Source organism: Chiloscyllium plagiosum, unplaced genomic scaffold (assembly GCF_037043375.1).
Source record: "Chiloscyllium plagiosum isolate Xiang-an unplaced genomic scaffold, Cpla_swu_hap1 HiC_scaffold_8, whole genome shotgun sequence".
NCBI classification, from domain to species: Eukaryota; Metazoa; Chordata; class Chondrichthyes; order Orectolobiformes; family Hemiscylliidae; genus Chiloscyllium; species Chiloscyllium plagiosum.
Window position 1 is genome coordinate 89,371,897 of NW_028270146.1, and position 67,804 is coordinate 89,439,700.

Below are 67,804 nucleotides of genomic sequence, written 5' to 3' on the forward strand. Positions count from 1 at the left end.
GGAGATTGAGATGTTTCCCATCAGACATGGAATCGGGTCAGACCCCAAGTGGAAGAATGTACCTGCTCACATTGAGCTGGCTGCTAGAAAGATAGAGAATAGGGTAGTCATACGCATGTATGCTAGTTTCATGCCAGTTCTTAGGGAAAGGCATCAGACGTTACAATGACCAATGGCAGTCATTTTGTCGTAAAAAGGCTGTACAATTATGAGTTTCTGTTGATAGCCAATGCTGGCTAGGATCTTCCTAAGAGCTTTCCAGTTGACTGAGTTAGAGCCCTTCATCAGAATGTGAAGACTATCTATCAAGAGCTTAGTTTTGCTTGTGGTATTTCTCTTGAACCTTTTGTGTGGTAAAGAACAGATCTGTTGTACCCTATAATGCTCTGAAACCACATTGAGATTCTGGCAGGATGGTTTCTGCAAGTGGAAATAAGCAGCCCTGTAGTATTTGGGCAATGATCTTGCCAGTGGAGTGCCTTAATCATGGCCACCTTTAGCCTGATCTCCTTTCATGAAAATTGAAACCAATTTGGTGTTGCTTGGGTCTTCTGGGCATTCTTCTTCATTTTCGCTTTGCTGGAAAAGTACATATATAGTCGATATACAACTGAAACTCCACTAAACTTATATCAGAGGACTGAGGAATAAAGAAAAGAAACAAAAACAGAAATTGCTGGTGAAACTCAGCAGGTCTGGCAGCATCTGAGGGGGTAAAGCAGAGTTAATGTTTTGAGTCCAGTGACTCTTAATCAACCTGAATACTCTGCGATAGGGTAGCAGGTAGAATTAGGGAGAATTGCAAGGTATTCTATAAGTGTATTAAGGGGAAGAGGATTACCAAGGAAAGAGTAAAGTCCATTCAGAATGAAGAGAGCAATCTGTGCATTGAACCAGATGGCATAGGCATTGTGTTAAACAAGTATTTTACATTGGGAGAAAGAGGATGGAGTTACAGCATTCAGGAAGAGGAACTGTGAGGTTCTTGAGCAGATTGAAATAGGGAGTGAGGAGGTATTGGAAGTTTTGGCTGGTTTATAAATGGACAGATCCCTAGGTGCAGATGAGTTGTATCCCAAGCTATTGTAGGATATGAGGGAGCTCCAACCCAAATATTTTAATTACCCTCTGGCTACAGGGGAAGTACCAGAGGACATGAAAACAGCACTCTCTCCACCTGGTACTGATGGTGTCACTGTTTCCAAGTGGAGTAATGACCAGCCAGGACGGAAATGAGACCATGGATGACTTTCATGGCCTGATCGAAACCTTTCAACCATGCTTGTCAGCATATGGCAAGACCTCCTTGACTTTCTCTTGACAGTAATTGTTCTTGATCTCTTGAATAATGTTCTGGGTCTTTGCCTTCGGCCAGTAAGAGTTTTGTTTGTGGAACTGTTTCTGGGTTCACTTTGCTGTAGGCAGAAGTCAGCTCTTTTTTGATTCAGCATGTGTTCAATTATGACAGTGCAGCACAGTACAACCCCTTTGGCCCTCGATGTTGTGCCGACCTTTTATCCAGCTCCAAGATCAGACTAACCTACATACCTTTCATTGTACTATTAACCATGTGCCTCTCCAAGAGTTGTTTAAATGACCCTAATGTATCTGATTCTACTATCACTGCTGGCAGTGCATTCCATACGCGCACCACTCTGAGTAATGAACCTACTTCTGACACCCCCCTCCCCCCGACCCCCAAAACCTACCTTCAATTACCTTAAAATTATGCTTCCATATGATAGACATTTCCACCATGGGAAAACATCTCTGACTATCCACTCTATCTATGCCTCTCAACATCTTATACACCTCTATCAAGTCACCTCATCTCTCTTCGCTCCAATGAGAAAAGCCCTAGCTCCTTCAACCTTTCTTCATAAGACATGCCCCCTAGTCAAGGCAGCATTCTGGTAAATCTCCTCTGCACCCTCTCTAAAGCTTCCACATCTTTCCTATAATGAGGCGACCAGAACTGAACACAATATTCCAAGTGAGAACTAACCAGAACTCTATAGAACTGCAGCATAACCTTGCTCAATCACCTGTTTGAAAGCCAGCACACCACGCGCCTTCTTAACTACTCTATCAACGTAGGTGGCAACATTAATGGATCTATAGACATGGATCCCAAGATCCCTCTGTCCCACCACACTGCCAAAAATCTTGCCTTTTAACCCTATATTTTTGCATTCAAATTCGACCTTCCAAACTGAATCACTTCACACATTTCCAAGTTGAACTCCATCTGCCACTTAGCCCAGTTCTGCATCCTGTCAATGTCTCGTTGCAACCTACAACAACCTCCACACTACCCACAACTCTACCAAATGTCACATCATCGCAAATTTACTAACCCACGCTTCCACTTCCTCATCCAAGTCATTTATAAAAACCACATACAACAGACGTCCCAGAACTGATCCCTGTGGAACAAGAAGCTCCAGGCTGAATACTTTCCATCTACCATCACCCTCTGTCTTCTATGGGCCAGCCAATTCTGTATCCAGACAGCCAGATTTCCATGTATTCCATGCCTCCTTACTTTCTGAATATGACTACCATGAGCAATCTTATCAAACGTCTTGTTAAAATCCGTGTACACCACATTCACTGCTCTACCTTTTTCAACGTGTATTGTCACATCCTCAAAGAATTCAGTGAAGTTTGTGAGGCATGACCTGCCCCTCTCAAAGCCATGCTGGCTATCTCTCATCAAACTCTGGTTTTCCAAGTAATCATAAATCCTGTCTCTCAGAATCCTCTCCAGTACTTTGCCCACCACTGACGTAAGACTGACTGGGCTGTAATTCCCAGGATTATCTTTATTCCCTTTCTTGAGCAAGGGAATAATTTTTGCCACCCTTCAATCATCTGGCTCTACTCCATTGGTCAGTGCGGATGCAAAGATCACCACCAAAGGCGCAGCAATCTCTTCCCTCACTTCCTGTAGCAACCTTGAGTATATACCGTCTTGCCCAGGGGATTTATCTATCCTTGTGTTTTTCAAAATTTTTAGTACATCCTCCTTCCTAACATCAATCTGTTCGAGCATATCATTCTGTTTCACACTGTCCTCAGAAACATCAAGGTCCCTCTCAGCAGTGAATACTGAAACAAAGTATTTGTTAAGGACCTCTCCTACTTCGTCTGACTCCAGGCACAAGTTCCCTCCACTGTCCATTATCGGCCCTACCCTCATGCTGGCCATCATCTTGCCCCTCACAATAGGAAAGAAAGCCTTAGGATTTTCCTTAATCCTACCCACTAAAGCTTTTTCATGCCCCCTTCTAGCTCTTCCAAGTCCATTCTTCAGTTCCTTTCTGGCTGTCTTGTAACCCTCTAAAGCCCTGTCTCAACCCTAACTCATCATTCTTAAGTAAACTTCCTTCTTCCTCTTGACTAGATGTTCCACATCCCTTGTCACCCAAGGTTCCTTCACCCTCCCATCCCTTCCTTGCCGCAGTGGGACAAACCTATCCAGCACTATCAGCAAGTGCTTCCTAAACAACTACTGTCATGCATTTCCCTGAGAATATCTGCTCCCAATTTCGGCACTCCAGTTCTTGCCTAATAGGGTTGTAATTTCTCCTCCCCCAATTAAATACTTTCCCATACTGTCTGCTCCAATCCCTCTCCATGAGTATACTAATGGTCATGGAGTTGTGATCATGATCATTGAAATGTTCTCCCACCAAGGGATCTGACAAGTGGCATTGTTCATTGTTAAGCACCAAATCCAATATGACCTCTCCTCTCATCAGCCTATCTACATATTGCAACAGGAACCCTTCCTGGACACACCTGAATAAAACCGCTCCATCCAAACTATTTGAACTGAGTAGGTTCCAGTCAATATTAGGGAAGTTAAAATCACCCATTGATGTCAAACATTGTTTCAGTACAGGCTGAAGGAAGGCCATTCCCCAAGAAGGTTAGAGCAGATATACCAGTTTGGGGAGAGGATCAAACATAGAATACTTGTTGGAAGGCCTCATTGCCAGATATTCTCTGGAGAGAGTTTGTGTTGAATTCCCAATGGGGATAGGTTGATATCGTGGAGGGTGTGTGTGGTCTTGGGGACTGAATTAGTTAGTAGTCAGTACAGCAGTTGTCAGTGCTTTTCTCTTAGGTCTATTGCACAAATGATACTGTGACCTATCAGATACTGTTGTCAGGTGGTCAGCACTTGTCATGTTGGTATTGCATGGTGTTGGAAATTAGCAACTTGTGCTTACCACATTTACTCAAAAGTAAGATGAATTGGAGTTTGAGTGTTCTACCCCTTCTCCTTCCAGACAGAGCAATCATGTACAACTGTAAAATTGAAATCTCCACAATCAACAGTTGTTCACTTCGCATCATCAGTTGCCTCAGCTTTTGGTTAAGGGGAAACTGTGGTGTTACTCACTGGATTAGTAATCCAAAGGACAGGTTCTAGGGAACATGGATTGAACTATAGCAGCTGATGGAATTTAAATTCAATTAATTGATAAAATTTGAAATTTAAAGATATCCATCTGTGTCAGTAATGACCTTCTGACGCAAATCTGTTCTTATCTGGTCTAGCCTTTACGTGACTCCAGATTCTCAGCAATGTGATTAACTCCTCACAGAATCTCCAACTTTTATAGAAGGAGGCCATTCAGCTCATTGGGTCTTCATTGGCTTTGAGTATTTTGACCTCCAGCCAACACCTGCCCTTTCACCATTACCCTTCATATTATTTCTATTTAAATAACCAGCCTCTGCCATCTTGAATTGAACCTACTTTGCCACATTTGTAGGCAGTACATTCCAAACCCGAACGATTATCTGTGTGAAAGAATTGTTTTTCACACCTCACACTTCTTTTGCACAATGCTTTTAAACTGTGCCCTTTGGTTCAAGATCCTTTTTGTGAGCAGAAACAGTTTCTCTCTACCTCCGATGTTGAGATTACCCATCCTCTTTCAAATCTCCTCTCAGCCTTCTCTTCTCAAAGGAAAGCAGTCCCAACTTTGCCAATTTATGCCCATAACTAAGTTTCTTCTCCTTGAAACCATCCTCATAAATCCCTCTGCGGGCTCTCCAATGCATCCATATTCTTTGCAAAATGTGGAACCCAGAACTGTACACAATTCTCCAGCTGAGATGCATGTATAATTTCCCTGCCGTTGTACTCTGTGCATCTGTTAATGACATTAAGTGTAGTACATTTTATTAACAGTTCTCTCTACCTGAACTGAGACCTTTAAAACTTATAGACAGCTACACTTGAGTCTCTGTGCTCCTGCACTCCCTTTAGAATAATAAACTTTAATGCCATTTCTCCATGTTCTTTCTACCAAAGCATACCATCTCTCAATTCTCTGCAATGAACTTCATCTGATATCTATCTGCTCACACCAACTTCTTATTGTCTTTTTGAGGTTCTACTGGAACACAAAGCTAATCATCTCGGTCAACAATGTAGTTGACTTTTAACTTCCCTTGCAACTTCCAAAGTTGAAGTGGTTGATAAGGAGATACAAAGTTTAAAAAATCTCACAAGACCAAGTTATAGTCCAACAGGTTTAATTGGAAGCACACTAGCACTAGTGTGCTTCCAATTGAACCTGTTGGACTATAACCTGGTGTTGTGTGATTTTTAACTTTGTACACCCCAGTCCAACACCGGCATCTCCAAATCTTGATAAGGAGAAGTTTCTCCAGGTTGGGAAGTCTAGAACCAGTGGTGGGGGGGGGGGGGGGAATCCCTATCCAAGAAGCCTGTGAAATCTCCATCTTCGAACATGTTTAAGGTAGAGAGTAATGGATTTCTGATTACCAGTGCCGAGAGTGTTATGGAGACAGTGTGGGTAAAAGGAAATGAAGTTTTCAGTCTGCAATGATTTTACTGATTGGGCAGAGCAGACTAACTAATATTCCCAAATTCCAATATTCCTCTGTCCTCAGAAATGGACTCACATACCATTGGCTTTGTGATTTATATATATTTTTAACATCATGGACTGTTAAGTTTGTGTTTAAATTTTGTTTATCTTAAGTTAAGAATCAACTTCTAGCCATGGTAATTTATTTTAGAATACTTTTTGAGGCATAGCTTTAGTAGTAGTGAGGTAGGGTTTTATGTTCAAACAAGATAAACAAGCTCTAGTTTAGAAGGTCAGGAGACTTTTTAAATTTATGGAAAATACCCATAGCTTAAAGAAAGTGACTTATTTTCTTGTTTTACTTTTTGTTTCGAGCTGTGAAGTCCTTGGATGAAGATACTTGTATATATCAAGAAGGGAAGGATATAGTAAAACTTGCATACTGTACTGTTGAGTAAACTGTTGCATTATTTCTGGACCAGAGATGTTGACAGAAAATTTTGGAAGAAATTACTTGAAGCCAAGTACGTTTAAGTTGAGGTGCATAAATAGTTAAAAAAAGAAGCTATCTGCCATTCCAGTATACGAGTTAAAGTCACAAGAGTTTTAAACCTATCAAGGTGTTAGGAGCATGGATTATGGTGAGAGTACAATATAATTGGTGTTTTGGGGTATTGTACGTAATGAGTGCTTGGATATTGTAAGGGATTTTTTTCAGAACTGTACAGAAGTTGTTTTTATTTTCAACTTTATAAAGGAATGTTTTGGATTATAGAACTTTTAATTTGTGATTAAAAATCTTTGGACATGTGTTAAGTAGATATTTTGGTTTATTCTATTCTTCCTACTCTTGAAATCAACTTTGTTTTACTGTTTAGGCAAATTCTGCAGCATTACATGTTTGGAACCATTTGGTTAAAACCAAAACAAAGGAAAATATAATCCATCAAGCCAGGTTGCAGTCTGGGATCTGACTTGTCCAGTAATAGCATTATCTGGGATCAGAACAGTTGGGTGCTGATTGTGACTGTTGTATCTACTAGATTTAAGAGGGGTGTACAGCTATCCTGTTAATGTAATAGCTACTGAGTAGTTCTTGGGGCATAATGGAACAGTGTTGTGGTGAGATGTATTGCACAAAATTTGAAAATGGCTTTGTTTTGACCAGAGTTTTCTGAAAGTGGAAAATCTTATAATGGATTATTTTAAATCCTTGACTATAGCTAAACTGAGTAATTTTGCCGATAATTTGAAGGTGGAACTAACAATGGGATACTTGAAGTGATTACAGAACAGACTGCAGTGTATAAAACTTTCTTTAACTTGATACCTATGGCTTGTGCCTGAAGCTTATCAATTGAAATTTAAGACGACAGGAAACAAACGTAATCAAACATTTGTGGAATTTACAAGAGAGACTGGAATGCTGTGGGATGAGGTTTAGATCACTCAAGCTGAAGAAAAGGATTGAGAGTTTAGAGGAAATTATGATCATGGAAGAAATCAGAAACAACATTCTTGCAAATGTAATAAATTTATTAATGAGTGTCAAGTATTCAAGATCAGAAGCAGCTGTTCTGGCAGATATCTATGATATCTCATACAGACAATTACAGGTGGGGAAATGGTCACATGGAAATCCATAAGAACATCGGAGGAAAAGAAAGTTTCTGGATGGAAAAGAAGCTAGTTTTAAGGAACAAACAGGAAAATGTCAAGGTAATAAAGGAAAAAGGTTGCAACATTTTACATGCATGCCATCACCAAGCACATGAATAATGGCATTAGAAGTTCCAATTTATTTCCACCAGATCTCTCTCACTCTTACTGCCTGCCATTGCTGTATGTTGGAGAGATTTGCAAGTTGATACTTAGCAACCACACCTTGCTCGACCATCAAGTCCGGAAGTGACGCACGAAACCAGAGCTTCTGCTTCAAAGGCAGGAATGCTGCCAATGGTGCCCCACGATCTTCATGTAGGCAAATAACAATGAACAACGCAAAAAGTAGAATACAGTGGATGAATAGAAAAGATTCAAAAAATGACATGCTGGGAAAACTCAGCGGATTTGGCAGCTTGCATATATAGAGAAAGAGAGTTGAAGTTTCAAGTCAAATATAACACTTGCTTGTAACTCTCGTAACTTCCTTAAAAGCCTTTAACACCTCTAATTCCTCTGCAACACCTCTGCTTCAAATTTCTCTTTTCCCCCACAGTATTATTGGTTCATAGCACCACAGCTCTTCCACTTTAATATTCTTTGAAATTCTAAAATCCATCCACTTCTCACTCACACCACCCTCAAAGTCACCAGTGGCGTCACTGCAACAATGCACTATCCTGTCTTTTTTGCCCCCTATCTTTTCAGTGTTTGACACTATCAATCACTTCACTTCAGTCCAATGCATCTTATTCGTCTCATTGCATCTTTTGAAAGTTCCAAAGTTGTACATAAATCCTTAGCTGTGTCTAAGCTTTAATCTTCCGTTGCGTCCGAGTTATATCATCCATAATCTGCTGACATTCCACTGTATCTCTCCTTCATCAGACTGGACACTGACCACCACTATATTATATTACTTTTTCCTCACTGATTTCTGGGTGACTCCACAGTAGCATCCTGTCAGCTCCATGAATCCGTCCTTCCCCAATTCTGATCATCCACCTGATTCTATTTGAACTGAGCCTGTGCGAAGTTCGTGCCAATCTACAATACATTAAATTTAACATTGAATCATTTCCTACAAATTCCTCTCTTCTTAAAAGGGAATCACTTTATTTGTACATTCTTTCAACTCGCCACACACTATTCCATGATCTTAAAGAAAGACACAGCACCACATCCTGCAACTAAAAACTCTTTTGTGCTATTGATGATTCTTTGGAGTTTTCCCTGTGCTTAGCTTCTCCTATTATCTCTGTGCCATGCTTTGGGATGGTGCTGTACGAACGATGGAGTCACTGCAGTCCTGTGCTACAATTTCAGAAATACATGATTGCATTAATATGAACAAATGCGACATGAACAAGTACAGCATCTAGCTTTTAAACATTTTTTTCTCTTGAGTCCCTTCTGGGTTTGATGTTGTATGTTATATAATCTCATTCCTGGAATTTATCAATACAGTGATGCTTGTGACACAATATTGAACAGAATATACTGTCCTTTTGAATGGGTGATTGTCAAGAACAGTGAGAGATGCAGAGGCAGCTTTGTTGCTTGTCTTGAAAGTATGCGGAGAATTTGCCCTTCTTGTGACTGTTTTCCAAAGTTCACAACCTTCCAGCAGGATTACAAGGAGGCGTTCTGTGCCTTTCCTCTTGATTCTGACTCTGTCTTCAACCGTGAGAGAGGTCAGTGTGTACAAACGACCTGAACAGATCCACTGTCACTCCCTCTAGTAGTCAGTCAACAAAGATCACGAGTAAGCATTTGAACAAATTTCCTGGTGTCTGTATAAAGTGATAAATTATATAAGTGCATAACTGTTCTTGTTCAAAAGGGACCTTGGGTAGTCAGTTCCGAGAAGTGAATAAGCTGTTTGTTTCAATCTTCTATTCGTATGCAATTGCAGAAGACAATGTCGTGTTTCTCAAATAGTGAATAGTACTTTTGTCTTTCCCTAAAAATCTATCAAACACACTTTGCCAATCTCTGCACCAGAGGTTGGTATTTCTCTTCCTGTAAGTTTCTGCACATGTTCACACCCTGATCCAAACACTTCTAATTTGCTATTTTACATACCTCTATCCACCTCTCCTTAAACAGTTTTATGGGCAATTGTCCAAAATATTCCCAAAGTGGCTATTCGTATTATGTGAGAAGGTAAGGTATTGAGATAAAATTGACATCTGACCTTAGCACTGAAAGGGCAACAGTGAGTCAGTAAAATTGGGGTTTAAAGCTGTTTATGCGCTATCACTCATTTTGCATTACTTTTCAAGACTGATTTAGAGTCACAGCATGAAAACAGACCCTTTTGTTCAACTAGTCCATGCCAACCAGATATTCCAACCTAATCTAGTACTAATCCATTTGCTAGCACTTGGCCTATATCCCTCTAAAGCCTTCCTATTCATATACCCATTCAGATACCTTTTAAATGTTGTAATTGTTCTGGCCTCCTCCACTTCCTCTGGGTGGCTCATTCCACACACTTACCACCCACTGTGTGAAAAAGTTGCCCATTAGGTCCCTTTTAAATCTTTCCCTTCTCACCCTAATCTTATGCCCTTTAGTTCTGGACTCCCCCATCCCAGGGAAAAGACCTAGTCTATTTACCCTATCCATGCCCCTCATGATTTATTAAACACTTATAAAGTCACCCCTCAACCTCCGATGCTCCAAGGAAAACAGCCCCAGTCTATTCAGCCTAACCCTATAGCTCAAACCCTCCAACCCTGGCAACATCCTTGTAAATCTTTTCTGAACTCTTTCAAGCTTCAGAACATCCTTTGTATAGCACATATTACTCCAAAAGCAGCCTAACCAATAGCCTGTACAGCCGTAACATGACCTCCCAATTCCTATACGCAATGCTCTGACCAATAAAGGAAAGCATACCAAACGCCACCTTCACTATCCTATCTACCTATGACTCCACTTTCAAGGAGCTATGAACCTGCACTCCAAGGTCTCTTTGTTCAGCAACACTCTCCAGCAACAAACGCCGCCTTCACTATCCTAACCACCTGTGACTCCACTTTCAAGGAGCTATAACCTGCACTCCAAGGTCTCTTTGTTCAGCAACACCATTAAGTGTATACATCCTGCCCTGATTTGCCTTTCCAAAATACCGCACCTCATATTTATCTAAATTAAACTCCATCTGCCACTCCTTGGCCCATCCTGTTGTACTCTGAGGTAACTTCCTTCGCTGTTCACTACAGCTCTAATTTCGGTCTCATCTGCAAACTTACCAACTATATCTCTTAAATTCACATTTTCACCCCAGTAAATGTGGGCAGGCCATTTGACCATTGGATTATGGCAGCAGAGTCTTGTCCTAATCTCCATCCAAGCATACAAACCTACTTTCCAAAAAGGAATCTCTCCATAAGTTAAAACCGTGGCCCCCAGCCTAAAAAAAAGCTAAGAGTAACAGGATTCTGATGTTAGTCAACTCCATCATGACATCTGTTTGAAATAATTATTTTTGTTAAAAATGTAATGACCTCATTTCCAGTTTTGAAATGAATTAGTTCTTAAATTATGAAGAAACTGATATTGAATAGGCTTGGTATTCATCGTCATCTCTTGAAAGGTCCCAATACATTGCTGAAAATTGTGCTTCTTCATGTTAACTGCATAATGGATCCGAGTACTTCATATATTATGGTTTGGCAACTAGTGTGTTCAGGGCATGAATGCCATGAATTCAACAGCTTTTTAATAAAAGCATATTGCCTGTTAGAAATATGCAAGGTCGTGGCAGCTGCCTTTAATACACAGCTATGAGTGTACTAGTGCTGGGAATCGGTACCAGCAGCAAACAAGCTGAGGCTCCGTATCTCTGGGATAGGTGCAACTAACAGGCTAGGTCTCACCTTGCACCACAGTTTGGGAATGACAGGCTGTAATACTAGTGCACTCATCATGCATTGGAAATCAACAGTTCTTGGCCACTTATTAAAATAAAGTACTTTCACCCACTTTTGTGCCAATTGTCTTTTGCTGATATTAATTGACCTTTAGCTAAAGCTTTAGAATATTTTAGCTAAAAGGCAGTCCCCACTTCTGTCAATGCTTTGTCTCCCACCAAAGGGTCTAAAGTGGTAGGAAAGAAGCAGAGTTATATCCAACTGATAGTGCTCCAGTTGCCATGCTAAATATTTTGATTCACTGGAAGCAGAAGAACATGCTGGGAAATATTTGAAGGGCAGGATATTTTAAATTTTTAAGATTCAAATGGTCTAGGTGCTTCAGTCACCACATGCTGATGTCACACAATGCAACATGATGCTAACATCGTGGCAGTAACATAGTGGGAGTCAATTCTTAGAGGCCACAGGATAATGCTCTGAGGCCATGAATTCAAATACAACCAGGATATTTAAATGTAATTAATAAAAGTCTGGAATTGAAAGCTAGTCTCTGTAATTGTGATCTTTAATTGTTATAAAAGCCAATCTGGTTCATTAATGTCCTTTGGATGAAAGATGATTGGCTTTACAGAAGGCAATCTTAATTGGTTTGGCCCACATCTAATTCCAAATGTAATGTGGTTGACTGCCAACTGCCCTTTAAAACGATCCAGTGAGCCACTCACTTCCAGGGCAGTTAGGGAGGGTAATAATTTCTGTCCTTGCCAGGGATGCTATATTCCGTGAAATAATGAAGAAAGAATGTTTAAAATAACCAGCAGGGTGGCCTCTGCTTCTGAGCCAACCTTGTTTTGGTGAATCATGCAGTTGGTTAACTTCTGGTTTCTTTCCATTCAAACTGCTGCCAAAATTGTGGATATTGTTTCCTTATTACTTGGGGGAGTTGTTCTTGTGCCCATGGAAAGAGTTTTGTTGATGCGATTTTGTTTGTCTCCTGAACAGTTTGGCTACAATTATGGGTGGGTGTCTTAGGATGGCCTTTGGGGCTGGAGGCCTACTAGAAGCAGCAAGAGTAGAAGAGGAGTGGGAATAATTTCAAAGGGAAATTGCATGCACACTTAAAGAAAATAAACTTGCAAGGCTATGGGGTAAAGGGGGAGATTAGAGTACAAACCAGTGTTGTTCTACGGTGAACCAGCATGGACTTGACATAGTGACTCAATGGTTAGCACTGCTGCCTCTCAGCACCAGGGAGCTGGGTCAATTCCACCCAGGATGTGCAGGTTATATGGATCAGCCATGGGAAATGCAGGGTTATAGGGTAGTGGGTTGGATGCGGGTGGGGTGCCCTTTGGAGCATTGGTGTGGACTCAATGGGCCAACTGGCCTGCTTTCACACTGTAGAGATTGTACGATAGACAGAATGGCATCTTTATATTTCAATATGACTGAATCAAAGGAGGCCGTCACTGAGCAATATCGCTGTAGCCACGAAGCAGTGCATGGAGACCGCAACCTTTTAGGTGACATGGTTACTATGACCATGAGTATTTATACAATGGGCTCTTTTTGAGCTGCAGCAGGCAACATTAGCAACACTTCTCAGTTGGCTGAGGAGTTGCGTAACAGGGAGGTGACTGCTACGGGGATGCAGACAAGGATGTCCTCATCATCCTTCAGGACCTCCAAAGTTGTATTCAGGAATCATAGTTCCGTTTCAGTGCTTTCTTCAGGCATGTGTCTGTAGAAAGATTTTCTTGGCATCTGCAGAATGCATCACTCCTTTAATAGATATTGCTGTCTGTAAATGCTGATGAGTCAATATGTAACACCCAATGTACACATGCAACCAGTGTAAAAGCATTTGCCGCATGATTACAATCAACAAAGACTTGAATAATGTGTGCTGCCTGAGTCATCAGTAATCCAGCCTGATCAGATTTCTAGCTTGCGGTTGTTTGGATAAATCGCAGTTTTCATACCGATCAGTGGATTTCTGTCTATTTTGACTCTCAGTAAAGTTTCAGGTCAAGGATGTGCATAAACAGGAAACTGGATCAGGGATAATCAGAGGAAAGTGAAGGGGTCCAACTGTTATTCCATCTATTCATTTAAACTGGAGTAATGTCTGACCTATTACTTCAGACAACTATGCAACCTTCCAATAAAATGTTCACTTCTCTTCTCTGTCCTAATGAGACTCAATAATCTCCACTCTCTTCCACTCCCCCCGCCCCCCCACCCCAGAATTCAGTTCCAAATGGAGTATTCCAGAATTTCGTCAAGTTAATTGCGCTTCATGTGTATTACTGAAGAAAGAGGCTGTTGAAGGTTTTCATCTCGTAATCATCAGGACAGATCCAAGAATGTCAAATTTCAAAACAAGCAACAGCTTGCAGGTATATTGTATGAGAAAAGGAGGCTGATTGGTTGACACGTGGGCTCTGATTGATCAAGACATTGCCATGGAGAATGCGCCAGACAACTATTGAACCCCCCCCCCCCCAGCCTTTGGTTTAGTTTTTTTAAAAATGTGTTCCGTTTTGCTGCAGAGCTCAGGTCCTTGTGAATGCATGCAAGTTGCTTCTGACAAGAACGATGCAAGCCTAACTTGATCGTTCATCTTAAATTGGTTGTTCGTGTAATTCTTAGCACGCTTCTCATTTTCAGCCAGACTGATCAATCACAGATTTGCATCCATCATAACATGTTATGCTCTGAATTTTGCAAACAAAATCTGGTTGAATACAGTAAGTACTCTACCTATTGCAAACTGATGCAATCTACCAGTCTTGGGACATACAGCCTCAACACCTGGCATTGCACCATGCTGTCCATTTGGGTGCCAGCAGAATGCCCTTTGGCTTGACGGAAACATCCTGTTAGTGGAGAATGCCACGCGTGTATTCTTTGCAAAGCAGCAATGTGAGGTGGCCAACTTCTGTTTCTGAAATGTTTTCATACCTGTTTGTAGTGTAGATTTAAAGTAAAATATATTCTCTGGGTGTGGACGATGTTGCAAGGTTGTATTGATTTGCTGTGTCCTGGAAGGTGGCTGTGCTTCCCCATCCATTAGCTGATGGCAGCATTACATTGTTTCAACCCTAAATGACAATAGTTTAACACCAGTGTTAAAATGGCGATTATAAAATCTAGTTGAGAGTATTCACAGGCTATGTAGTTCTGGGATGTAACTTTTGCCAAACTTAAACCCTTTCCGTCTCAAACATGGAGATACGGACTGTCAGCAGAGGTGATTGGAAAGCAGCCAGGTGTGGACACTTGCGTGAATAGTTTACCCGCTATCTAGCCTCAGGCCTAACTACCCTGTTTAATAAGAAGACCTCTTGGTGGATCAGCAATCATCATTTGCTTTTGGGTTGCAATGTTTGATGGCTCAGTTCCAAGCTATGCAGGAGAGGCTAAACACACAAGGACATGACTGGTTTCGGGAAGAACAGTAAAACCAATTTCTTAGTTTGAGACAGGAAAAAGGAAGTTGGTAATTCTAACCTCTGTGGAAAAAATAATATATGGGAATTAAAACACATTTATTCCACTTCCTTCCCTCTCCTCGTGTTTGTGGCTATTGTCTGAGAGATGAGAATTTCAGCCACTCTTGACTGCTGCACTGATTCATCTTGTTTCTTTTGGCAATTGTCATCCAAAAAAAAACTAATAAAATGGACACTTGAAGCACTTAACCACAGAGTCAGCCAAAAGCAGAATTCAGAGTGTTTTTGAAGTGGAACCCATCAAATAAGGATGTGAGGAAAGATTAGGGGGAGGAGCCAAGATGGCAAAGGTGGATTTGGGATTGAAACAGCAGACTAGCTGAGGGAAAATGGTTTGGTGAGGAAATTATCATTCTGAGAATTGCCTGAGGAAGTGTGCTTTTGTTGGGATCCAAATAACTGTTCATATACTGGGGAGGAGTAAATGTTATTGCCCATATACTGGGGGAGGAGTGAACGTTATTGCAGGAAATGTTTGGAGAAGAGGAAAATATGGTTGAGGGAATTCATGGAATGCTTACAGGATGGGTTTTTGGAACAGCTTGTCATGGAGCCCACAAGAGAGCAGGCTATTCTGGACCTAGTGCTTTGCAATGAACCAGACTCTATAAAAGATCTTAAAGTAAGGGAACCCTTAGGAAGTAGCGACCATAATATGATAGAGTTCAGTCTGGAGTTTGAAAGGGAGAAGACAAAATCGGATGTAATGGTGTTACAGTTGAATAAAGGTAATTATGAGGGCATGAGAGAGGAACTGACTAAAATAGACTGGAAGCAGAGGCTAACCGGGAAGACAGTAGAGCAAAAATGGCAGGAGTTTTTAGGTATAATTGAGGACACTGTACAGAGGTTCATTCCCAAGAAAAGAAAGATTAACCGGGGAGGGATTAGACAACCTTGGCTGACAAAGGAAGTCAGGAAATGTATTAAAGAAAAAGAGAGATCCTATAAAGTGGCTAAGAACAGTGGGAAATCAGAAGATTGGGAGGGATACAAAAGCAAACAGAGGATAGCAAAGAGTGTAATAAGAAAGGAGAGGATCAAATATGAAGGTAGGCTAGCCAGTAATATTAGAAATAATAGTAAAAGTTTCTTTCAGTACATAAGAAACAAACGACAGGCAAAAGTAGACATTGGGCCACTTCAAACTGTTGCAGGAAGCCTAGTGATGGGAGATAAGGAAATAGCAGGAGAACTTAACAAGTACTTTGCGTCAGTCTTCACAGTGGAAGACATGAGTAATATCCCAAAAATTAAAGGGTGTCACGGGGCTGAGTTGAGTATGGTTGCCATTACGAAAGAGATAGTGCTAGAAAAGTTAAAAAATCTTAAAATTGATAAATCTCCTGGCCCCGATGGGATACACCCTAGAGTTCTGAGAGAGGTGGCTGAGGAAATAGCAGAGGCATTGGTTGAGATCTTTCAAGAGTCACTGGAGTCAGGAAAGGTCCCGGATGATTGGAAGATGGCTGTTGTAACCCCCTTGTTCAAGAAAGGATCAAGGCAAAAGATGGAAAATTATAGGCCAATCAGCTTAACCTCGGTTGTTGGTAAAATTCTAGAATCCATCATTAAGGATGAGGTTTCTAAATTCTTGGAAGAGCAGAGTCTGATTAGAACAAGTCAACATGGATTTAGTAAAGGGAGGTCATGCCTGACAAACCTGTTGGAATTTTTTGAAGAGGTAACAAGTAGGTTAGACCAGGGAAACCCAGTGGATGTGGTCTATCTAGACTTTCAAAAGGCCTTTGATAAGGTGCCACACGGGAGACTGCTGAGCAAGGTGAGGGCCCATGGTGTTCGAGGTGAGCTGCTGGGATGGATTGAGGATTGGCTGTCTAACAGAAGGCAGAGAGTTGGGATAAAAGGTTCTTTTTCAGAATGGCAGCCGGTGACTAGCGGTGTCCCGCAGGGTTCGGTGCTGGGGCCACAGCTGTTCGCATTATATATTAACGATTTGGATGAGGGAACCGGGGGCATTCTAGCGAAGTTTGCCGATGATACGAAGTTAGGTGGACAGGCAGGTAGTACTGAGGAAGTGGGGAGGCTGCAGAAGGATCTTGACAGGTTGGGAGAGTGGTCCAGGAAATGGCTGATGGAATTTAACGTGAGCAAGTGCGAGGTCTTGCACTTTGGCAAAAAGAATAAAAGCATAGACTACTTTCTAAATGGTGAGAAAATTAATAAAGCCAAAGCACAAAGGGATCTGGGAGTGCTAGTCGAGGATTCTCTAAAGGTAAACATGCAGGTTGAGTCCGTGATTAAGAAAGCGAATGCAATGTTGTCTCTTATCTCAAGAGGGTTGGAATATAAAAGCAGAGATGTACTACTAAGACTTTATAAAGCTCTGGTTAGGCCCCATTTGGAGTACTGTGTCCAGTTTTGGTCCCCACACCTCAGGAAGGACATACTGGCACTGGAACGTGTCCAGCGGAGATTCACACGGATGATCCCTGGAATGACAGGTCTAACATATGAGGAACGGCTGAGGATACTGGGATTGTATTCGTTGGAGTTTAGAAGATTAAGGGGAGACTTTTAATAGAGACGTACAAAATAATACATGGCTTGGAAAAGGTGGATGCTAGGAAATTGTTTCAGTTAAACGAGGAGACTAGGACCCGTGGACACAGCCTTAGAATTAGAGGGGGTCATTTCAGAACAGAAATGCGGAGGCATTTCTTCAGCCAGAGAGTGGTGGGCCTGTGGAATTCATTGCCACGGAGTGCAGTGGAAGCCGGGACGCTAAATGTCTTCAAGGCCGAGATTGATAGATTCTTGTTGTCTCGAGGAATTAAGGGCTACGGGGAGAACGCTGGTAAGTGGAGCTGAAATGCGCATCAGCCATGATTGAATGGCGGAGTGGACTTGATGGGCCGAATGGCCTTACTTCCACTCCTATGTCTTATGGTCTTATGGATGAAATAAGATACAATGCGAAAGGAAAGGAAATGAGGTGACCAAAGACTGGAAGGAAGAGTAGGTACAAAGATGAGCACAGATTGAACGAATAGACCAGAGGTAAAGTGCAATCGTGGTTGGTGACCAGAGAGGGAGGCAGAGAGACAGTAAAATCGCCACTAAAGATGAGGAGTGAACGTTTTGGCTGCTCAGGAAGAACTTCAATTGGGTTTTCATAAGCAAGACTCAGGGAGTCAGTTTATCTTTTATAAATGATCCCTGACTTCGATTTGGGGTACATGGGTTGGTCACTAGGTATTCTTCATTGACATGAAAATTTGGAAGTACAAGAAATAAAATTATGCAAGTCGACTTGACTTGGCAAAAGAACATTTTGTTTGTAATTTGGGCAGCAGCTTAAGTGTATCATTTATTAATGTATATGGGTGTAGCTAATCGTTGTGAAAACAATTGTATGAACATTGGGGATGTTGAAAATCTGTAATAAAGGCAGAGTTGGAAATTGTGGTCTCAGTAAGGTGGGGCAAATTATGCAGCAGTTTCAGTTTATTTGTAATGACTAAGGAATGTCTCATGTCTACAGTACTTCATCTTATTTGACTCAAGTGAACCAAGGTGCAATGTATTGCACAATGTGTTGTGAAGTTGTTAGAATGGTATCTACCATCCCCCACGCATCTTTGAGGTTCCCACCCGTTGTTTCATAACTCAGCTCCTTGAGAAGGAGCACATTCAGCGTTCCTTGCATCATATTGATGGGTGATATCACATTAACAGTAATCCAGATGCAAGGCGTGTCAACTCATCACCTTAAAGTGACAATGCTTCAATAGCATGAGGGTGTTGACATGGGCAATATCTAAAATACTAAGGAGGTATCCATAGTTATATTTGGCCATTTTTCTTCAGCTCATTATGTTCTTTTTTGCACAGTGTGAGGCATATCTCTTCCCTCGTGTTATGGACCAGGCCAGACCACTCAAAACATTCTTGATCAGACGACCCAGGCCAAAATTTTGCAATTTGTTTAGGTAAATGTACAGTGAAAATTACCCAGAGTAAGCGAGCTAGGTTGACTACCATGTTGTAAAACAGACAGAAATTTATTCACAAAATTACACAATTAAATACAAAAAACAGAATGAAGAATCCCTGCAGAACTCAGTCTATCCAAACTAGACTTAATTATGCTGTTCTGACATACGCAACAGTCCCAATAAGCAAACCCCCTTAAAAGATTTTTTAAAAATGGAACAGATGCTTACAGGTTGAAGTTCGAAGGGCAGAAAGAGAGAGAGAGAGAGGGCCTGTTTCCACACAGCTGAACTCCTAACTAGTTCTGAACTGCTCAGCTAGAGAGCTGACCGGTCCCCTTTCGTTATACAGGTCACTTTTAAAACATGACCAGTTTGGCCTGAAGTCTCATCTGTTTATACATAAACAAAAGACCTCTCAAAATCCTTTTCATCTCTATACCAAGCTAGTCTAATCAGTGCCCCGCCCGTTTACGACCCCGCTGAAAAAAAATCAAGGACACAGTCTCCTTGAGAAAAGGAACAGCTTTTAGAAAAAAAGGGACCAGCTTTGTGACACTTATCTCCAAGTCACATGGTTGTGAATTAAACTTACACGCAGGAGGTTTGAGCATCAAATCCAGGCTGACATTTTAGAAAAATCAGTGCTGTCTTCTGGATGAGATGTTAAAGCATGATTTAGTCTGCTTTTTACAATGACCAGTATAAGCCGTGTGGCATTGTTTTGAAAGATCTATCCCTGGTATTGTAGGAGACAGAGGGTGGTGGTGGAGGATGTTTTTTTTTGCCTGGAGGCCTGTGACCAGCAGTGTGCCACAGGGATCGGTATTGGGTCCACTTGTTTGTCATTTATATAAATGAATTGGATGAGAATGGAGAAGACATAGTTAGTAAGTTTGCAGATGACGCCAAAATTGGTAGTGTACCGGAAGGTTATCTAAGATTACAAGGAGATCTTAATCAATTTGTCAGTGGGTTGAGGAGTGGTGAATGGAGTTAATTGCATTTGTGAGGTATTGCATTTTGGAATTACAAACAAGGACAGGACTTATACAGTTAATGGTGGGGCCCTGGAAGGTGTTGTAGAACAGAGAGACCTAGGGGTTCTTTGAAATTTGCAATACAGGTAGACAGGATGGTTAAGAAGGGGTTTAGCATGCTTGCCTTCATTGCTCGGACCTTTGAGTTCAGGAGTTGGGACATCATGTTGAGGTTATACAAGACGTGAGGGGTGACTGTATTGAGGTTTATAAAATCATGAGAGGCATATATAAGATGAATGAGAAGAGTCTTTTCCTTAAGGTGGGGGATTTCAAAACAAGGGAGCATATTTTTAAGGTGAGAGGAGAAAGATTTAAAAAGGATGTGGGGGCATTGAATTCTGTGCTCCTGCAGACAGCAAAGAAGGAGCGAGCTTTCACAAAACAAAGGTTATATGAGCATGGTGACAAGCCAGGCAAATACTTGGCATATCTTGCCAGGAAAAGGAGTGCCCCTCGAGCCATTACTTTGATTAGAGAAGAGTCTGGGAACCTAATGTGATTTCGAAAAGATGAATGTGGCATTCCAGAGATTTTACTCTGAATTATACCAGTCTGAGGTTTGTGAGGAAGGGTGGGCCAAGATGGAGTCCCATTTTCAAGGATCTGGAGCTCCCAGGTGTGACCCTCGAACAAGAGTCTTTTCTCAATGCCCCGTTATCAGAGCACGAGGTGCAGGAGGCTGTGAAACAGCTTCAGAGTGGAAACGCACACAGTCCTGATGGACCTCCCAGTGAATTCTGTAAGGAACTTATAAGCATATTGTCAGACCCGTTGCTCAACTTGTTTAATGACTTGTACAGCCATGATCGTCTCCCGCCTTCTCTAAGAGAGGCTAATATTTCGCTTATTCTTAAAAAAGGAAGATCCCAGAGGACTGTGCTTCTTACAGGCCCATTTCAGTCTGAAATGTGAACTTTTAAAATCCTCTCTAAGACTCTTGCATTAAGGCTGGAGACTGCATTATCTTCTATTGTTAAAGAGGACCAGACGGGCTTCATAAAGGGCTGCAGATCCTCCAATAATGTAAGGAGGCTGCTTAATGTTACTCAAGCGTGTCATCAACAGTCAATACAGGGATTGGTGATTTCTCTAGATGCAGAGAATGCACTTGACTGAGTTGAGTGGCAATACTTTTTTTTATACTCTGGAGAGGTTTGGCTTGGGCAAAGCCTTTATAAGATGAGTGAAGTACAGTGACCTTCTCGATGTGGTCATCACCAATGGGGTACAATCAAGCAATTTTAACATTTTTAGGGGCAGGCAGACCCTTTCACTGTTGCTTTTTACGTTGGTGATTAAACCGTTGGCGGAGGCCATTTGTAGGGATCCTAACATATTGGGTCCAGAAGTGAGGCCAAAATTACATAAGATTTCGTTGTACACTGACAATGTCCTCATTTTTTAGTCAAAGCCAGCAGTTTCAGTGCCTTGCCTGATACAATGCATCAACGTGTTTGGCACCTTTTCAGGATACAAGATTAATTTTACAAAATCAGAGACAATGCCTATGGGTGGTTTTACGAAGGTGCTAGGTCTTGAGGGCAAATCACGATTCCCATTTAAGCGGTCACGAGGGGTTCTATGTATTCGGGCATATTCATCACTCTCGTTCTTGATCAGTTGTTTAAAGCTAATTTTGTTCAATTATTCGACAAAATCAAACAAGACCTTTGAAGATGGGAGGTGCTTCTGGTCTCATGGTTAGGTTGAATAGAGCTTATTAAGAGGAGTATTCTTGCCTGTTTATTGTATCCTTTATGGATGCTCCCTCTGATTTTCAATAAGCAAATGTTCAGGAGACTGAACGGCTGGTTCAGCTCTTTTATTTGGCATCTTAAGTGGCCCCTTATTAAATTAGCTAAACTGTAATTGCTTCACAGACTGGGGGGAGTGGATCCCCTGGACATTAAAAGCTACCAACTAAGCTAGCTTTTATCTTACGTGAGTGATTGGGATTGTGGGGACCCCCTTTCAATATGGTTAGATATCGAAACTTCTCGGGCAAGGTGCCCCCTTATTAGTTTGCTGTTTTTGGACAAAATGAGGACAGTTAAGGAATATTACCATAACCCAATAGTCATCAATACTGTTAAAGCATGGAGGGCAGTTTGGCAGCGGGCAGGCAATATTGACAAAACATCTGGGTATACCAGGTTTTCAACCAGGGATGATGGATTCAGGATTCAAACATTGGGCAGCTAGGGGTGTGTCTTGCATGGGTGATTTATTTGAGGGAGACACAATGATGTCTTTTGATCAGTAAGCGCGGAAATGCAAACTATCTAGCAGGGGCCTCTTTCGTTTTTTTTCAAGTTAGGGATTTTATTAAAAAAAAAACACTTTTGACTGATCCCTACAAATCCGACATAGACAGGAGGGTGTTCAGTGCTAAGAGTACACTTTCTGTCAGCACTTCATATCATCAATTGGAGGCGGCCCCTCAGATGAGATCGATCGACTCTGCAGGGTATGGGGGAGAGAGCTAGGCGTTGAGGTCTCCTCAGAGGCATGGGAAGATACTTGGGAAGACGCAATAAAGATATCAATTTGCAAAAGGACCCATGCTTTACAACTGAAGATTGTCCACAGGGTCCACTTGGCTCCGGATAGTTTGTCAAAATTTCAACCAGGAGTATCTTCAACATGTCCCAAGTGTAAAGTTAGTATGGGCATACTTACCCATTGTCTCTGTCTCTGGTCCTGTGGCAAGCTTCCAACATACTGGAGCACTGTGGCAGGTGCAATGGAGGGGGTTTTTCGTGTAAGGATGGAGAAGGACCTAATCTCTCTACTTCTTGGCCTGCCCAGCGTATTCCCTGTAGATGCACTTAAGAAAAAACTTTTCAATATCCTCACTTTCTGTGCGAGAAATAATATCTTGTTAGGTTGGGTGTCTGAAAATCCCCTGGACCTGTTGGGTTGGTGGAAGATTGTTATGAAGCATATCTCTTGGATTTTCTTACACGTGTGGTACACCACAAAACTGAGAATTCCTAAAAGACATGACAGCTGTTTTTAGATTACCTGGACACAGATTTGTCTGCCACACTTATATAGCCATAACAATTGTGCTCTACGAGTCCAATATCCAGAGAAGGGGAACTGCAAACATGCGAATGGGTGAAACGTAATGCTCTCGATATTCAAGAGTTAATGTTTTGTTTGGCTGAGCTGTATTATTATTGTTATTATTATTTATTAGTTTGTTATTATTAAGTAGTTGGGGTTTTTATTATGCATATATATATTTATACATTTGTACATGAGGGTGTTTGGGTTTTTTTACTTTTTTGGTGTTATTTATTTGTATTGTTTTGAATTATATTGTTTTGTATTTGTAGTATTAAATCATCTATTTTTAAATAAAAATATATTTTAAGAAAAGAATATAAGGGGAAACTTTTTTTTAACACTGTGGTTCATGTGTGGAATGAACTACCAGAGAAAGTGATGAATTTAGGTCCAGTTATAATGTTTAAAAGACATTTGGATAAATTCATGAATTGAAAAGTTTTGGAGGGATATGGGCCAAGCGCAGATAGGTGGGACTGGTTTAGTTTGGGATTATGGTTGGCGTGGACTGGTTGGACTGAAGGGTCTGTTTCCATGCCATAGTCCTCTGGCCAATACTTATTCCTCAGTCACCATCATAAAAGCAGAACATTTAGTCATTAGTGTGTTGTTATTTGTGATAATTTGCTGCGCTCATTGGTTGGAACATTTTCTATATTGCAGCAGTGACTATACTTCAAATGTAACACATGAAATACTTTATAAGTCCTGAGGACATGATAGGTGCCATATAAATGCTTCTCTTAAATTGTTTCTCTTAACAGTATGTCCTCCTCTGTCTGGAATGGGGGCTCGGATCTGTGCTGTAAGCTGATACATGATCACAGTCTGCGATATGAAAACCTGATAGTTCATTCTTCTGGAATTATAGTTGTCTTATATGAAAGACCAAAATTCACAAGCATTTGCTAAAGCCCTGAGGGGACCATCAATTTTTCACAAAGGTCTTGAAAATGTCTTTATTCTCTGTTGTAAATGATACTGATTGTTTCTAACCACAAGTGCCCAAACCTCCTGGATCATATTCATTTCCATGGAAGAAGTTGTGACTGACAGCTTTTAATGTTAACTTTGCTATTTTGTTGGATTTTATTGTTACTGATTCTATCCATTCTTGAGGATGGATAGATGACAGACACTGCATGGTTGAGCTACAAGATGATATCTTTTATGCTGAGTTTACAATGTTAAAAGGATTAACGAATGGCCAACTACACTTTGAGTAAAATGAGCATTCTGTTATGCACTGGGTCAGATTAACTTTCAATATTTAGGTATCCACGTAGATGAACCATTACAAGCACAATTTATATTAGTGATTGGTATTTGTCCAGGAGAAAGTGAGGTCTGCAGATGCTGGAGATCAAGGTTGAAACTTTATTGCTGGAACAGCACAGCAGGTCAGGCAGCATCCAGGGAACAGGAGATTCGACGTTTCGGGCACAGGCCCTTCTTCAGGCCCTTCTGCCATTCCTGAAGAAGGGCCTGTGCCCGAAACGTCGAATCTCCTGTTCCCTGGATGCTGCCTGACCTGCTGTGCTGTTCCAGCAATAAAGTTTCAACCCGTATTTGTCCATCCAATCTTGTTTCTGAAAACTCCAACACAGAGCAGATTAATCAGATGGCAAAAAATGACAAGTAGGTTCTTATTTTCTGCAGTATTCAGTGCTTTTGTTTTTCAACCTTTTCCAGATTTGTTTTCCCTTGATCAAAATTTAACTGCCTGTGAAAGTTCATCTTTATTATTATCAATTTGCTTCACTTCGCTCATTCTAAAGTTCCAAACAAACCACCTCCCATGTACTTTTTCCTCTTGTGGTATGTTTCAGAACTTAAACCTGCTCCATAGTGTTCCAGATGCTGCAGATTGGGTATAAACTAACTTAATGGCCCTTGACTTTATTAGTGAGGCTGTGGCTCATAGTCTGCACACACTATTGTGGCATCATTTAGACTCATAGAGATGTACAGCACAGAAACAGACCCTTCGTTCCAACCCGTCCATGACGACCAGATATCCCAACCCAATCTAGTCCCACCTCCCAGCACCTGGCCCATATCCCTCCAAACTCATATACCCATCCAGATGCATTTTAAATGTTGCAATTGTACTAGCCTCCACCACTTCCTCTGGCAACTCTTTCCATACACGTACCACCCTCTGTGTGAAAAAGTTGCTCCTTTGATCTCTTTTTATATCTTTCCCGTCTCACCCTAGACCTATGCTCTCTAGCTCTGGACTCGCCCACCCCAGGGAAGTGACTTTGTCTATTTATCCTATCCATGCTCCTCATGATATTATAAACTTCTATAAGGTTACCCTTCAGCCTCCGACGCGCCAGGGAAAACAGTCCCAGCCTGTTCAGCCTCTCCCTATAGCTCAATTCCTCCAACCCTGGCAATATCCTTGTAAATAGTTTCTGAACCCTTTCAAGTTTCACAACATCCTTCCTATTCCAAGTATTCCAAAAGTGGCCTAACCAATGTCCTGTACAGCTGTAACATGACCTCCCAACTCCTGTACTCTAACCAATAAAGGAAAGCATACCAAATGTCGTCTTCACTATCCTATTTACCTGCGACGCCACTTTCAAGGAGCTATGAACCTGCACTCCAAGGTCTCTTTGTTCAGCAACACTCCCTCTGACCTTATCATAGATTTGCTTTCCCAAAATGCAGCAGCTTGCATTTATCTAAACCGTAGGTGTTCCTTTTCATCTCTGACTTTCCCACCCTGGTCCTTAATGCAGTTTAATTTAAAATTCTTTCCCTTTAGCTACAGGGACCCTTGACTTTAATCCTGGAACTCCGAAATGGTTGCTTTCTGCCAGACTTTGAGTTGGAACTGCCCCTACTGACCCTCTGCCTCTTAAGGACTTTTACCTGTGAAGTGTGAATTGTCTTTTTATTTGTTCCTAGCCCACACTATCTTTCCTGAGCCTCCCAACAGCTCTTCGATATAAGTTTTAGCCTGGAATGCTGCTTTTATCCTGCCATTCGTTCCCTGGATCTGCAGAGTCCTTCTCTGCCAATCGCGTGCACTTGCTGAATGACTGAGTATTCTTAAGGTGGCAATATCATTGATGTAGTAAACTTACTTGCCTTCTGACAATTTTTTCTCCTGGGTTGAGTATGTTTTTTTCATCAATATTACCTTGAGATATTTGAGCCATGACCCCATCACTGATCACCATGTCATATGCTTTTGGAACCAACAATTCCTAGATAATTGTGTTGGGCAGATTGCTTCAACCACTTCTCCTAGAGTGGGTCTATTAAATTACAGGGACAGAGGATCAACCATTTATGTGTCTTAACAAGAGGAAGCCTTTGTCATAATAATAAGGTGCAGTTTAATTTTTTTCTAATGATGCAATTTATTGCATGGTAGCAATAGGTGTTAGTCACGTTGACTAGTTATTCATAATTACTAAAATTATCAGGGATCAGAGTGATGTGTCCGAAGCCATCAGGACCTTGAGCTAGAGTCCTCGTTCTCCATGCAGGATATCATCGTATTAACTCTTTTAGAACTAATACCTTATACAATACCTCCCAAGGTTTGATTGAAGTCAAAGCCATCTCTTCCTACAACTTGTTCTGCGCTAGAGCCTCAAAACTGTGAAGCTCCTCAGCTCTCTCTGATTTCTGATACTCCATATATTTTAAAAACCCAAAACCCAAGTAACTGTGCAATGGAAAATTATTAAGTGAGGACAGCGATCTATCCGTTCATCTAGATTTTGTCCTTTACCTTTATTTTATTTTTGATCTGTGTTTACCATCAGTGTTTTTGCTTTGTTTTGTAATGTCTTTCCTTTGAGGAAATATTCATGTATCTGGGTTCCTTCAAGTAATCTGACAAGGGCAACGTAAGCAAAAAGAAATGAGCTGTCCAGCCTTGAGCACTGGCCTGACATAGGTGTTACTTTGTCAGTCTCAAAGTTTCCATATCAAAGGAGGTCGGAAAGTCATGGTCTGGATCAACTCAGAGACTGAGGCCTCCACACTGACTGCTATGTATCTACCAGATGGTATTATAGCTCCCCCTAGCAGCCACTCATCACTGTTCTCACTTCTAATAACTTCCCATTGCACAACAACTCCTGTTTAAGATTAAACATACAGCACTTAACTGATTACTAATGCTGTCGTGTTTCCTGTTCGGAGAGGCTTATTTATATTTTTACAAGTGATGTGCTCTTTTGCTGTTGTGACATTTCCTCCCTTTCAAACTTCACAGCCAACTTACGCAATTGTAATTGGATGCTCCTTACTGCGTTGCCTAGAAACTGCTCCCTCCAATAAACCTCCAGTTACTCACCTCCAAAAGTCGCAGATGTCAGGTGATGGTTGCCACGATGTGGAAAAGGGAAAGAATGTGAAAAATGACAATGTGCTTGGCTGCGTTTCACCAAAGCTCCTCATTATCCACATTCTATGTGCAAAGGAGCAGCCAACAGGAAGCACAACTAAGCTCAAAGATGGCAAGTGAACTGGCAAAGCCTGCTCCGTTTAGCTGTGTGTAGATGTCAAGAATAATTTGCTGACCTCTGGCATGGCCCTCATCTCTAAATGGCCAAAATATTGGACGCACCACAACTAAAATTCTAATACAGGGTATTTGCTAGGGGTAAGCAGGGAATTAGAAAATGATGTGGAATTTTTGAAGCCAACTGATGGATTATAGGTAATGAAGAGTAATAGTGGAAATTTAAGTACTGGGATGGCACGGTGGCTCAGTAGTTAGCACTGCTGCCTCACAGCACCAGGGTATGAGGTTCGATTCTTGTCTCAGGCGACAGTCTGTGTGAAGTTTGCACATTCCCCCCGTGTCTGTGTGGGTTTTCTCCGGTTTCCTCCCACAATCTAAAGATGTGCAGGTTGGGTAGAATTGCCATGCTAAAAAAAGTTGTCCATAGTGTTAGGTGCACTAGTCAGGGGTAATTGTGGGGGAATGGGCCTAGGTGGGTTACTCTTCGGAGGGTCGGAGTGGACTTGTTGGGCCGAAGAGCCTATTTCCATACTGTAGGGAATCTAATCTAAGTTGTGACAAAGCTCTACTGGGAGGTAGATCTAGAGTATTGACTTCTTCCTGAATGGATCTATTGTGTTTGTCTGGTGTCAGTGTCTTAGTTTTATTGAAATTCTTTCTGTTTCTCTGATTTTGTTTTTGTTTGTGTGGGCTTCCTCACTCTGTTGCTAACGTCTCAGATAGTGGCACTTTCTTCTTTGTGAGTCTTTTCAATTCCTCCATATAACAGAGCTCTCTGGTTTGACTGATAATGATCTTTCACCTTTTTCCCCCTCAAAACCTTTTAACACACCATGTTCTCTTGCAGCTTTTTTTTCATGGATAATGAATCAATGTGAAAAGGATGACACTTGCTCAAGGAAAGAACTGGTAGAAAGTATTTTGATGCTGTTGTGCTGCATCTATAATGAATTGTACTCACAATGAGAACTCACTTTTGCTCCTTCCAGTTACTGACCAAATGTTTGGACGTTGACTATCTAAAGGAGACAGATTTAAGATAATTGGCCAAAGTCAAGAAGGTAGACAAGGAGGAGGCTGGCTAAGAACACAGCAAGCCAGGCAGCATCAGGAAAGAAGTAATTTTTTTAATACTGTATTTATCTTATTCATGCCTATTGATGTAGACATTACTGGTTGAGCCAGTATTTATTTTGCAACCTTAATTTCTTTTCAGAAGGTGGTGATGACCTGTCACTTTGAACAACTGCAGATTTGGGATGGAAATCTGGTGCAAAGGAGCGACATTGAAAGATCAGGAATATTTTCAAGTCAGGATGGCGTGTAACTTGGAGGGGACCTTGCAACTAGTGGAGTTCCCATGTACCTGCTGCTCTATCCTTCTAGCTGGTAGAAATCACATTTGAAAGGAGCTTTGGATGACCCTGGAATCTTGTAGATGGGGCAGGTACTGCTACTGCATATCCATGGCAGGGAGTGAATGTTGAAGGTGGTGGATGTTTTGCTAGTCAAATGGGCTATTTTGTCCTAGATGGTGTCAAGCCTCTTGAGTGTTGTTGGAGCTGCATGCACCCAGACAAGTGGGAACAAATCCATCACACTCCTAACTTGTGCCTTGTAGCTGGTGGACAGCCTTCAGGGAGTCAGGAGGTGAGTTACTCACTGCTGTATTCCTAGTCTCGGACCTGCTGCTCTAGCCACAGTATTTAGATGGCTGATCTAATTTTGTAGATCCTAATTCTGTAGATACTCTGCCTGACACACTATGTTGGACACAGGTATTCCAGAGGGAACTGGATTGTTCTCTGAAAAGAATGGGGAAAAGGTGAAGGAGTGGCATTAGGTAAATTGCACCTTCAATGAGGAAGCTCAGATATGAAGGGCCAAATGGTGTGCTATGCTGTAAGAGTTCTACAGTTCTGTATCCAGGATTTCCAGGGTCAAGTCTTCACTGTAATGGCAGGAAACAGCTTCATTTCTGGCTGAGGGGCCTGTCTCCTAGGATAACTAATGAAGGTTTACAAGTGGGTGTGCCTTTTTGTTTTGGCAGATATACCGAAATGTTGAAAGGATGAAAAGTTGCTGATGTTGGAAAGATGTTTCCTCAGAAGTAGGAGGCTATAGTTATAAAAACAAGAGGCTGCCAACTTAAAACAGAGAGGAGGAAACTATTTTTCTCTGAGGGTTGAGAGTCTTTGGAATTCCCTTCCTCAAAAGGCAGCAGATATAGAATATTTAAATTATTAAGACAGAGGTCGATAGATTCTTGATCACCAAGGGGATGAAAGGTTATCGGAGATGTGCGGGAATGTGGAGTTGAGGTTAAAATTTTTTAAAATTATTTAATTCATTGGTGGGATGTGGATGCCTCTGGTTACATCAGCTTTTATTGCCCAGATCTGACCACATTGCTCTGAGTCTGGGGTCACATATAGGCCAGACCAGGTAAGGATGGCAGATTTCCTTCTCTCAAGGACTAGTGAACCAGCTGGGCATCTTTTTTTTTGACAATCGACAATAGTTTCATGGTCAGCATGAGACACCTAGTTCCATTGTTTTTAATTCAATTCAAATTCCACCATCTGACATAGAGGGACTTGAACCTGGGTCCCCAGAACATTAGTTGAGTTTCTGGATTAATAGTCTCGCCTCCCCAGATGATCAGATTAGATAAAATCAGATTAGCCATGATCCTATTGAAGGGCTGAGTGGCGTACTCTGGTTCCTTGTTCATGTGTTGCAGCCAGGAGTGTAGGGTTTCACCTTACAGGCTGGTCTTTGGTAAACACCACCATGACAACAGCCTGTCAGCTTGCCAGGAGTATTGGCAACCCAACTGGTACACACAGGGGCCATTAGATTAGATTAGATTAGATTGCTTACAGTGTGGAAACAGGCCCTTCGGCCTAACAAGTCCACACCGACCTGCCGAAGCGCAACCCACCCATACCCCTACATTTACCCCTTTAACCTAACACTATGGGCAATTTAGCATGGCCAATTCACCTGACCTGCACATCTTTGTGTGCTGTGGGAGGAAACCGGAGCACCTGGAGGAAACCCACGCAGACACGGGGAGAATGTGCAAACTCCACACAGTCAGTCGCCTGAGTCGGGAATTGAATCCGGGTCTCTGGCGCTGTGAGGCAGCAGTGCTAACCACTGTGCCACCGTGCCGCCCATTGTTCACTAATAGTGGAGAGAGTGCATATTTAAGGTGGTGGATGAAGTGCCAGTCAAGAAGTTGCTTTGTCTCAGATAGTGTTGAATGGTGGGTCAATGGTAAGCACTGCTGCCTCTCAGTGCCAGGGACTAGGGTTCGATTCCAGCCTCAGGCAATGTTTGCACATTCTTCATGTCTGCTTGGGTTTCCCCTGGGTGCTCTGGTTTCCTTCCAGTGATGTACAAGTTAGGTGGATTGGCTGTGCTAAATTGCCCACAGTGTCCAGAGATGTGTCAGTTAGTCAGAGGTAAATGTCGATTAATAGGGTTTAGGGGAAATGGGTCTGGGTGGGATACTCTTTGGAGGGTCGTTGTGGACTTGTTGGGTCAAACGGCCTGTTTCCAGACTGCAGGGATTCTTGAATATTTTTGAAACCACACTCCTCCAGATTTTTTTAATGCACGCACTGACAATGAAACCGTTTCTTGGCTATGTGGCTTAGAACTATATTTGCCCAGTGAGAAATTGTGGAGCCAAACCATCACTTAAAGCCAGATTATATTCTTTAAATGGTTTCTGCTGCAGAAACACTTTCTGTAAAGTGTGAAAGAAGACAATCAGCGCCATCAAGTGGATATAATTCTCCACAACAACAACAGCTATTGTCACAAAGGAGATAGAGTCATAGTCATAGAGATGTACAGCATGGAAACAGACCCTTCGGTCCAACCCGTCCATGCCGACCAGATATCCCACCTGCCAGCATCCGGCCCATATCCCTCCAAACCCTTCCTATTCATATACCCATCCAAATGCCTCTTAAATGTTGCAATTGTACCAGCCTCCATCACTTCCTCTGGCAGCTCATTCCATACACGTACCACCCCTGTGTGAAAAAAATGCCCTTGGGTCTCTTTTATTTCTTTCCCCTCTCGTTGAAATAATTTACAGCCATCTTTTTGCAATTTATTTTAATTGAAGACAGCTATCTACCAAAGATATAAACTAAGTAATGAAGATGATTGATGAGGGCAGAGGGGTAGATGTGATCTATATGGACTTCAGTACGGCATTCGGCAAGGTTCCCCATGGGAGACTGGTGAACAAAGTTAGATCTCATGGAATACAGAGAGAACTCGCCATTTGGACACACAACTGGCTCAAAGGTAGAAGACAGAGGGTGGTGGGTGGTGGAGAGTTGCTTTTTCAGACTGGAGGCCTGTGACCAGTAGAGTGCCACAGGGATCAGTGCTGGGTCCACTACTTTTCATCATTTATATAAATGATTTGGATGTGAGCATAAGTAGTACAGTTAGTAAGTTTGCAGATGACACCAAAATTGGAGGTGTAGTGGAGAGCGAAGAGGATCACCTTAGATTACAATGGTATCTTGATCAGATGGGCCAATGGGCTGAGAAGTGGCAGATGGAGTTTAATTCAGATAAATGAGAGGTGCTGCATTTTGGGAAAGCAAATCTTAGCAGGACTTATACACTTAATGGTCAGGTCCTAGGGAGTGTTGCTGAACAAAGAGACCTTGGAGTGCAGGTTCATTCCTCCTTGAAAGTGGAGTCACAGGTAGATAGGATAGTGAAGAAGATGTTTGGTATACTTTCCTTTATTGTTCAGAGTATTGAATACAGGAGTTCAGAGGTCATGTTGCAGCAGTACAGGACATTGGTTAGACCACTTTTGGAATATTGTGTGCAATTCTGGTCTCCTTCCTATCGGAAAGATGTTGTGAAACTTGAAAGGGTTCAGAAAAGATCTACAAGGATGTTGCCAGGTTTGGAGGGTCTGAGCTATGGGGAGAGGTTGAACAGGCTGGGGCTGTTTTCCCTGGAGTATCAGAGGCTGAGGGGTGACCTTATAGAGGTTTATAAAATCATGAGGGGCATGGATAGGATAAATAGACAAAGTCTTTTCCCTGGGTTGGGGGAGTCCAGAACTAGAGAACGTAGGTTTAGGGTGAGAGGAGAAAGATAGTAAAGAGACCTGAGAAGCAACCTTTTCATGCAGAGGGTGGTGCATGTATGGAATGAGCCACCAGAGGAAGTGTTGGAGGCTGGTACAATTGCAACATTTAAGAGGCATCTGGATGGGTATATGAATAGGAAGGGTTTGGAGGGATATGGGCCGGGTGCTGGCAGGTGGGACTAGATTGGGTTGGGATATTTAGTCGGCATGGACAAGTTGGACTGAAGGGTCTGTTTCTGTGCTGTACATCTCTATGACTGTATAATGTTCTCGTCAATTCTTGAGGACAGACGTAGGATTTTGATTCTGTGAAATGAGGCAGACAAAATCTCTGGTGAAAGGCGACCACCCAAACGGTCATCCACTTTATCCCTTTATTGCATGTTTTAACTTTGATAAGTCTCCTGTGTATTTCTGAAGATTCCACTTTTATTTTGTGTGCTGACATATTTGGTAAATCCTCAAATATTTCTTCAGACATCAGTATCCAGTGGCATCCTCCTTTGTAATTGCCAATTCTTGAGCTCTGAGACCAGGACAATGATTCCCTGCACATTTAACACATGGGAAAAGCACTGAATTGGCCCATGAGGAGCAGTTAAGGATTCTGGGTCTGCATTTGATGGAACTCAGCAGGATGAGAGGGATCTGATTGAAACTCACATTCTATCTAGGCCTCTCAGTATTCTATATGTACAGAATGTATCTCCATGAGGAGGAGGGCCCAAGACCTGAGGGCAGAGTCTCGAATGAAGGGCTGAACCTTTTGAACTGAGATAAGGAGGAATTTTTTCAGCCAGAACATAGTGAATCATTGCTGCAGAGGGCTGTGGAAGCCAGGTCACTGAGTGTATTTACGGCAGAGGTAGGTAGGTTCTTTATCAAGGATTATGAAGAGAAGACAGAAGAATGAGATTGGGAAATTTATCAAGCCATGACCAAACGGTGGAGCAGACTCGATGGGCTGGAAGAACTAATTCACCTCTTTATATTGTATGGTCTTATGGTCTAAGATGCAAGGTCAAGTCTTATCTCTTCATTTTGTCTGATAAGTCCACCCAATACATCATGTGCAGATATGAATTGGATGTCAAACTAGGTGTCAATCTTTTAAACTTCATGTCCTGATAATTAAAATGATTTGCAGGTAGGACTGTATGCTGCTGTCAGTGAGGAACATGGGAACAGAATTAGGCCATTCAGCCTTTTAAGCCTGTTCCACCATTCATTAAGATCATAGCTGATCTATTACCTAATTCCATATATCTGCCTTTGGCCCTACCTCTTAAAACCAGCATTTAGCAAAAGTTTATCTGTCTCAGATTTAAAATTAACAACTGATCCAGCATACACTGCCATTTCTGGAAGAGAGTTTCACACACCTACCCACCCTTTGTGTGTAGAACAGCTTCTTCACTTCTCTCTGAACGGTCTGGCCCTAATTCTTACACTATGCCCCCTAGTTCTAGAATCCCGAACCACCAGCAATAATGCATCCTTACCTACCCTGTCTTTTCCAGTTAATAACTTAAAGACTTCAATCAGATCACCTTTAGAAATTTGACAGGTGAACTCGAGAGAAAACCGATCTAATTTGTATAATCTCTCCGCATAATGTAACCTTTGTAGTCTGGGTACCATTCTTCTACTACATGATACTTGCTCCCAAACTAATGTATCCTTCCTAACGTGTGGTGGCCAGATCTGCTCACAATACTCCAAATGGGGTCTAAGCAGGGTTTTAAGCTGCATCCTTTGTCACCCATTCCCCTCGATATAAAGGCTAGCATTCCATTAAGTTTCTTGATTTTTTTTTGTACCTTCGAGAGCTATGCACCTAAACCCCTAAGAATCTTTGGACATCCACTGTATTTAACTTCAGAACATCTAGAAAGTACTCTGACCTACCCTTTTTCAGTCCAAAATGTAACCTCCCAGTTGCTTACATTGAACTCCATCTGCCACGGTTTTGACCAGTCGCTTAGCCTTTTAATATCTCTTAGTGTAGATGATAGCATAAAATCACAATCTGCAATGCTAGCTAACTTTGTGTCATCAGCAAATTGGACAGATAATTTTCTATGCCATTATCCAAGTCATTAATAAATAATATGAATAATAGAGGTCCTTATACAGATCCTTGTGGGACACCATTGGTCACATCTCTGCCGATTTGAGACCCGACCCATTATCCCTGCTTTCTGTCACCAGCCACTCAACCAATTTCCCAGTCACGTTAGTACTTTGTCCTCAATTCTGTGGGCTTCTATCTTCGTTAACAGTCTCTTAAAGGACTTTATCAAATGCCTTCAGGAAGTCTATATAAACAATATCCATAGACATTCTCCTGTCCACTGTTTCAGCCACTTCTTCAAAACATTTAGTGAGGTTGACATGCATGGCCTAGCTGCCATGACGCACAATGGCTCTCCCTGAGAAACTGAAAGTTTGTGAGGTGTTCGGTTAGCCCATCCTTGATTATAGACTTCAACAGTTTCCCCACCACATATGCTATGCTAACTGGTCTGTAATTCCCAAATTTTTCTGTTCTGCCCTTCTTTAAAAACTGGAGTGGCATGTGCAATTTTCCAATCCAGAGGGAGACTCATACTGTTCTACCCTTTCAGCCTGGGTTTGGCTACACCACAGATTGATGCTGTTCCTAACAATCTTATGCCAAATGACTCATGAATATGTTCTTATTGAACTGAAGTTTACAATCTGCAGACCCTAACTGGTGTCACAAAGTTAGAAATTGCTGGAAACTGCATTGTCACACCAATTGGAATATGTGTAATGTGTGATGACATTACAGAACTAATGTACCAGCTGCATCTTGTGTGCACTTTGCCTTTCATGCAGTTCCCTGAATGGACTCCATGTTCTGTGTGTCAGTATTTTCTCATGAACCTGTTCAGAGATGTTATGACACACCTCTGGAGGAGGTACGACTTAAACCCAGGTCTCGTAGCAAAATGTACTGTGTGTTTGTAATGTGACATGGCAGTGCTGTTAGTTAGTCTGCTTTGAATTTTCAAGTTACATCCATTTAAATTGGATGTTTCACTGTAACATATTGTACCCTTTTAAATTAACTCCTCCACAGAGTTAATCAATGCCTATTGAGTGATCAACTATTAGACCATTTTATAACCCATTAACCATCAATCATGAATAACAACTCTCTGGTATCCACCTCCTCCCCCCACCACTGCGGCTGCTCTCACACCAACACCCTGTGAGGCAGATTCACCCCAAATCCCACATTCCTGCAGCTGCCTTCTCTCCACCACTTTCCATGAACACCTTCTCCCCATCCCCTACAGACTCATTCTCTCCCGCTGCCTCCACCTCCCCACCTGCACTTCTCCCCATCCCCCAGACACTCCTTGTCTCCACCTGCTGCCACCCTCCCTGTATCAGCTGTATTCCCTCCCACCACCTGCAGTTTCCTCCCCCTCTCTCGGTAGTCTCCATCTCCTGTGTGTTGACTGGGAGGAGGGACAGTAACCGGGCAATAAAGGTTTAAGATTATTGATAACGGGGCAAGAGAGAAAGGAAGAGAATTTTATTCCTCATTGAGTTATGATGATCTGCCTGAAAAGGTAGCGGAAACTGATTTTAAGCGTAGTTTTCAAAAGGGATTCAGATATGTACTTGCAAAGGAAACACATTGTAGTGGCACTGGAATAAAGCAGGGAATGACTCCATGAGACTCCAAAGGCTGTGATCTTGTAGCCATTACACAGACATGGTCACATGGAAATCAAGTCTGGGACTAAATATTCAGGTGAGTGCAACGTTTTGAAAGAATGGGTGGGAAGGAAAGACTGGTGAGGTATATAGAATGATAGCAACAAATGATCTTGAATTTGAAATGATTGAGAGTTTTGTTTGGCTACATGTGAGTGCTTTGGAATTGGGTGAAAACACCCTGAGTTTCAAGGGATAAGTGGTAAAGTTAATTTCAGGGCTAATCTTCAAGCTAAATTAGTTCTTTAATCGAGTAACTAAAAGCTGCTCTGTTTGGGTGTAGTTTTAATTACATGTCTGAAACAGGAGTCAGCTGAGCTACTCTTGGGTGAAGCTGGTTAACTGAACAAACTGTTTGATCCTGTTCAGGGGCCCTCTCGTGACTCACTGGTAGTGTTGTTACCCCATGGACTGGGAGGCCCATGTTCAAGTCCCACCTGCTCCAGCGGTGTACAATAACTTTTCTGAGCAGGTTGATTAAAAAGTATTTTAATTAAAAATATTTGATCCTATTCAGAAGCATTGTTTTTGGGGGCCTATAAAAAAGAGGGAACTCAGTGCTGATTGGCTAAACAATAGTGCTTCCGAATTGGGTAAAAACAGGGAGTAGTTGAAGCTGAAAGACCGAGAGTAGTGCTCAGTTCCAGTCTAGGCCGTTCAGAAAGTAACACTGTTTCAATGGAAACAGCCAACTGGTAAGTGATACCTGCAGAATATTTTTTTGAAGCATAATATACAGGCAGTTTTCATATAAAACATGTTTTTGCAGCTAGAACGTCGCTGAAGAATTAGGTTCGAGAATGCTTACCTCTTCTCAATAGTAAGATTCAAGTGAGGATCGTTTCACACGCTTTTTTTTAAAGAATTATATAGCATCCCTACAGTGTGGAAGCAGGCCCTTTGGGCCAACAAGAGCCACCCAGACCCATTCCCCTACATTTACCCCAGACTAATACACCTAACCTACACATCCCTGAACACTACAGGCAATTTAGCATGGCCAAATCACCAACCTGCACATCTTTAGATTGTGGGAGGAAACCAGAGCACCCAGGGGAAACTCATGCAGACACTGGGAGAATGTGCAAACTCCACACAAACCGTCACCTGAGGCAGGAATCGTACCTGGGTCCCTGGTGCTGTGAGGCAACTGTGCTAACCACTGACCCATAATGCCATGTTCTGCGCATGCACCAATGTCACCTGCAGCCACTGTACTACTGTACATTGAGCAGCTTCATCTCAAACATTAAACTAATAAATATTTATTGGTCTCCCTCTGAAACATGAATATTCTTGTATAATTCCTGTAATAGCCTTTAGTAAATCCTGCAGGACTGCATTACTCTTTATATTTACCATTTGCCTTTCTAATTTGTTCTTGTACATGCATATCACAGAATCTAAACCAACCCCCAAGAAACAGTCAGAAGACAATCAACCACAGCCATCCACTTCTGCAACCGCAACTGCACCTGACGGTGGCGGTGATGATGACCCTCTCTCCCCGCATTAACAACATTTTTTCAATGCAATGTGTTAAATTTACTTTTGTTTTGCCAATATAGATGATTGAAACCTTCATTCAGGCTGTGCTATACTTTGTGTTAGGCTTTTGGGTGATTTTCGAGTGATCGTGAGTGTTGTTTTTTGCACGTCTGCCCCAACACCACTTTTCTCACAGGCCCTATTATTTCTATTAAGCGAGGTTTCGCTGGAAAGCAACTACGGCATTATCGGAGAACTACGAGCATTGGCATTAATAAAGGTAGGGACTTGCAATAATGGTGCAAGTGTTTGAAATGCAGGAAGGTCCTTAGCTCGCTTAAATTCTCTTAAAGAGAATAACTAGTTTAATCCAGAGAAGAGTCATGACAGCAGACTTCAGATTTGTGTACTCCTCTTGCACAATGAGGGCAATAAGGGAAGCTTCAGAACATAAGAAATGGAAGTAAGGCCATTCGACCCATCCAGTCCACTCTGCCATTCAATCATGGCTGATGGGCATTTCAACGCCACTTACCTGCAGTCTCCCCGTATCCCTTAATTCCTTGCAAGATTAAGAACTTACCAATATCTGTCTTGAATACATTTAATGTCCCGGCCTCCACTGCGCTCCATGGTAATGAATTCCATAGGCCCACCACCCTCTGGCTGAAGCTTCCAGTGTCCCTGATGGCTACCTGTTCAGGAAGTGTGTTCATTGCTGACTAACCGCTTTCTGGGGCTAGAGCTGTGGGTGGACTCACTGTATAGATGATAGACAGAAAGGGAATGGGTGACGATCAGACAAAGTGAAAGACTCAAGAAGGAAGTGCAAGAGTTACCTGTGGTCATTCTCCTTCTCAAACAGATGCACCACTTTGAAAACTCTCGGGAGGGAATGGCCTCTCAGGGGATAGCAGCATCAGCCACGTTCATGGCACCATGGGTGGCTCTGCTGGAGAGAAGGGAAGGAAAATGAGTGGCAGGGCTGTAGTGAGAGGGGATTCAATAGTAAGAGGTACAGACAGGCACTTCTGTGTGGCATGAATCCAAGATTGTATGTTGCTTCCCTAGTGCCAGGGTCAGGGATGGCATGGAGCAGCTGCAGGACATTTGCTGCAGGAGGGTGAACAGCCAGTGATTGTGCTACACAAAACATCCAACATCATAGGTAAACGAAGGTTTGAGGATTTGAAAACTGAATCTGGGGAGTTAGAAGATGAATTAGAATATAGGACCTCAAATGTAGGAATCTCAGGATTACTCCCAGTGCCACATGCTAGTGAGAGCAGGAATAAGAGGAGAGATGAGATGAATGTATGGCTGTAGAAATGGTATGCCAGGGAAGGGTTTAGATTGTTAAGGCATTGGGACTGTTTCTGGCGAAGGTGGGACCTGTACATACCTGATGTGGGCAGCGCTGGGACAAATATCCTCACAGGGGTCTTATGCTGATTCCATTGGTGAAGTCCTCAACGAGTATGGTGAGGATGGGATCCCAAGTGTAAGCTTAGATGGGTCAGATTCAGATCAGGAAATGGGAGGTCGAACATCAATTAGCAATTGTCTTGGATCACAAGTGTATCTGAGCCGTTCTTTTAGATTCTATTAAATATAATTAAGAGAAGAGTCGACAACGATTTCCTTAAATGTGGGTGCTTATTAAGTAATAATGATAATCAGAAAGGAGAAAAATCAGCAAGCCTCATATCCTTCTGCACATCGGGAACCCCTCGATCGATGGCTCGTCTAGAGGCTTAGGTTCATTCCGAGCTCCGTTCACAAACCTGGCCCAAGGTGAATTCCAAAACCCAGGATGAAACTCACTGTCTCTTATGTAGCTGCTGTAATGGAAACCTGACTGGAGGTTGGACACAATTGGCAGCTCAATATCCTTTGATATGGAGTTTTTAGGCAGGATAGAGTGGGTGACAATAAACAAAGGGGTGTAGTAGTATTGGTTAAAGAATAAATTACACTTGTCAGAAGGGATGACATACTAAGCACGTTAACAAATGAAGCCTTATGGGTTGAGGTTAGGAATGAAAATGGGGCAGTTACACTGCTAGGAGTATACTACAGAGGAGAAAGTGAGGTCTGCAGATGCTGGAGATCAAAGTTGAAACTTTATTGCTGGAACAGCACAGCAGGTCAGGCAGCATCCAGGGAACAGGAGATTCGACGTTTCGGGCACAGGCCCTTCTTCAGGAATACTACAGACCCTCAAAGTGAGAGGGAAATAGAAGGATATGTATGCAGACAGATTTCTGCCTTTAATTGTAGGTGACTTTAACTATCCCTATATCAACTATCCCAATTTCAAACAATAATAAGGGGCATTGAAGAGAAAAAAAAATCATGTACTGTGTCCAGGATTTCTTATTGAACAATACCTGACCAGCTTAACAAGAGGTGATGCAATTCTAGATTTATTTTTGGGAAATGAAAATGGCCAAGTGGGTGAGGTGACAGTGGGTGACCTCATCAGGTACAGTGACCACAATTTGTTATTATAGACAAGGACAGAGATAAATCAGGATTAAAAGTTTTAACTGGGGGAAGGCAAATTTTACAAAACTGAAGTGATTTGGCTGAAGTGGACTGGATAGGAAGCGAAAGGATAAATCAGTGGTGAACCAATGGGAGGTGACAAAAACTGAGATGCTTAAGGGTTAAAGCAGCCATGTCTGCTCCAAAAATAAGAACAGTACTGCCAAATCTAGACCCCCGTGGATGTATAGAAAAATACAGGAGATGATTAATCAAAAATGTTGTCACAAAAAAGCTCAACACTGCCGATAACCTTGAGTAGCACAGGCAGAACAGGAATCAATGTCGAAATGTGAGGCGCTGAAAAAGCACAGCAGGTCAGGCAGCATCCGAGGAGCCGAAGAATCGCCATTTTGGGTGGAGGGGTAGAAGGGGCTGCGAGATAAATAGGTGGCTGTGAAGGTGGTAAGTATTTGCATTTGGGGGGTGATGGTGATAGGTCAGAGTGGAGGTTGGAGCGGATAGTTGGGGAGGAAGATGGACAGGGCAGTGCCGAGTTGGAGGGTTGGATCTGGGATGAGGTGAGGGGAGGGGAGATGAGGAAACTGGTGAAGTCCACATCTATGCGGTGTGGTTGGAGGGTCCCAATGTGGAAGATGAGGCGTTCTTCCTCCAGGCGTCGGGTGGCTAGGATTTGGAGGTGGATGAGGCCCACTGACTTGCATGTCCTTGGCGGAGTGGGAGGGCAAGCTGAAGTGGTTGGCCACAGGGCAGTGTGATTGTTGGTGTGGCTGTCCCAGAGGTCTTCCCTGAAATGCTCCGCAACTAGGCATCCTGCCTCCCCAATGTAGAGGAGGCCACATCAAGAGGAACGGACACAGTAGATGAGGTGTTTAGAGGTACAGGAAAACTCTGCCAGATGTGGAAGGACATTTGGGCCCTTGGATGGGGGTGAGGGGGGAGGTGTGAGCACAGGTTTTACACCTCTTGCGGCAGAAGGGGAAGGTGCCAGGAGTGGAGAGTGGGTTGAAGTGGGGCGTGGACCTAATGAGCGAGTCGCGAAGGCATTGGTCTCTGTGGAATGCTGAAAGGGGTCGGGGGGAAATATATCTCTCGTGTTGGGGTCTGATTATGGATGGCAGAAAAGGCAGAGGATGGTGCGTTGTATCCGGAGGTTGATGAGGTGGAAGGTGAGGACCACAGTGGTTCTGTCCTTCTGTTGCGATTGGAGGGGTAGGGTTCAAGGGCAGAGGTTGAGGAGATCCACTGGAGGGTATCATTGATCACATGGGAGAGGAACTTGCAGTCCTTGAAATAGGCCATCTGGGATGTCCTGGAGTGGAATTGCTCCTCCTGGAACAGATGCGGTAGACGTGGAGGAATTGGGAATAAGGAATATCATTTTTGCAGGAGGCAGGGTGGGAAGAGGTGTACTTCAGGTAGCTGTGGGAGTCAGTGGGTTTGAAGTAGATGACCGTGTTGAATCAGCCGTCAGAGATGGACACATAGAGGTCAGGAAGGGGAGGGAGGTGTCCGACATGGTCCAGGCGAATTTAAGGTCAAGATGGAAGTGAAGTTGATGAACTGTTCGATGTCCTTGTGGGAGCACAAGGTGATGCCGATCCAGTCGTCAATGTCGTGGAGGAGAAGGTGAGGAATGGTGCTGGTGTCACTGCGGAAGATGGACTGTTTCACATATCTGACAAAGATGGATCTTGTAAATAAAAATAAGGAAATCAAACAGAGTTCATGACAACACATTAATAAGCAAGATAAAGGAAACCCCAAACATGTTTTACCAGTATGTAAAGAGTATACTTAAGGAAAAAGTGAGAGATGGAGTAGGGAATTTGTGTGAAGATGCAGAGGAGATGAGATGAATTTTAAATGAATTTTTGTTTCAATATTGACAAAGGAAAGGGATGATATGAATGTAGTAAGCCAAGAGAAGAAGTGTAAAATTTTGGACAAAAATAATCATAATGAGAGGGGACGTGTTTGAGGAGTTGGAATACTTCAAAAATGGATAAGTCGTCAGGACCAGATGGATTTTTCCCTAGGATTTTGAAGGGAGTCAGGAAGGAAATAGCAGAGGCACTGAGGATTGTTTTCCAATCTTCACTAGATGCAGGTGAGGTGCCGGACAACTGGAGGAATGTAAATGTAGTTCCACTGTTTAAAAAGGGAGTAAAGGAAATGCCAAAAAAAAAACAATCATAAGCCAGTTAGTCTTATTTCAGTGGTGAGCTAATTGTTCAAGTCAATCCTGAGAGACATGGAAAGACATGGACTAGTTGGAGATAGTCAGCATGGCTTTGTTAAGACCTATTCGCAGAATGCTTCAGAGGACGTTGCTGGGATACCCGCATCAACCAACCCCACCGCCCCGTAGCCGAACACTTCAACTCCAAGGACATGCAGGTCCTGGGCCGTCTCCATCGCCATGCCCTAACCACCCAACGCCTGGAGGAAGAACGCCTCATCTTCTGCCTTGCAACCCTCTAACCCCACGGCATCAATATGGATTTCACCAGTTTCCTCATTTCCCCTCCCCCACCTTACTCAGTGCCAACCTTCCAACTTGACACCACCCTCATGACCTGTTCTACCTGTCAATCTTCCTTCCCACCTATCCGCTCCACCCTCCTCTCCGACCTATCACCATTACCCCCACCTCCATCCACCTATCGCACTCTCAGCTACCTTTCCCCCAGCCCCACCACCCCCTCCCATTTATCTCACCACCCCATCAGCTCACAGCCTCATTCCTGATGAAGGGCTTTTGCTTGAAAAGTCAATTCTCCTGCTCCTTGGATGCTGCCTTACCTGCTGTGCTTTTCCAGCACCACACTCTCGACTTTGTTAAGAGAAGATCATGCCTTAATCAAATTTGATTAACTTATTTGAGAGTCGATGAGGGTAGTGTAGAGGATAGTGTCTACATGGGTATTAGAAAGGCATTTGATAAGAATCTATATGGCAGACTGGTCAAAACAGTAAAAGTCCATGGGATACAGGATAATATGTTGAATCGGATCCAAAATTGGCTTAGTAACGGGAAACAAAGGGTAATGGTCAATGACTACCCTTGCAAGTGGAAAGCTGTTTCAAATGGTGTTCCACAGGGTTCAGTGTTGGGACCTCTGCTGTTTGTATTACACATTAACCATTTGGACTTGAGCATGGGGGGCATATTTGGGAAATTTGCGGACAACACAAGAATCGGTCAAGTACAGGATAGCTCTAAGCTCCAAAATGAAATAGATGGGCTGGTGAAATGGGCAGGAAAGTGGCAGCTGGAGCTCAACTCCGATAAATGTGCATTTAGGGAGGTCAAACAGTAAAATGGAATATACTGAAAGGGGTAGATGAAGTGAGGGATCTTGGCATGCAAGTGCACAGATCCCTAAACGCAGCAGTACAGGTAGATTAAGTTTTAGACCATGTATATGAAATGCTGTCCTTCATTGATAATAGTATAGAATACAAAAGTAGGGATATAATGATGAAACTGTATAAGATTCTGATGAAGTCACTACCAAAGTACTGCGTGCAGTTCTGGTCCCCACATTACAGGAAGGACACAATTATTCTGGAGAGAGTGTAGAGAATATGCCAGGGCTGGGGAATTGTAGCTACGAGGAGAAATTGGGATTGTTTTCCTTTGAATGTAGAAGGCCGAGGGGGGTGACATAATTGAGGTATGCAAAATTGTGAGGAGTAGAAATAAAATAGACAGGGAGAACCTTTTCCTTTGGCTGAGAGTTTTAAAAACTGCATTGGGTGAATATAATTCAGGGAACTGATATACAGCTTGCTTGAAAATATGATGTGGAATTTATGTAATTGTCTTCATCTTCAAGTTACCATGTTCTCCCTTTTGTTCTTTCCATATTAGCCAATATTGAAAGGCTGGAATGGGAGCCGCATTCCATGTTTTTATCTGACTAATTCCCAAACCAGGATCTTCAGTCTTCCATCCCACCTGGAAGTTGCTATGACTCAAGGTCACAGAGTTGTGATGGCACAGATGGAGGTCATTGATGCCACACTGGCTCCCTGTAGAAACTACTGTACACTAAACACATTAAAAAATACTGTTAGTAGAAAATAATTTTTAATCTTTAATATTCTCCCTTGTAATGACAAAAATGTTCAGATCTGATATAAAAGGTTCGAGGAAGCCTTGATGTATCTCCTTTGGAAGGTACATTATCTGGTTCATTGGTACCATTTTGAAGTCTTGGGTCACAATGCAGAAATCAGTTTCTCGAATCTGCACTGTAGAAGGGCAGGTCATTCTATCACTAATCCAGATCAAACCAAGGATAGCCACTTCCATCAGGAGAAGCCAAGAGCAGAGTCTTCAACCTCTGGCCCAGGCCAGGGCTCTTTTACAGCTTGTATCATTCGAGAGCGGCGAACATTACCAGAATCAAAAACACAAGTTGCTGGGAAAGCTCAGCAGGTCTGGCAGCATCTGTGAAGAGAAATCAGTCAACGTTTCGGGTCTAGTGAGTCTTCCTCAGAACAGAGTGATCCGTTTCTGACCCAGAATGTTAGTTAATAATGAACAATGCCAAGTGATAAAATGGACATTGCTGATTGTACTATTTAACAAGATGATAGCACTGTTTTGATGTTCCTTTTTCTTTGAAGTATGTGCCCTTGAGTATTTGTGACAAGCTGTTGTTGATACTGCTTCGTTGGATTTTTTTGATAGAGTGAGAGAGAAAGCAATTTAAGTTGCACCATGTTTTACAAAGTAATGCAACAGCCAACTTCAAATTAATCGAATCTAAGTTAACTGAAAGTGAGATCAAAGTCTTTTGCTGCGAGATGCTTCAAGGATCAGAAAGGTTGTCAGAATAAACTGCTGATGAGACGTTTTCCAATTGATGAGACTGCTGTTGCAGTTCCTCAGGCTGGCTGTAGGTGGCAGTGTTGGTAAAGGAGTTCTCCAATGTCTGACACAAGATTTGAATTCACCAATTTCCAAATCTCCCTACTCCCTACTCCCCAGATCCAACCCTCCGACTCGGCACTGCCTCTTGACCTGACCTACCTGTCCATCTTCCTTCCCACATATCTGCTCCATACTTCCCAAATGAAGGGCTTATGCTCAAAACATCGACTCTCCTGCTCCTTGGATGTAGCCTGACCTGCTGTGCTTTTCCAGCACCACACTTTTTGACTCTGACTCTGATCTCCAGCATCTGGAGTCCTCAATTTCTCCATACTTCCCACCCAGATATCACAATCACCTCCGACCTGCACCTCTACCTATCACCATCCCACCCACTTTACCCCTCGCCCCACCGCACCTCCCCCATTTATCTCTCCGCCCCCTTCTCCCTCCCCAGCCCTGATGAAGGGTCATGCCTGAAACATCATGTCTGTTGGTCCTCGGATGCTGTCTGACCTGCTGTGCATTTTCCAATGCCACGCATTATCGTTTCTAATCAATCCCAAGCTCATTTGGGATCCAGGGCCTGTATCCCTAGTCCTGGCTAAGTGAAGTTTGTCATGTGAGAATTACCAATTGCCTGTGATCAATTTAACTTTCCTGAAATTATTTCCAAGCCAATACCTACCTCGCAAACTGCATTGCCGAAAGAAAGGTTGATCTGTCCATGTAGATTTTGTGCTGTGCACAAACTGCTTCCTACAATTGTCAATAACAGTAATTATAATTCAAAATTAATTTGTTAGCTATAAGATGCCTTGATGTCCTGAGGACATGAGAGTTGAAAGGTCACCCCAACGTGCTAGAAAGGAGATAACGGTAAAACTTGTGACTGGTACATGTAGCTGTGATGGCTGAGGGGTTAAGGCGTTGGACTTGAAATCCAATGGGGTCTCCCCACGCAGGTTCAATCCCTGTTTGCACGTTGCTTCTAGTCGGTTGCTTACTAGATTGTAAGAGCATCCTGTTTGGCCTGCTGTGAATGGTACATTCTGATTAAACCTGTCTTGGAAACCTCTCAATGGATTTTCTTTTATTATTCAACAATGTGGAAGCAACATCCAAATCCCAACTTCTGAACCCTCGCTTCAATGGAAAATGTTCAGGTGTCAGTCGTTGTTGCGGTTTACTGGGAGGAGATTGCAGTATTTTGATCTGATCCAGGCTGTTCATTCAAATAAACAACCACGTTGTCTTGTAGATTAGATTACTTAGTGTGGAAACAGGCCCTTCGGCCCAACAAGTCCACACCCACTCTCCGAAGAGCAACGCACCCAGACACATTACATTTACCCCTTCACCTAACACAACGGGCAATTTAGCATGGCCAATTCACCTAACCTGCACATTTTTGAACTGTGGGAGGAAACCGGAGCACCCAGAGGAAACCCACACAGACAAGGGGAGAATGTGCAAACTCCACACAGACTGTTGCCTGAGGCAGGAATTGAACCAGGGTCTCTGGCGCTGTGAGGTAGCAGTGCTAACCACTGTGCCACCGTGTTGCCGTGACACCCCTCTCTTCTTGAGGGGTGTTGTCTAACCCCCTCAATCTCTCAAATTGGGTCAGACAGAAGAGATTTGTGTTCCCATTCCAGTTAAGGCTGGTGAAGATGGCCAGTCCTTGGCCTAACCTGATCCGCTGGGTGGGGAACATTGTAATTGTCTGCCTTGCATTTATTTATCTTGTGCACTATCTCTTGTGCACTATTAGTGGGCGGCACGGTGGCACAATGGTTAGCACTGCTGCCTCACAGCGCCGGAGACCCGGGTTCAATTCCCGCCTCAGGCGACTGACTGTGTGGAGTTTGCACGTTCTCCCCGTGTCTGCGTGGGTTTCCTCCGGGTTCTCTGGTTTCCTCCCACAATCCAAAGATGTGCAGGTCAGGTGAATTGGCCATCCTAAATTGCCCGTCGTGTTAGGAAGGGGTAAATGTAGGGGTATGGGTGGGTTGCGCTTCGGCGGGTCGGTGTGGACTTGTTGGGCCGAAGGGCCTGTTTCCACACTGTAATGTAATCTAAAAAAAAAATCTCTGTTCTGTCCTCTTATAGCCGTGACACTAGTTGTGTAGAACAAGAGGACGCTTGCCTGTAGAATGGGCCTGATTCTTCATTCTCACACAGTGAACTTTCCCATGATCAACATAATTGGATCAGTGTCGTGCAAGTGCGCCTTTGTCTCACTGCAATCTTCACAGTGGCATCAAAATGACAAGTTGAGGAAAACATGGAGTTCTTGCTCATGCAATATGAACCAGTACAGAACCAAACAGCACAAAATAGAATTGAGAGGTCAGGCGATCCTTTTCCTTGTCAATAAATGTGGAACTGTAAGAGCACTGAGCTAATCTCCATCATCTGGCCAAGACTCAATGAAGGAAGCAAAATGCTACTGTTGCTACTGGCTACAATACAATATTGTCACGCGTACTCCATTGTAGGAGTACATTGAAAAGGTTTTCTAACGCTACCTTCTTATGGTGACATCTTAGGTACAAGTACCTCAGTACAATTCATGGATGCAGCAGAGGAATAAAAATAGTTGCATTACTTCACAGTTGAAAATAAGTTAAAAATAGGATATCATTAAAGGGTTGACATTATACTAAGGTAGGAAGTTTCAAATAGACACCACAGTGTAGCAGCTCAGCACAGGCCCTCCACACGCGGTCTAACCGCCCACGCCAGACCCCAGCCAACAGTCGGCACCGCTGTGCTCCAAGCCCTGGACTGCTCCGTACCAGCACTCAGCTGCTACAAGGTAAGGGCCAGGATTATCTCCCCCGCCTCACCTACTCTGCCCAGGACACGATGTGCACACACTGCTCCGGGACTGTTTTCCCCACTCCCTGCTCTGGGGCTACAAAGTAATTATATCCATTCACTATCTGGCTGAACTTCAATTTAGGACCGCTCCTACAGAATATTGACACGCGACACAATGTGTAACCGTCTAGGTGTGGCTCGGGCTCAAACTACATGAGGTCCTCACTCACACTTAGCGGGTCTTAAATACATTTTACCAGAGTATAGACTTAGTGTTATAGAGGCTACCTCAGAGTGCAACAGGATCTTGATCAGATGGGCCAATAGGCAGAGGAGTGGCAGATGGAGTTTAATTTAGATAAATGTGAGGTGTTGCATTTTGGAAAGGCAAATCAGGGCAGGACTCATACACTTAATGGTAAGGTCCTAGAGAGTGTTGCTGAACAAAGAGACTGTGGAGTGCAGGTTCATAGTTCATTGAAAGTAGAGTCGCTGGTTGATAGGATAGTGAAGAAGGTGTTTGGTACACGTTCCATTATTGGTCAGTGTATTGAGTACAGGAGTTGGGTGGTCATGTTGTGGCTGTACATGACATTGGCTGGGCCACTGTTGGAATATTGCGTGCAATTCTGGTCTCCTTCCAATCGAAAAGATGTTGCAAAACTTGAAAGGGTTCATAAGGGATTTACAAGGATGTTGCCAGTGTTGGAGGATTTGAGCTATAGGGAGAGATTGAATAGGCTGAGGCTGTTTTCCCTGGAGCGTCGGAGGCTGAGGGGTGACCTTATAGAGGTTTATAAAATCATGAGGGGCATGGATAAGGTAAATAGACAAGATCTCTTCCTTGGAGTGGGCAAGTCCAGAATGAGAGGACATAGGTTTAGGGAGAGAGGGGAAAATGTTAGAAGGGACCTAAGGGGCAACTTTTTCATGCAGAGGGTGGTGCATGTGTGGAATGAGCTATCAGAGGAAGTGGTGGAGACTGGAACAATTACAACATTTAAAAGGCATCTGGATGGGTACATGAATAGGGAGGATTTAAAGGGATATGGGCCAAGTGCTGGCAAATGGGACTAGATTAGGTTGGGGTATCTGGTTGGCATGGACGAGTTGAACCGAAGGTTCTGTTTCTGTGCTGTACATCTCTATGACTATGACAAGGTTCTTAAATGTTCAGCTCTTACAGTTGCTGACTGCTTGAGCAACTTTCTTAAAGGTCTATCTGAGGAATCTTCAGATCTCCACGGACACCAGTGTTCTGCCTGCTGTAGCTAAATGGAGTCTTCATTAATCCCAGCAATGCTGGATCATCACCCCTGTATATCATAGTGACAGAGGGATCAGGTAGATTTGCTGCCACCATCCTCTTTCCTGGTCGGGATCTCCAGAAACCCTGTTTGGTCGAGTGTGGCAGAGGAACACATCTTGGTAGAAGAAGGCCTTGTCTTAACAAAGATGTTGACCTGCTGTGCTTTTCCAGCAACACATTATCAGCTCTGATCTACAGCATCTGCAGGTCCTCACTTTCTCCTTAACAAAGATGTTGTTTGTTGCATGGAAGCAACTCGGTAGAAGTTGCATGAGCCTGACAAATATTGTTACTGAGATTAAGGGAGACACAGTTGATCGCTTGCCTGAGTTCAGGTGACACCATGATATTGAGCAGTGCCCACTGTACTCAGCATCACACCTTCGAGATCCCTTTTACAATATGTCCCTGATGGTGAACTCATTTGCTGCTGCTGTATCACATCGCAGCCTGGTTGCATTGACCAACCTGAGATTTTTCCCAGCATTGAGCAAGGTGAGTTATGTAATTCTGGAAATGGGTGCCTTTCCAAGGTAACAGAAGGAAACAATCCCGTCTACTTGGATTTCTGTTTATGTCGTCGGTCTGTTTGTTCTTTTCCCAGTTCTGCTGCCGGGAGGAGTTAATTCCAGATAAGGAGTTCACTTTACCACATAATAAAGCTCCCAGATTGCTTTTAAAAGACTCCGAAGGATTGAAAACAAATCCGACAGGTTCCTGGCCATTCTGGGAGAATTGGAAACCTACCTGAAAATGGCCTTCCCATCAAAAGCTGTTACATGAAGACAATGGGACAAGATGCTCGTGTGGCAGAGATGGGGAGAGTGGAGTGGGGTTGGAGGTTTTGACATTTCCCCATTGGCCCTGTTTTTGTTTGGGGGTTCGGGGGGGGGGGGGTGTAGTGTGAAGTGGGAAGAGGTGGGGACAGAATGATAAAAGGCCCGTCGCCTTCCTACCCATCCTAGAGCTCCCCCTATAATTCAGGCAGGTGGGTGGGTGCCAATCCAACAGCCCAGTCACTGTATGTAACTAAATAATTAGAGTCAACTGGGTTTGGTAAAGCTCACTTGACCAAAACAGCACCCTGCCCATGCCTTAATATGGCAGGCCGGAAGATGTGGGCAACCTTTTAGAAAAAAGTGTGGGAAGGAACTGGGTGTTATGTCTGAAGGATGCACTTTGCCCATTGGGTCTTCCCCTTGCCAGAAGTTAGTAACCCACCACTTAATTAATGCCCCGATATACCTGCATGTGAGGTTCCATTAGGTCCTTCTTGGGCCTGCCTGCAGTACTGGCAGTGCCTACTAGAGGTCTACCAACCAAGCAGATTGGCCTGCAGTTCCAGAGGGTGCCACTGAGGAGCAGAAGTCCTACTCTGCACCCACAGCACTTAATCTCTGCATTCTGGATTAGTGGTGCTGGAAGAGCACAGCAGTTCAGGCAACATCCAAAGAGCAGCGAAATCGATGTTTCGGGAAAAAGCCCTTCTGACCTTGCCCGTCAACCTGCTGCCTACTTTCTCATGGGGTTGGTGAACCATCCGACCCCGAACCTCCTCCGTGTAAATTTCTGCCCCAGGTTCCTGGTAAGTCTTTTTGTAGGCATGGTCTGGCTGGCAGAAACATCTCTGTCAAAGAAAGAGAGGGTAAAAGAACCCTCCTTATGAATACCTGCTCTTAAGCAACCTGGAGGCTGGAACTGCATTGGGACTTGAACTTTGTACTTGATAAACCCTACCAGGCCTCACTATTACATCCTAAAACTGGAGAATGACAGCAAATACCTGCATTGTGAGTGTGAAACCAAAGAGAATCCATCCTTTTAACAAGCAGAGTTTTTCTTCAGTGGCTGCCAAGGATCACAATCCTTCATCACATCAAGTCTTCACCCCAGGGAAAAGCAAGTATTGGAAAGAACTGTCAAAATCCTAAAGCATAACACTTGCTAATTTTATCATCACAATCTTTTCCTGGTTCCTATGTTTGAGAGCATGGAGTTGTGTATATTCTGTTGTTGAACAATAAACATTTAGCCTTTCTTTTTAAACTCATACAAAGCCAGGCAATTACAGTACTGGAGAGCTAAGACACCATTTGTAAACATGCTGTTCTTTAGTCGATGGATAGGTGAAGGACAAAGTGAATGCTTCACTGCTACCCCATCTCTACCTGTCTGCTTACCTCGGAAACTCCACAACTCCGACAACTCCACAACCTCCAAGGTATCTGCACTGATCTCATTCTAACTGTTTTGTTCACCTCTGATTTTATTTGCTGCAAGATTGATGGCTGTATCACCATCCTTCCAAATCCTAAGCTCTGGAATTCCATCCCTAAGCGTTTTCACTCCACTTCCTCTTTCTGCTTCTGTAAGACACCCTTTAAGACCTGCTCTTTTGACTAAGCTTTTGGCTAGCTGCGCTAAAGTCCATTGGCGTTCCTTATTCTTTCATTAGATAGAAATTTGCTGCCTATCCCTAATTACCCTTGAACGGATGAGTGTTTTGCAAGGATATTTCAGAGGGCAGTTAAGAACCAACCACATTGCTGTGGGTCTGGAATTAGATGTGGCCCAGTCCAAGGAAGGAAGCAGAATTTCTTCTTGAAAGGACTTCAGGACTGGTGCACACTTTTGCAGCAATCACTGAGAACAAACTAGCTTGCACTTCCAAGTTTATTCATGGAATTCCACTCGTTGCTGCAGAGGGATTTGAACCAGAGCATTCACCTTCATATCCAGATTACTCATCCAGTGACCACTTAAGTTGATTTACTTAAAAAAAAAAGTAACTTCTGCTGTAGCCAAGGGCTGAACTGAAGTAAGCTTTCGAATCAACCATGCCAAGTAAAATATAGAAATACAAAAATTGATTTAATGAATAGAGTAGGATGACATACTGATCTTTTCAACACATGCTTGTTACTATAGGCAAAAACTGAACAGCAACATTCATTTCCACCCACAAACCTAGGCAGGTGACAGCGCCTGAGAGAGATGAGTCATGTTTGACTACCCATGACATCACTGACCTGTCTGAATGTGTCCTCACCTTTTATCTCAGTATGAGTCTGTCCTTAGACAGTCACTAGATGGCAATCAGGAGCATACTTTGTCCTTTCAAGGCTGGGTGACTGTGGCTAATTGTAGAAAAACGTGCACTGCCTCAGAGGAGGTTGATTCCTCACGTCAAGAACCATTCTCGTCCATTTGGCCCAGTCACTCACTGCCTCAACCATAAATTGTAGAAGTTATGAATGTATATTCGTGCAACATCTTATCTCCCCACCCCAGTCCAGTGTTCCAGATTTTTTTTTAAAAATCACACAACACCAGATTATAGTAGAACAAGTTTATTTGGAAGCACTAGCTTTCAAATAAACCTGTTGGACTATAACCTGGTGTGTGTTTTTTTAACTGTGTCCACCCCAGTCCAACACAGGCTCCTCCACATCAGAATGTTTTGTTCAACCCGGAAAGGATTATATGCAAAGTGCGGTCCGTGTTAATATGCCAACAATTTTCACACAAGAGAAGCTGCCATAATAAATAAATGAGTAACCCTATAACCTCATTGATGGTTTTTTTGCTGAAGAAAACCACGTTGCCCAGAGCATCAGGGTCTTTGACAGCCACCTGAGATGGCAGATGATTTAACACCATCGTTGATTGTGTAGCTTTCAACCTTCTGATTTAAAGATAACAAAAAGGATACAATAGTCTAAGCTAACAACACTTTTATTCGTTGACAGAATGATCTGTTGCTCCAGTGAAGATGCCATGGATGAAAATGGTGAAGCACACTGTTTTGTTTGAAACTGTTTTTGTCTCATTCATGGGATGGTCCACCATTTACTGCCCATCACTCGTTACCCTTGAGAAAGTGGTAGCGAGCTGCCTTCTTGAACAGCTGTGGATCATTGGCCATAGACCAGCCATGATCCCATTGAATGATGGAACAGGTTCGAGGGGCTAAATGGCCTCCATCTGTTGCAATGTTTCAAAATAAAGATTCCCCTACACTGTCCAAATCAAACACTCTCAGGGGCGGGGTTAGATTGGGGTTAGGTAGTCAGGTAATGCCATTAGGAAGGGCTACAAAAGTTTTTAATCTGTGAATCCTGGGAGGGTCACTTTCAGGGGGCATGCATTGGAGAGTCTGGAGTGGGAGTGACTGCGCATGCAATTTTCAGGAGACCCCTGCCCTGTTGAGTCAGATACCACTCTGAGAGTACGACACAGAACCTGGAGATGATTTGCTCTCCAGGGGTACAGTTGAGATTGTTCTAAGTGTGATGTATTTTTGCATTTGTGAGGAGTCCACATTTTTGAATAAAACTTGCTGAGATCTTGAAACAAATTTTCAAAGGACAATCTGCCACAACTATCAGAAAAGACAACGTCACTGATCTGCAGGCGACTGTATATGTAAGTGCAAGAAATTTTGCATGCTGATATCACCAGCACACATCCGAACAGCAGAAGGATACTGAACATTAATATGTTCAAGTGTGCAGAAAATCTTTAGAGACTTATGTGGAATTGACTCTGCACCCAGCATTAATTATTGTGGCTTAATGCATTATTTATCTCCTGTAATTTGCTGCCATTTCTCTAATCTTTGCTGAGCTTCAGATTCCTGCACTTCAGAAACATGTTGGCAGCTGCACCTTGTTAAGTGTAAATTCCTCAGTAATTGATGGCTTAAAAGCTATGGGGGCAGTACGAGGGATTGGACTGCAGTACGTTACTGAGCTCCAGGTTTACTGATGTGGCTAAATAATCTATCTAAAAGGTTGTAATGAGGTTTTGTCAATCGCACATTGTACATCTAAAAACAATGCAAATGAATCCTGGATCAATAAATCTTCTAAGCACTTGAACGGAGGATATTTTTAATTTCTTCTGCAACAGCCACAAAGTCAGGACAAATCCCAGGTTATACTTTCTGTGACATCTCAGTTGCCTGATGTTCCACTGGCTTTTCAACCACAGTAGGCATCACTCCCACCTGTGACTCAGCTATACCATTCCCAAAGATAAACTGTATCTCTGGGAAAGAGAATTTCTCTATTACTCCTTCGAAACCTTCATCACTTTTCATCAGACTCTCCAACGTCACTTTATACAAGGGAACACGACTCTGCTCACCATGAATTCCACATATTGACACCTTTTCTGACAATATTGCTTCCAAATTACATACCTCCTCATCTCTTGGTGCTGCATCACTTAAAAATCTCAATTTTCTTACCTCCTACTTCTGGTACACAAGAAAACCTTTCCCGCACAAGTAAAGTCTTTTAAGAGATTTGATACTTTCATTATTAACCAACCAGGTTGTACATTCATTTGCAGCTCTTTAGCTTACACTGGAATCTACTTTATCTCCTGTAATTTCACCAGATTTGATGGAATTGTGAAACCAGAAGCTATGAAAGATGATGGATACATCACTGTAAAACATAAGATAATGGGAAATGCAATGGGAAGTTTTCGATCATGTTGTAAAATGTGAGAGGAAATCTCAGGTTACTGCCTTCACTTTACCGTGAGGCATCTATTATGGTGTATAATAAATAAAGTTAGATTTAACTTCATGATTGCTTATGTGATTCAGTGCAGCAATTTTCACCTTTGCTTCTAGCCTAATAAGTCAAACAGTTGAGTACAGTGGCAGCCAAGGTTTGGAGGGGGAGGGGGGAGAGAAAGAGAGAGAGAGAGAGAGAGACAGTGGGGGCGGGTGGGGTGATGCGTTCACATGTGTGCTCATCTTATGCCAAGCCTGTCATTGGGCAAACAGTGCTGTTGTCTGATTCAGGAGGATGAAAGATGAAAATGGGCAGTCTGAGGCTATTTTTAATTCCTTCTGCAATACTACAAAGACTACCATGGGCAGTCTGTAGGTACAAATGGGCCTCGTTGGTGTTTGCTCAGTGTAGTCTACATTCCTTAAAGGGACCACCAGAGAGTTTTCCATAGATCGATAAAGAAATATTACATGTTAGTTTTGTTGGGCTGAGAGAATCAGCAGTGCTCTTTCCTTGATGTACACCAAAATTGCAGCTAACGATTGGCCTGTAAGTGGCCTCTACTCCTCCTCAGATCCAACTTACAGGACTGGACAGCACAGCGAGAGAGCTGCTCAACCTCACAGTCTCTCACAGTTGGAAAGGTGTACAATGTTATGCACAGTTTGCCAGTACCATTCAATGATGGTGGATTTGAACAGGGAATATAATGTCTCCTGTGCAGGACTTTTCGGACCTATTTCAGCAGCGATTTAACCCCATTTTTCTGTTCCAATCAGGCTGTGCAGTTCCCACAGACAATGCAACAGTGCGAGAGCAGTGATCGATGCCACATTCAGATTATTAGCTGTCCTGCAGGGCAGGAGTTGAGGGAAGTTGGATGGCTCTGTGCTGTTGGAAGGAACCAAGGAAGAAGTATTAGGAATTGGTGAGCAGCTAAGTACCAGTCTTCAGAAGTGGTCCTGGGGAGCTATGACAGTGGATAGTTGTTCCCTCTACACTGGGAAGCATTGAAGCCTGTGAGCATTAACACTTCAATGCAGCAGAAAGAGCGAGGGATTGAAAAGGCACAGGTCATATTTGTCTTTTATTTGTTCATGGAATGTGGGCGTTGCTAGCTATACTAAGATTTCTTGCCCATCCCTAATTGACTATATGGCAGCTGAGAGTCGACCACATCACTGTGAGTCTGCAGTCACATGTAAGTCAGTCCAGATAAGGATGGCAGATTTCCCCAAAAGGCTTGATGAAACTGAACAAGATTGGGGTTCAAAGAAAACCCAGCAATATGTTTAGCTTGGTGAAGTTAGCTGTGGACAAAAAGCTAGGGTTGTACCATAACAAGTATTGGGGTGCAGCTTAAAGGTCACGGGTAATGTGAATCCAGGAGAGTGATCAACTGTTACAGGAGCTGTCATTGAGGCAGTTGATGACAGAGTGGTACTTGAGAGGGACTTTCAAGGCAGGCTTGGCAAAATTAAAGCAATGTGATTCCTTAGTGATATTCAATAACATCTGATGACCCACCACATCATTGTCTATCTTGACTGCATTTATCATTTGATATATTTTCCAAGGTTTTGATCACATTACATTAATCATGTTTACACATTAATTCTGAGTGTTAGAAATGGGGTGTGTCTACATCGGACATTGAGTTATCAGTCTAATTTACAAACGGTTGTTGTTTATTCAAAACCTTGGAATCTTGTGAAGTGAATCTGGAGAAACTCTGCAGGTCTAGCTGCATCCATGGAGAGAGAAATAGAATTAACACAGAAGCTTTAAAAACTCAGGTTTCTAATTTTGGTTTGGCAACTGTAAGGTTGCATTAGCAGTAGTAAGTTTTATTATGAGATTAATTAAAATAAACTAAGACTAAAAACTTTCATGCACAATAAAGATGGCAGGGTAGGTGTTATGTAGATATCTGCAGACTGTGGGAGCTGTTGGATGCCACTGTGATCCAAGTCGATCACATTTTCTGTAACTGGTGGCATTTTTGAGTGGCTTCAATCAGAGTCAATGAGCAAAAAGGTTGAGATCCACGCTGCAATGCAGTGGGGGAAGACTTTATTCCAGAAGGCAGACACACCCCTCAGGATAGGGTTGTCTGACTTGGTCAGTGACCGGGATCGTTGGGTGTGAGTGCTAATGGGGCAAGTCATGGACTCATTGAGATGTACAGCACAGAAACAGACCCTTTGGTCCATCTCATCCATGCCGACAGGATATCCTAAATTAATCTAATCCCATTTGCCAGCACTTGGCCCATATCCCTCTAAATCCTTCCAATTCATATCTCCATCCAGATGCATTTTAAATGTTGTAATTGTACCAGTCTCCACCACTTCCTCTGGCAGCTCGTTCCATACACGCACCACCCTTTGTGTGAAAAAATTGCCCCTTCCGTCCCTTTTAAATGTTTCCCCTCTCACCCTAAACCTATGCCCTTTAGTGGGTATTGAAAAGATAGAATCGGAGGAACCTCAGCATTGTAAATGTCTCATATGGATGAGAGCAGGGCCTGCAATCTGGATGGTCAAACTGAGCACTATGGTGTAGGAAGCCATTCCAGAAGGGGGCATGAATAGGAATGCAGTGGTAATAGGGGATAGGATAGCCAGTGGGTTACATACAGTTCTCTGCATTTGACAGCACAAGTCCAAAAGGCTATATTGCTTGCATCGTATTGGGGGTCAAGACATCTGCACTGGGATAGAGTGGTGAGAGAGAGAACATCCAGTTGTCACAGTCCACTTGGGTAGAACCAACATAGCTGGAGTAGGAAAGAGGTTCTGCTTCAGGAGTGAGAGTTGTTAGGGGTAAATTTTAAAATCTCGAATGTCTGAAACATTACCTGAGCAACAAAGAAATTGGTGTAGCATAAATAAACTTAGGGAGATAAATTATGACTCAGAGACATGTCTGGGATGAAGGGATTTCAATTTACGGGCCAAGGCACCAGTGAAGAGGGAAACTGGGAGCAGTCCTGTTGGAATGAGCTTTATCCGAACTGTGCTGGGCCCAATGTTTTGGGGCATCATATAACTAGAGTTGTAGAGAGGGTTTTAATTAAATAGTTTGGGGTGGGTGGGGGAGTGAAGAGATGTAGTAATTCACAGGGAATCAACAAGACAAGAGTTCAGGCTAATAATTTGGACAGTGATGGGACAGAGGATGCCAACATAAGATTTGCATCAGCAGATAAGGCCAGAGATTGTAACAATGGTAAAATGATACAGTTAAAATCTTTGTATCTGTATGTGAGCAACATCTGTGCCAAGATGTTAGCACAAATAGAAATCTGTAAGACTTGAGAGCCATTACAGAGACATGGTTACAGGGTGATGAATATTGAGACCTGAATATTGAGAGATATTTGACATTTGAAAAGGTAGAGAGTAAGAGCTCATTGTGAAAGATGTGAAAGATGACCTTAGCTTAAAGAGCAAGATGTAGAGTCAGTTTACATAGAGTTGAGAAACAGCAAATGCCAAAGGTTACAGGAGGGAGCAATTTACAGTCTCCCTAACAGACATAATAATATAGAAAGAGTGTATAGGAAGGTGTGAATGAAGTTCTGCAAACAAAAAATGGTGGCATTAATCAAATGTAGATTGGATGAATCACATTGGCAATGGAGACCTGGAAAATTTGGGACTGTACAGTATTTTAGAACAATAAGTTTCAACCAGGGAGCAGGCTATTCTAGACCTGATAATGAGCAATGAGACTGGCTACAACCAAGCTAGTTACATTTTTCACAGCTAACATTTGCTAGAATTCTTTGATAAGAAGATTTTAGTAGGTTGCTTAAATTATAATGAGATCAGGCAGAGTCAACATGGCTTTGTGAAAGGGAAATTGCATTTAAATAATTTACAAGAGATTTTTGAGGAAGTGGGCGGCACGGTGGTACAGTGGCTAGCACTGCTGCCTCACAGTGTCAGAGTTCCTCTGCCAGGTTCAATTCCCACCTCAGGCGACTGACTGTGTGAATGTTTGCACGTTCTTCCTGTGTTTGCGTGGGTTTCCTCCGGGTGCTCCAGTTTCCTCCCACAGTCCAAAAATGTGCACGTTAGGTGAATTGGCCATGCTAAATTGCCCGTAGTGTTAGGTGAAGGAGTAAATGCAGGGGAATGGGTCTGGGTGGGTTGCGCTTCGGCGGGTCGGTGTGGACTTGTTGGGCCGAAGGGCCTGTTTCCACATTGTAAGTAATCTAAATCTAAGAAAATCTAAAGTAATCTAATCTAAATCTAACAAACAATATTACATTCCCCCCTTGGTGAGACCAGACCTAGAATACTGTTTAGAGTTTTCCTGTATAGGTCTTAGTTGAAAAAGGATGTAACTAGAGTAGAAGCTGTTCAGAAACTGTTTGTTGGAGACTCGACTCATTCCTGGGATGGAGGGCTGATATTTTGCAGAAAGGTTAAAAAGGTTGGGCCTATACTCTTTGAAGAATGATAGGTAGTCCTGTGGGAACTTGATAAGGTGGATCCAGAGATGCTTTCGCTTATGGGGTAAATCCAGACTAGGGCACGTGGTTTAAGAATGAGGTCTTCCTTTTAAGAAGGAGATGAGAAGAACTTTCTTTTCTCTCTGAGAGGATATTTCGAGGAATTCTTTTCTCCAGAAAGCAGTGAGGTTAGGTCATTGAATTTATTCAAGCCTGCGGTTGATAGATTTTGATGGATGAGAATCAAGTGTTATGAAGGGGCCAGATACAAAAATGAAGTTGAGATCCCAACCAAATCAGTCCTTATCAATTTGGAGGACCAGGCTGGAAGGGTCAAATGTCCTTCAGCTCCTATGTCTTCTGTTCATTTGAATTGTGACATGAAGTTATAGGGTATCTTTTCTAAATGCCTCAAAACACAATATAAAATTATTTGCTCTCAACTAATTCCTTGGTTCAAACATGGATTAAAGAGCTGAACTGTAAAGATGGTGTGAGAGTGACAGTTCTTGAGATTAAGGCTGCATCTGACTGAGTGTGACACCAAGCAATTATAGCAAAACTGGAGTCTCTGGGAATCAAGGGGGAAATTCTTTGTTGTTTGAAGTCATACCTGGCATGAAGGATGATGCCTGCGGTTGTTGAAGAGCAACATTCTCAGCTTCTGGAAACCTCTGCCAGAGTTCCTCAGGGAAGTGTCATGGGCCCAACTTCCTTCAGTGTCTTCATTCAGCCATCATAAGGTCAGGAGTTCATTGATTATCCTGCAGCAAAACTTGGACAATATCCAGGCTCAGGCTGACAGTTGGCAAGTAACATTTGCGCCACACAAGTGCCAGGCAATGATAATCTTCAACAAGATTAGGGCGGCACAGTGGTTAGCAGTGCTGCCTCACAGCGCCAGAGTACAGGATTCAATTCCCACCTCAGGCAACTGTCTGTGTGGAGTCTGCACATTCTCCCTTGTCTGTGTGAGTTTCCTCCGGATGCTTCGGTTTCCTCTCACAGTCCAAAAATGTGCAGGTTAGGTAAATTGGCCACACTAAATTGCCCATAATGTTAGGTGAAGCGGTAAATGTCTGGGTGGTTTGCTCTTCTGAGGGTCGGTGTGGACTTGCTGGGCCGAAGGGCCTATTTCCACACTGTAGGTAATGTAATCTAATCTAAAAAAGAATCTAACCATAACCCCTTGACATTCAGTGATATTGCCAGTGCTAACTTCCCCCTAGTATCAACATCCTGGAGATTACCATTGTCCAGAAGTTGAACTGTACTCAGCATTTAAATGCAGTGCTAAAGGAGCAGGTCAGAGGTTAGGAATCCTGTAGTGGGGAACTTGCATCCTGTCTCCCCATCATTGTGGTCCACCATCTTCAAGCCACAATTCAAGAGCGTTATGGAATACTCCCCACTTGCCTGAATGAGTGCAACTCCAACAGCACTTTAGAAGTTTGACACCATCCAGGACAAATTAACTCCCTCCACCACTGAAACTCAGTAGCAGCTGCATATACCATCTATAAGATGCATTGCATAAGTTCACCAAATTTCTTTAGACTACATTTTCAAATTCTTACAACCATTACAATCTAGAAGGACAACGACAGCTGATACATAGGAACACCACTACTAACAGGTTTTCCTTCAAGTCACCCACCATCCTAACTTGGAAATATGTCACCATCCCTTCAGTGTCACTTGGTGACAATCTTGGAAATCGCTCCTTAATGGCTTTGTGGGGACACCTACAGAAAACAGCTTGCAGCAGCTCAAGAAAGCAAGTCACCATCGCCTTCTCAAGAGTGACTACGGGTGAGTCATAAATAATAACCCAAACAATGATAGCCACTACCCATGAATTAATTCAAAAATAGTGACTACTGTTGTATGAAAGGAAATACAGCAAGCATTCCACAAACAGCAGTGATTTGACTTCACCTAAACAATGCCTAAGATTAATCATCCTTAAAATTGCTGCTTTCTGATTCAGAGATGAATGTTCCATCATTGAATGTATAATATTTGTTCTGTAATGAAGAATTTCTTATATTCATAGAATCCCTTCAGTATGGAAACAGACCATTTGGCCCAACAAGTCTACACCAACCCTTCTAACAGTACCCCACCCAGACGTCGTATTATGATACATTTACCCTTAACTAAGGCACCTAACCTACACAATACTGGACACGAAGGGCAATTTAGCATGGCCAATTCACCTGACCTGCACAGGTTTGGACTGCGGGAGGAAACCCACGCAGACACAGGGAGAATGTGCAAACTCCACACAGATAGTCACCCGAGGCTGGAATTGAACTCAGGTCCTTAGCATGGTAAGGCAGCAGTGCTAACCACTGAGCCACCATGCTGCCCTAATATTGAAGCCATTGTAATAGTATGACCTTTTCATCGCTAAATATAGAGCAAGATTTCTATGCATCAGTGAGTAAATACACCACCTGATAATGCAGCCTGTGCAATCATGCAGAAGGCCTTCTAATAAGGTGGGAGTGGGGAAGTGTTGCAATTGCTTCCATATCCTGGTACAGTGAAATCTTGACCCTGCAGTTTGAATAAGAATGTTGAGGTTGAGTAAGAAGGTGACCACTGACATTCATGTGTTAGACTCTAGTCGTATTTGACAATACGTTGCAGTAGTTTGTCATTATTGCTCCACTGTTTGTGGCTGACCAGGAGAGTCTCCTGCTCTTGACTACCTGCCACAGGCTTATTGATGAGATTTAAAAGTTGATGATGAACCTGTTTGGCTGTGTTTACTTTTCATAACCATGCAGTCCTGAATTGGGACTCGAACCTAGGGCTTCTGGCTCAGAGCTAGGCCACAAGACTCCCCTCCTGGGCTACTACCAAAGTAAAACAACAGCTTCTCTTGATGTCACACTTACAATGGCGAAGATCCTCTAGGGTAGTCATAGAGTCAGAGTCATACAGCACAGAAACAGGCCCTTCAATCCAACCAGTACATGTTGAACATTATCTCAAACTAAACTAGTCCCACCTGCCTGCTCTTGGCCATATCCCTCCAAACATTTCCTATTCATATATCTATCCAAATGTCTTTCAAACGTTATAATTGTACTTGCATTCACCACTTTCTCAGGAAGTTCATTCCACACACAAACCACCCTCTATGTAAAACATTTGCCCCTCATGTCTTTTTAAATCTCTCTCCCCGCACCTTAATAATCTCCCCTCGGTCTTGAAATTCCCCATCCTAGGGAAAAGACAACTACCATTAACTGTATCTATATCCACCATTATTTTATAAACTTCGATAAGATCACCTCTCAACCTCCTATGCTCCAGTGAAAGAAGTCCCAGCCTATTCAGACATTTTTTTACATCCTGGTAAATCTCTTCTGAACCCACTCCAGGTTAACAATGGCCTTCCTATAACTGGTCAATCAGAACTGGATACAGTAGTCCAGAAGAGGCCTCACCAATGTCCTGTATAACCTCAAGTGACTTCCCAACTCTTATACTCAAAGGACTGAGCAATGTAGGCAAGCATGCCAAACGTCCTTTTAACCATTATAGGTATATGTGTTGCCAACTTCAAAGAATTCTGTAGGTGCAGGCCAGGCCCTTTTGTTCTACAATGCTCCCCAAGGCTCAACCATTAATTGTATGAGCCCTGTGAAGGAAGAAGCAGGTGATGTAAGATATATGTTCTGTTTCATATACTTTTCAAACCCTAGAGTATTCCTACCTACCAACTGTCCTGATAACTCATCCAAGGTGTGATCCATCTATCCATCCGGGAAACAAGGAGATATTAAAACTTGACATTGTCTGAGTTGATTGAATCAAATAGCCCAGATGCTTTCAAAAAGTAACAAGGTAAGTCCTTAGTCACTCTGTTGTAGAAGGATGTTATTAAGCTGGAGAGGGTTCAGAATGTTGCCAGGAATGGGAGGGTTTGAATTATAAGGAGAGGCTGAATAAGCTGGGATGTTTTTTACTAACTTAGTTTGGGATTATGTTCGGCATGGACCGGTTGGATTGAAGGGGCTGTTTCCATGCAGTACGACTCTGACTCGACGACTACTGCAGGATCCTCTTCATAGGGGATTGAGGGATGATGTGACAGAGATTTATGAAATTAGGAGGGGTGTAGATAAGGTGAATGGCTGGTGTCTTTTCCCTAGGGTGGGGAATTTCAAGACTAGGGACATATTTTTAAGATGAGAGGAGAAAGATTTAAAAAAGACATGAGGGGCAATTTTCTTTTTGCACAGCGAGTGGATCATGTGTGGAATGAATTTCCAAAAAAAGTGGTGGATATGGGTACAGTTATGACATTTAAAAGTCATTTCAATAAGTACATGAATAATACATTTTTGGAAGGATATGGGCCAAGCGCAGGCAGATGGAGCTAGTTTAGTTTGAGATTATGGTCCACATGGACTGGCTGGATGGAAGAGTCCATTTCGGTGCTGAATGACTCGATGAGAGGAAAAGGAACAAAAAGGGTAAGGCGGACCTAATTAGTTAACACGATTATATATCCCAAAATTAAACCAAATTTCTTCACTCATATGTGAATTCAATACACTGAAAATTGTTAGGCAAGTCATCCTCCATTCTGAAAGGTGGGGGTGAATTTTGCTGGCTATGGAATTGGAAGTGGGAGAACTGGTAATATGATGGTAGAAGTTCCCTGCAGGAGGACCCAATGAATTCCTGTTGCTATGACATATTGCCGGTGACAGGGAACTCAGTGGTACACCTTACCACGGGGCAGCCAACTGAACCACTTAAATGACCACTTAAATGTCCCTTTCAAATCCCACTGGCATTTTGGCTGTAAGGAAGATTACATTGGGCAAGACTAAATTGCTAAATGCAATTTAGATCTTTCTCTGGATAGACATAAGTTTTGTTCTGTTTGCTTGTTAGCAAACTTAATGTCCTATGTCAGTGCCGAATGACCCTGAGAGCTTTTGATAAAGTAAACGATGTGCTTCAGAATTTGTTTTGCCAGGATGATCCATCATTGACCGGATTGCAAGATAGATTTTGACTTTAAGCAATAGAGTAACACTGGTGACTGCATATTGGCTGCCTGCCCCAATTTTCATCAAAGACAGTGGTGTTAAAAGTGAAGAAATATGACATAGACTATCGCCCATTTTACACTGTCAGAGAAAGCCAGAGCCTAACCTAAAACGTTATTAATGATCTTTGGGAGGCAACGTAAATAGTTTTGTAAATCAACTTAAAGGGTGAGACTTTTGGAGTATGGCCTTATGCCTATTTGAAGCATCCAGTGATGGTGCTGGTGAGCTACATTGGCCTAAGATGTGAGAAGTGGGTCCATTTACCTAGTCCCAATAAAAGGCCTTTGCTTCCACTCAAGGATCTTTACTGAGAATTTTCCAACATTTCTAAAGAGACCATTTTTGCCAAATCAATTTACTTCAGTGCATTATTTCTTGAGATAAATACTTAATTAAAATCCAATTTGCCCAAAGAGAGAGTGAGAGATTTTCACCCCCTTGGTCAAGATGGATGTTGATGTTCAGTTCCCGTAAGCTGCAGTGAATGGGTCATATCTGAAACCACGAGTCAATTCTGAAAAGAAAATTCTGCATTGGCCTTGAAATGCCACGTTCCCAATTCTGACCTCAAACCATCCCTGTCCCATCCCACTTCACCCCTATCCTGTTGCAGTTAAAATACTCATTCAGCTGGTGGCAGCTGTTGACTCCCAAATACTCATTGTGAATTGCCAATGGGAATCCATTCCCCTTCACATGTCATTCATTTTTGGCTATTTCATACTCAGCGACTGCCAAAGTATTACTGGTTGAAATGCCAAATTCTTCATCTGATATCTATAATCAAATGCTTTTCAATCCATGTATTGGCCCCTCTGCTCTAATAATGTTGTTGCTTTCTCCTGCTGCTCATTTTGATTTTTAAGGCTTAAGCTACATCTTAAGCACTAACATTTTCTCTTTTCATTGAATCAGAGTAAAATCATTCATACCTGAGGTATTTTATGATGCTGGGTTGAGAGAACGACCTACAAATCTATTGGCTGAGCCCTCCTTTGCTGGTCTGTTTTGTGGCCAGCAGTGTTCTCTATGTTCTCCTGTTCTGTGCTGCAATGTTTTTTTACGGCTAATTACAGATTGTGAATGCCTCGCAGAACCAATCTGTTAAATCCATGCAAGAGGGAAACACTTTTGGAAACATTTTAAGCATTTTCCTGCTTCATAAGAAAATAGTGATATACTAGAGGAGATCCTGTCAAATGGCACATATGGATCTGGAGCCATGGTAACTACATTATTTCTGTGCCAAGACTGCCTTGTCTGTTTTCACTGATGGCCTCAGTTTGCAGTATTGGAAAAGCCATGCTGATACCTTCACACCTTGTGTCTCCGACATTTAGCACTGCTGCCTCACAGCGCCAGGGACCCAGGTTCACTTCCAGCCCCGGGCGACTGTCTGAGTGGAGTTCGCACCTTCTCCCCGTGCCTGCGTGTGTTTCCTCCGAGTGTTCCGGTTTCTTCCCACAGTCCAAAGATGTGCAGGTTGGGTAGATTGGCCATGCTAAATTGCCCATAGTGTTAGGTGCATTAGTCAGAGGGAAATGGGTCTGGGTGGGTCACTCTTCGGAGGGTCGATGTGGACTTATTGGGCCGGAAGGCCTGTTTCCACACTGTAGAAACTCATCAATGCGGGATTCATTTTAAGCTGTTTTCTTCTCATAGGCGATCTCAAATGTAATCTCCCTTCTCTATGCACATCCTAGGAGGGCACCAAATCACTACTTGGACAATTTCATTAAAAAACTGCAAAAACATAATTAGGGGTTGCTTCAAATTATTTTCACTGCAATGAGTTTGCTCTGAATTCAACCAATTTCCACCTGGTGCAAGGTGGTAAGAGAGGGGGGGGGGGGGGGGGCTGAGAGAGAATGGGAAAGGTGTGACAAATGCAAATGCTAGCAAAATGCAATATTGATTCAAACCTCAAATAGGTTATTCAATATTACACAGCAGCAATAAGGCAGAGTGCAGTGAAATTGTGCACATGGGTATCTGTGTGAATGTGTCCATGATTGACCAGAATGGACAGTCACTGACAATGGTTGTTGGAAAATTGTGGATCAAGAGAAAAATCACCAGGACTATCTCTCAGGCTGAAATTGTGATGAGGAGAACGTGATCAGCATTGGTTTTCAAGTTGGTTAAATGGCCACTTTGATTGCTACAGTTCACATTCGGCGCACACACACACAGTTCACATTCAGCGCAATCAATACAATTAAAATGTTCCCAGCAATTCCTTAAATGACAAAGCTTTTCAGATAATGGATGAAACTCATTTGAATGCTAAATTATAAAACTCTGCATCGAGATATGTATGTAACATCAGAGACAATATGCTTTGAGTGTTGAACACTATATGCAGCTGTTAATGCACTGACTTTTTAAAAACAAATTACATTTATTGTGATGATACTATTGCAATCATTGGAAAGTTTGTTTTTAATTCATTAACAACATCGAATGAAAGATTCTAAACAAATGTCCTTGTTGTTGGAACGGAAATTCACCCGACCTGCAATTATATGCATCAGCACAGAAATAGCAAGCTCCCGCTGCTGTGATAAATCACTGTTTATTTCTGTGATTGTATTAAAATAGAGTGAGAAATTGCTCTCGTAGACACCAACCTAGCTGAATGCTCAGCTGAGTGGGTTGATGGAATAGTGGATGTATTGCCTCATGTCACAGCAGCCAGGGAGAGAGGGACAATGGAGGATTAACACCACAGCAAGATATTTCGAGATTTGTGTCTCTGGTTTTAATTATTTCCATTTCATTTCGTTATTCATTCCTGCTGGGATTTGATTGGACACTCAGTGAGTGTGGGTAGGCTAATTGGCTTTAAGCTCACAGTTGGCCTTATCCAGAAGATCCTCCTCCAGGAGTCATGAGATTGTTATTAGGAACAGGCATCCAGTCTTGTCTCTTCATTTCTGGTTAATTCAACACAAACTAGGGAGGGCCATGCAGATCCTTTACACTGTATTGATCTATCCTGCTCTGAATAATTTGGTCTCATTGCCTTTAACTTTCTTAAAATTAAATCTTCTGTGAGTGATGTTGTCAAGCTCAGCTTTTGTTGTCTACCTCACTCAGTCATTTGTGAGGATAGTAATGTGTCAACCACAAAGCTGTGGGGCTGGAGTCACATGCAGACCCCAGAATGGGTAAGGATGGCAGTTTCTTCCCCAGAAGGGCATTGGTGATCCAGATGTTTTTTTAAATAGCAATCGGAGTTTTCATGGTCTTCAAACTTTATATTCCAGATATCTAACTCAATTGAATTTAAATTCCACCAATTGCTATGATGAGCTTTGAACCCATTCCCCTTGCGCATCA

The 67,804-nt window shown here is 42.7% G+C and overlaps 1 long non-coding RNA gene and 1 other non-coding gene across 2 annotated transcripts; both read left to right on the forward strand.

The window, feature by feature from the left end:
• Positions 1-13,675: 13,675 nt before the first annotated feature.
• Positions 13,676-46,333, forward strand: LOC148149438 (uncharacterized). The gene is made up of 4 exons (XR_015757966.1): positions 13,676-13,800; positions 28,472-28,600; positions 28,699-28,929; positions 44,249-46,333. It is a non-coding gene; the product is annotated as an uncharacterized LOC148149438 (long non-coding RNA).
• Positions 46,161-46,246, forward strand: trnas-uga (transfer RNA serine (anticodon UGA)). Its single transcript has one exon. It is a non-coding gene; the product is annotated as a tRNA-Ser (tRNA).
• Positions 46,334-67,804: the final 21,471 nt, after the last annotated feature.